The following is a 72089-nucleotide window of genomic DNA, read 5'->3' on the forward strand; positions in this document are numbered from 1 at the left end:
GTACATGCATGAAGTGCCCTCAGATCCACGGTTGTGAGGGGTCTGATTGTGTGTCACACATGCAGTACATGCATGAAAGGCCCTCGGATCCAAAGCTGAGAAAGGAATGATTGTGTGTGGTATGTGCAGTACATGTATAAGAGGCCCTCAGATCCAAGGTTGTGAGTGGTCTGATTGTGTATTACACATGCAGTACATGTACGAAAGGCCCTAAGATCCAAGGTTGCGGGGTCTGATTCTATGTCACACGTGCAGTACATGCATAAAAGTCCCTCAGATCCAAGGTTGTGAGGGGTCTGATTGTGCATCACACTTGAAGTACATGTATGAAAGGCCCTTAGATCCAAGGTTGTAGGGGGTTGAGTTGTGCGTCGCACATGGATGAAAGACCCTCAGATCCACGGTTGTGAGGGGTCTGATTGTGCGACACACATGCAGTACATGTATGAAAGGCCCTCAGGTCCATGGTAGTGAGGGGTCTGATTATATGTCACATGCAGTACATGCATGAATGGCCCTCAGATCCAAGGTTGTGAGGGGTTTGATTGTGTATCACACATGCAGTACATGTATGAAAGGCTCTCAGGAGCAAGGTTGTGAGGGGGTCGGATGGTGTGTTGCACATGCAGTACATGCATGTAAGGCCCTCAGATCCAAGGTTGTTAGGGGTATGATTGTCTGTCACATCTGCAGTTCATGCATGAAAGGCCCGTCCGATCCAAGGTTGTGAGGGGTCTGGTTGTGTGTCACACGTGCAGTACATGCATGAAGGACCCGCAGATCCAAGGTTGTGAGGGGTCTGCTTGTGTGTCACACGTGCAGTACATGCATGAAGGACCCTCAGATCCAAGGTTGTGAGGGATCTGTTTGTGCATCACACGTGCAGTGCATGCATGAAAGGCCCCCATATCAAAGGTTGTGAGGGGTCTGATGGTGTGTTGCACATGCAGTATATGAATGAAAGGCCCTCAGAACCATGGTTGTGAGGGGTCTGATGGTGCGTCGCACATGCAGTAGATGTATGAAAGGCCCTCAGACCCATGGTTGTGAGGGGTCTGATGGTGCATCGCACATGCAGTACATGCATGAAAGGCTCTCAGATCCAAGGTTGTGAGAGGTCTGATTGTGCATCACACGAGCAGTAAATATATGAAAGGGAAAAGATCCATGTTTGCGAAGCGTCTGATTGTACGGCACATGTGCAGTACATGTATGAAAGGCTCTCAGATCCAAGGTTGTGAGAGGTCTGATTGTGCATCACACGAGCAGTAAATATATGAAAGGGAAAAGATCCATGTTTGCGAAGCGTCTGATTGTACGGCACATGTGCAGTACATGTATGAAAGGCTCTCAGATCCAAGGTTGTGAGAGGTCTGATTGTGCATCACACGAGCAGTAAATATATGAAAGGGAAAAGATCCATGTTTGCGAAGCGTCTGATTGTACGGCACATGTGCAGTACATGTATGAAAGGCTCTCAGATCCAAGGTTGTGAGGGGTCTGATTGTGTGACACACGAACAGTACATACTTGAAAGGCCAAAGATCCTAGGTAATGAGGGGTCTGATTGTTCGTCACACGTGCTTGACTCTGTATCTCATCCTGCTCGACTCTGCATCTCACCCTCTTCGACTCTGCATCTCACCCTGCTCGACTCAGCATCTCACCCTGCTCGACTCTGCATCTCACCCTGCTGGACTGGACTCTGCATTCCACCCTGCTGGACTCTGCATCTCACCCTGCTGGGCTCTGTATCTCACCCTGCTCGACTCTGCATCTCACCCTACTGGACTCTGCATTTCACCCTCTTCGACTCTGCATCTCCTTTTTACAGGACAGATCCTTTCGGGTATTTGACGGAACATCCTCCTCTACCAGCAGACCCCTAAAATGTGGAGTCCCGCAGGGCTCCTCATTGAGCCCGGCGCTCTTCAACATATATATGAGGCCACTGGCTGAAGTTGTTCGTCAGTATGGAATTAAGATCATTTCATACGCTGACGACACTCAGCTAGTGGTCTCTCTGGCACAGGAGGCCAGCCAGACCTCGAAAGGAGGGCTCAAGAAATGCCTCGAGGAAGTTAAGGACTGGATGTCCTCCTCCTCATTAAAAATGAATGGGGACAAGACAGAGCTTATGCTCCTGGGCCCTGATAACCCCAACTCCCTTGGCACTATATGGCCACCCTGCCTAGGTACCCCCCCTGCCCCAAAGGACAGTATCAAGAGCCTTGGGGTGTGGCTCGATAGATCTCTGTCCTTCGGCACACAATCCACCAAACTAGCAGCCACCTGCTTTGGCCTGCTCAGAGTGCTAAGGAAGGTACTCCATCTTCTACCGATGGAGGCAAAACAAGTAGCCATCCAAGGCCTTATCCAGTCACAACTGGATTATAACAACGCCCTGTACCTCGCTGCCCCAGAGTACACAATACGGAGGCTACAAACGGTGCAGAACTGCGCCGCGCGCACTTTGCTTCATATCCCTCGACGTCAATCAGTCAAAAACGGACTGAAAAAACTGCATTGGCTACCCATTCCCCAAAGAATACAATTCAAAGCCTTATGCATTGCACACCAGGCGTTCTGGAAAACGGGTCCCCTCATCACCCGTAACCTTGTGTCACATTATCAACCCACTAGGAATCTGCGTTCCAACCAGACCTTCACGGCCACAATCCCCAAAATAAAAAAATCCAGAACTGGAGGCAGGACTTTCACCTACAATGCCTCCAAGCTATGGAACACTCTGCCCCTCCACCTAAGGAAAAACCCCAATCTCACCTCATTTAGAAAACAGTTAAAAACTTTCCTCTTCACTACCGTCTGATAACGCCCTGGCTACCCCCTCCTGTTCAGTTGGTTTTTAGAGCTTGGACGCCCCCGGGCAGCAATTGCGCTCTACAAATCGACATACAATACAATACAATACAATACAATCTCACCCTGCTCGACTCTGCATCTCACCCTGCTCGACTCTGTTTTCTACTGGATTCCGAGTTCTGTGATCAAGGTGAGAAGCCGCTTGATGTCCTTACCTGGGGCAGGAAGGGTGGTGAGTGGAGGGGGGGGGGGCACGAGGCTGGGGCTGCTCCCAGCCCTCCCTCCACCCTTCTAGTTTTACTTCCCTGAGTGAGGGTGGAACCTGAGCTCGTGCAGGTTCATTTAACCCTGCATTGGGTGCGGCCGCAGGGATGGAGTGGAGAAAATATACCGCGGCTGCTGTTTACAAACTAAAGCGGGGGCGTAGCTAGGGGAAGGGGGTGGCGCCACAGGCGGCACTATTTTTGGGGCGGCGGTCTTGCGGCACTGGTGGCCCGTGGCAGCGGCCTTTATCATTTATTGGGGGACACTGACAGTGTCCGCCGCCACGGGCCACCAGTGCCGCGCGAGCAGCCCTGCAAAAGTGCCAGCGCCCCGCCACCTGCTGCTTGCAACTGCTGCCTGCAGCGTGCAGAGCGCGCACGCACGCACGCACGCCACTACCACCTCATAGGCCCCCTTGACGCTCCTATAGTTAGGCTCCTTAAGCTCGAGCTGGTCGCGCCAATAAGTACGTCAAAGGAGGCCCAGCAGCGCCCCTGCCTGACTGTTTATGCCACCACTGACGTGGAATGTGGCCCCTGGCAGCCCACGGGCACAGAATGTGCTGAGCTGAGACATTAGAATGGATCAGGCCTCGCTTGTCGATCTTATCCCCTTTTGCATTAGGTAATTTGAACCACCTTCATGTGTAAGGGATGTCCTGCTTTTCACTCAAAATTCTTAACTGCGATTTGTTAACTAACGTATGCATGGTTTCTTTAATTACTTCTATACGCTAGCTCAGGTATTTACTGAGTCTGAGACACGCACTCAGTACTGCACGCACTAGGCATTTTTAAATGTCTCACATTTCTCCACATGTTAAGTGTCACGTTGGGCATGGTCCGGGAAGTCTTTCTTCCTTGACGCCTAATGAAGAACTGCCGGTTGGCACATATACGCGTTTTTTCCCGGCTCCCGGCAGCTTGCTTAAGCGGCGCTGACTATTACTTTTATACATAGACGTGCTACAGAGCAGCGGGAAGCCTTTGTCAGTTTAGTTAGATTAGATTGTCCGGACGGGCCTTCATACACTACTGATTTTATTGTTGTGTAGATTTGTCTCGAACATCAGATTGATGATGGGTATTCATTATACTACTAGTACATTAGCGCGCACTACTCTGCTACCTCTTACATTTTGTTTGCTTTAGATACTTGCACAAGTGCCACCTTTGCCTACGTAACGTTTGCTCTTGTGTTTGAGTGTCTGCCATTTTTTGCAGTATTATACCTCCACTTGTACTTTGTACGCTTTTGTAACCTGCACACATCCCTTTTTAGGTTTTTCCTGGCGAAAGCTGCGCTCTGCGCAGCTTTTTCGCGCAGGCGAAAACCTGATGAGAACTGTAGTGTGGCTTTGGGTCGGCCCTCGTCATTCATTGGCTGGCTCCATAAATGGAGCCTAGCCATTGGACGAGGGGCCTGTCCGTCAATGCCGGACCAGACACGGGGGCGTTCCCGACATTCTTTGGCTTTTGCCGACGTCACGCGACGCCGGGAACGCCCCCGAATCTGTCCCGGCATTGAGCCGGCACCCTTTCCTGCTTGCGTGAGTGCTTTGCCGTCCGTGTCCCCTCCCGCCCCCCGCCCCCCGTAGAGTCCGTAGCTCCCTGCTCGGGCAGGCTCCCTCTCGGCGCTTCTCCACTCGCTCCCAGCTCTCCGCCCTCTCCCTCTCTCTGCCTTCCGTCTCCCCTCCCGTCCCCTGCAGTCTCCGTCGCCGGCCTCCTCTGCTCCTGCAGGCTCCCTCTCGGCGCTTCTCCACTCGCTCCCAGCTCTCCGCCCTCTCCCTCACTCTGCCTTCCGTCTCCCCTCCCGTCCCCTGCAGTCTCCGTCGCCGGCCTCCAGTCTCCTCCTCCCCGCAGCGCCCCCCGCGCTCCCGTCAGCCGGATGGTTGTCTCCGGGGCCGGCGGAGGCGGGCCCAGCATGTTCCAGGGATGATGCTGGGCTCCGGGCAGGCTCCGGACAGCAGCAGGTTCCCGCTGCATCACCTGGTCTGGAGGAACCGACCCCTGGAGCTGGAGAAGGAGCTCAGCGCGCGGCAGGTGGGTGAGCGCTAGGGGAGGGCGGGGCGCGGCCACAAGCCGCTCGACCTCCCGAGTATGCTACAGGACATATTACCTTGCCGCCCGTTCTTTTATTGTCCAAACGGACGCGAGTTTCGGGTCCTAAACAGGATTAGGCTGTTGGCTACGGGGTTAGAGGCTAGTACCCTCTCTGCGTAATCCCGCCCTTCCGCTCTTGCAAACGGATATAGTTATTAGTTATTCGTATGGTCACGTACTGGTCGAGTGGGATACGGTGAGGGCATGTTCTTGTGGGGGGTTTGCAGTTAAATGGGGCTTGTTTGTTTAAAACGGGGGTAAGGAATGGTGAAGGTTCCTACATGGAAACCGACTGTGGGCATCATGGGATTTGTAGTCTGTCCTCAAGTACCTTGTTAAGACGCGGGCAGTTTGTAAAAAAAAAAAAACTGACCTTTTCTGCTCGCGTATTTACTAAGTCCACATTGGTTACTCAATACTTTCTAGATCTTTATATTCGTCGGAAAGTAAGGCAGGACGTTTCCTAATCAACGCAGATCCCATAACTTCCGCATCACACCGGTGCGAAGTGGAAACTGGATCACGTTTTGTCCACAGGATGTTTCATACCGGGGTGAATAAACGTATATTTTATACGAATGGCGAACCTCTAGTATTTATTTGTTCTTTAAACGGCACAAAAGCAACTCTACTTCCGGGTTGATTCTTAATATTCGTGTATACTTTACGTGGATTTTTCGTGTGGAAATGGACGGGTGTCACTGGGTGGGTACTTGGGCTCAACTGTGCAGATGCAGAGCGTAATATTTCAAATCGATCCAGTATCTTTGCATTTACATAATGTCTTTTCTAGGTATGGTGACTTGAAACTAAAATAAACGTGATCTGAATTAAGGGTCTGTATACACTTTGTGGCTCAAGATAATTGGGCTGTCAGCTTGTGGGTGTCTTTTGCACGTGTGTGCCCCTGTTGTCTGCTTGTGCCTCTGTGTGCCCCTGTTGTCTGCTTGTGCCTCTGTGTGCCCCTGTTGCCTGCTTGTGCCTCTGTGTGCCCCTGTTGCCTGCTTGTGCCTCTGTGTGCCCCTGCTTGTGCCTCTGTGTGCCCCTGTTGTCTGCTTGTGCCTCTGTGTGCCCCTGTTGTCTGCTTGTGCCTCTGTGTGCCCCTGTTGCCTGCTTGTGCCTCTGTGTGCCCCTGTTGCCTGCTTGTGCCTCTGTGTGCCCCTGCTTGTGCCTCTGTGTGCCCCTGTTGCCTGCTTGTGCCTCTGTGTGCCCCTGTTGCCTGCTTTGCCTCTGTGTGCCCCTGTTGCCTGCTTGTGCCTCTGTGTGCCCCTGTTGCCTGCTTGTGCCTCTGTGTGCCCCTGTTGCCTGCTTGTGCCTCTGTGTGCCCCTGTTGCCTGCTTGTGCCTCTGTGTGCCCCTGTTGCCTGCTTGTGCCTCCGTCTGCCCCTGTTGCCTGCTTGTGCCTCCGTCTGCCCCTGTTGCCTGCTTGTGCTGTGTTGGTGTGTGTGGAGGGCTCTGTGTGGCTGTGTGTGTAGGAAGCTTTGTGTGGCTGTGTGTGTGGAGGGCTCTGTGTGGCTGTGTGTGTGGGGGGCTCTGTGTGGCTGTGTGTGCGGGGCTCTGTGTGGGGGTGTGTGTGGGGCGGCTCTGTGTGTGAGAGAGAGAGATTTGTTTAAATACCAGGATAATTGCCGGCAGCAGCACCCTTGCCGTGTAATGCCTTGTACTACATCTGTGTTAGCAGTCGCCTCAGGCTGTTGTTTTTTTTTATGCAGGGGACGGGATTTGATCATGCCCATTACGCCGTATTGCTTTTCAAAGGCAACTGTTGCAGAGCCAAGTGGGCTGTTGAAAATTGTGTTTTCTCCACCTGCCCCGTTGCCTGCTTGTGCCTCCGTTTTCGTGCCCCTGTTGCCTGCTTGTGCCCCTGTTGCCCGCTTGTGCCTCCTTGTGCCCCTGTTGCCCGCTTGTGCCTCTGTGTGCCCCTGTTGTCTGCTTGTGCCTGTGTGCCCCTGTTGCCTGCTTGTGCCTCTGTGGGCCCCTGTTGCCTGCTTGTGCCTCTGTGGGCCCCTGTTGCCTGCTTGTGCCTCTGTGTGCCCCTGTTGCCTGCTTGTGCCTCCGTCTGCCCCTGTTGCCTGCTTGTGCCTCCGTCTGCCCCTGTTGCCTGCTTGTGCTGTGTTGGTGTGTGTGGAGGGCTCTGTGTGGCTGTGTGTGTAGGAAGCTTTGTGTGGCTGTGTGTGTGGAGGGCTCTGTGTGGCTGTGTGTGTGGGGGGCTCTGTGTGGCTGTGTGTGTGGGGGGCTCTGTGTGGCTGTGTGTGCGGGGCTCTGTGTGGGGGTGTGTGTGGGGCGGCTCTGTGTGTGTTTGTGTGTGTCATTTGCGATAGATAAAGCTAGTGGCATTGTAAATGACAATGCCATTTATTTATGTTAAAAAAACATAAATAAAAATAATGTCAAGAGCAATGCCAATAGCTCTAACTTTAACAAAGGCAAAACCATTGCATTGTAAATGCTTGTTCCTCCTGTGATGTACCGTTTGCTACCTCTTGTATTTTGTTTGCTCACAATTGTCACTTTTGCCTCATGTAACTTAACGTTTGCTTTTGTGTAATTTGTTCTCATGTAAAATAAAATAAAATACCATAAATCACCTGTCCTTCAGAAAGGCATTAAAAACCCTTCTCTACCAAGAAGCATTTCGATCCACATAAATCTTAGGCTGCTCTACCTAATATCTTCTTAGCTGGCAAAGCGCGGAGATACCCTTACGGGATTGATTCCTGCGCTATAGAAGAAATTAAAATAAAATAAATAAAATAAAATAAATAATTCTCTCCTCATGTATCATTACTGTTCCTATTGTGAAGCGCTCTGACACCTTCGGGTAAAGTCCGCGCTATCAAAAAACGCATAAAAGAAATCAATAAAATAAATAAATAAAACACTTATCTTTTTGGGCAAACGATTGCCCCTCCTTTGGTTTCTAGGCGCGTCAGGATGGTTACTCATTAGAGTGGTAGCGCACTAGCGCGCAGACTTGCTTTTGTTGAAAAGGATACTCGTTTTTTCAGTGTAAACGGAGTGCTCCCTCTTTGATTTTTGGTCTCTGAGCAGCTGTATTCTTCATTCAACCCTTGATAAGCTCCACGCATGAGAGCGCGTCTTTCTGTGCATTCGCAACTAACTTAGTCCAGCGCCCTGTGCCTGCTATGCCGCAAACTGGGAATAGGCATCTATTGTTTGTGTAACCTATTTACCCTGATGACCAGACCACTATTATTCTAGCCTTCCTAGCAATACAGCATATTCTCTGCACACTTAATTGTTCTGTGCGTAGGTTTAGATGCTGATGCATTTTTTTACTGTTTGGGATGATGTTTTTAAATCCAGTTTGTTGCCATTCTTTATTCCCAAGCCCCTGACTTTTAACCCTAGGGCAAGTGGCTTTTCCATTTCCTGTTAGTATGTAGCCCCGCCTCTACACCATGGGCGCGCCCATACATACTGTGTTCTAATATGCCATGTTATCTTCTTCATAAGAACTAGGACAGACGCCAGTGCCCTAGACTATCTGCTTGTGCTCCGAATTATGTTTTTTGTTTTCCCAAATGTTATTCACTACCCCTTCTCCTCCCCCCTTTTATTGGTTTAGAGATTCCTAATTAACACTATGTTAACAAATGTATACATGATTAGGAGCCCAGTGTGATTAAATAACACTGTGCACTAAGTACAATACATCTTTTTGCATTTTTCCTTGGTAAATATTGTTTATTTCCTATGTGCATGAAAATATCCACTGGGACCAATGTTCATATGTATCGCTGCTCAATATAGCAGCACCCAAAGCAGGACACTGTAAATGTATGTATACTTGTAAAGCGCACTGTTACCCATCACTCGGGGCATCCTGGCGCTATATACCGCTGGGGAACCCGTCCTGGCTTTCCCTGTGAGAGTGCGCCCCCAAGGTGAAGCCAGGCATCCCCGGCGCTGATAGGGCCGTTGTGGAGATTAAGCAAGCTATTGCCCAGAGTTGCAGAGTGGGACCCATGGTTAGCGTAGGCACCTAGGCGAGAATTATCTAGTCCGCGGACTTTGACCCAGGACCCTGCCGCGTCGGGAATTGAACCCTGGTCCCGGGCCGACCTCTGCTTCAGGGTCTGCCGCTTCTAACTAGTGAGCCACACTTCTCCACACTGATCGCGCTATCGCGGATTGTAGCCTGTCAGCCTTCCCTTCAGAACCTCAACAGCTCTTTTGATCCAACCCGGCTCCTGCGCCTGCCCGAGGCCACGCAGTGGCCATCAAGAGGGCGGGTACCTAGTCAAGGAGGGCGGTCCCGCCCCCACTTGCCTGTCCGTCCGGCACATCCGCCTCACCGGTTGGAGGAGGCGGCTTGCCGAGAATCTCGTCCGGGCGGCGGGGAGGGGCTTCAGGGGTACTTATGCTGTGGTGCCCCTATCCTAAGCCTCTTTGCCGCCCGGACGCCGTACGATCTTGCGGGACACTCTTTTCGTTTCTCTCGAGGTGAGCGTGGCCGGGGCCTACTCCATCCCCCCCCCCTTTCTTCCTGCGTTGCCGCCTGCTCCCTCTAGGTAGGTCGAGCCTGGCGAGGCGGCCCGTTAGGGCGGGCTGCTGGGGGGGGGACGACCGGGCCGTTTCGGTCTTTTGTCCCCATGCGCAGTGCGGGTCCGGCCTGTACTTGTTGGGCCCCGCTGCGATTCCGGGTCGGCTAGCCCCGTTTTTCACTGTTTCGTGCCTGATGGCCTAGCGGGAGGGGTGGGGGCGCAGTAGCCGCAAAATGGGGCCGGTATCCCCGGGGGCACGTTACCTCCGTTCTCCTTCCTAGACCCGTCTTACTCTCGTCTGGGTGGCCATTTTGTGTGTGGGCGGCGTGCTGTTCTTGCTCATGTGGGCTGCACGTGGTGGTTACGATAAAATGTTCTGTTTGCGCGCGTGTTTACCAATTGCCCGCTCAGTCGCTCATGCTATGTTGCCGCGCAATGTTTATTTATAGTACTATTCCGGGTCTGTTGAATTATTAATGTTTGTAATTTCGTGTGTGTGGAGTGGCCATGTTTGCGTGGTATTGTGGCGGCAACTGCATGCTTTCGGTCTTGCGTCGTTCGACTGTTTGCGGTGCTTGTGGTGAGTGGGGACGGTTAGGTGGGTCGCATTCCCACGGAGAGGCACGGTTGGCCATTTATTTGTTCGGGGGTATGTGGGGTCACTGGTACGGCTCCCTCCTCGTCCGTCTTACCCCCCCCCCCCCCTCACTCGCCGGGTAACCTCTAGTGGCACTATAGGTCAGGTGCCAGGGACTTGCACGCTGTGCTTGCCTTGAGTTTTGGTTGTGAGTTGGTGCCTAGCTGAAGCAGCTGATTGTTCTCCTCCGTGTCCGGTTTCGCGCCAATATGGCCGTGCTATGAGGATATATTTCGTTCGTCCGGGGTAGAAGTTATGTTAAGAGCATGATGAGGACTGAATATAAAACAACACTTTGCAAGGCTTCGGGGCTGATTCATTCCTTGTTTTGTGTAGCGTGTTCAGGGAGGCTACAGGGGGGAGCGGAAGACAATCACGCGCGCATGTAAGCGGTATCGATGTATCATCGTCATGACGCCCGTCTCAGGCCCCTGTATGCCGTGTATGTTTGCATCGTGCGAGTGCAGGCTTACTATGGCGCTTTCCTGGTATTTTGGGGCCCACATTCTGGCATTATTTGATGTTGTCGGCGAATGGTGAGTTTTGTTTGTTCGTTACTTGTATGGCTTCGCCTCCCCTTAAATACTCGTGATGTGCCTCGCCCGTAAGCAGAACTTGTTCGTTAATGCTGGTCCACTGCTGACTTGATCGTTCAAGAATATGTCCTCAATGCTCTTAATGCGTTCCTTCAGTGTTGGCTCACCATGCTACGTTATTGCCATCTGGTTCGGATACTACTTGCTCAACACTTAGCGCCAATTTTCCCCGTCTGGTGCGGGCATTCTCCGATAGGACGAGCCTCGTTTGGCGTCCCTTTTCCCGCGGCGCTGGGCAAATCCAGGGCACACTTTGGGGCTAGGATCTTTACCCCCCCCCCCGCGACTTTCCTCGGCGCATTGCACATCACCGGCCAATTTTGTCATGTGTGGTTATGTTTCGATTCCTTTCGGGCGGGGGGCCTTCAGAATCGGCATGCCGGGGTCATCCCTGAGCGGGTGCCACCTGCCTGTGTATGCTCTTTCCCTCCCTTTCCCATGCTACATGGTCGGAGAGATGTTTGGGCACTGTTGCGGCGACTTGCTTACTTCTGACGGCGGTAGGGGTTTTCGCCCGTGGGCACCATTTGGGTGAGTCAGGTTTATTAGTGTTTCGCGGGTGGCGCGTTGAGGGTGTGGTGATCTATGATGAGCACCTCGTGTTCGTCGGGGCACGGGGATCTTTCCTGCGGCGAGCATGCAACTCTTGTGGACAGTTTTCATCGAGGGCTTGGCTCGGCTTGGTCCGCTTCCTGTCTGACATGCCGGGCTATTGTGGCATGGGCTGGTTTTTTTCAGAGCGCGGATCGGCGAGGGGTGGGGGTTATTCATGAGAATGGTTGACATATTCCTGGAGATGTGATGCAGTTTTGAGGTTGCACTGTAACTTAGTAAAGCTACCAATGCAGTAGTGAAACAGTTATGGAACATAATGACATTTCCTAAACACGTGCAATAGTCGTGCCATGTACGTATATACCATATAGGTACTCATGGGACTCATGTTACACATGAATTTCACAGGAATGTATGCCAGTTTGAAGTAGCGTTGCTATTCGGAAACGTTAATTTTAACTAAGTGTAAGTCCCCCTCCCTAATACCCATATAGATTTCTCTCTCCGTGAACCAGTCTCTGCTTGTAAGGATTTAATGTCAACAAGGTTTGCAGAAAGGTTTTTGATTTGGTGGTTACTCGTTTCACTTTCCTTGTACACTTTGGCTTGAATTTCGTAGCATTATATATTCACAAAGCCCCCAGGGCGCGCACAGTGAAGTCTTGGCACGTTGTACGGGCGCTCCTGGGGCTTTGGCAGGGGTTCCCGAAATCAATAAAGGGCGTTGTAGCGCAGCAATTCGCTTTGTGGTTATATCTTTAGGACGCAATCAGTTATGCTGGTTGGGGTAGTACACTAGAGCTGGCCATGTCTCTTTGTAATTTCCACTGAATCATGGTATTGTGTTCCTGCCATCCGCCTCCCTTTGGGGTTTCACCCTGGGCAAAACTGATAAAGGCGAGTTCACCCAGGTTGTGTGTATAGTAGAACGGAAGTACTGGTGTGCTCTCATGCATGGTGCGCAGAACTCTCTGCGCTGCATGTTGAAATATGTAGTTTGGGTCACTCAAATGTTCGCATACCTTCTCACCTCCCTCCCCAGGTGGCCCTGTTAGTAGCATATATGTTATGTGTGTTCTTGTTGGGCGGGTATACTTAGTAGGCAGATTCCCATCTGGATTCGGCTTAGTTTAACAAGGAGAGCCAGTATACATTGGGAGGAGATTCAAGCATCTGGTAAGATATGTGTCAGAGACCAGGTTGCAGCGAGGTTTGTCTCTGTTTTGCGCGGGTAATGGATGCCGGTGCGCTAAGCTCCGGCTGCGCGCCCCCTGATAGTGCACGGGTTAGGAATGCTTCATGTCTGCTCGGTCGCTGTCAGTGCCCCCCCCTGGGTCTGATCTTGCTCTCCGGGCAGAGGGATTTGTCGCCTCATCAGAAAATTTCTGCAATTCACGAGTGGGCCACAGGGTATGGCAGGTCTGCTGGAAACAGGGATCCTTCCGATCACAGCAGTTTGAACACCTAGGTTTTGCCGAACGGGTTCACGGGATCTATCCCATATGTCTGGGGAACAGGGTAGGCAAACTTGGCGCTGATTTTAGCAGCACATCGGTGCTACTGGCTTCGTTAGTGCTTGTATATGGCCTACGTCCTCCCTGTTCCCGTTTTCTTGTCTTGTTAATTCTCTTGCGCCAGCCCGGTCTTGAACATTAATCGCAGCTTGATGCCTCTGTAGAGATCCAAGCAGAACATAATTGTCTGCCCTGTCTTGGTTGGGAGGCGGCAACATCGTCCAGTCCCGACCAGCATTCAGAACAGGCTTTTAGATCTCAATGTGCTTAAATGCATCTTTGTCCCCAATTCAAGCTTTTGCCTAAGCACGGCCTTTCCTTTTGAGCATGTCGCAAGGTATCATAAGCATGATTGCACCCGTCGTTGGTATTAGCAGCGAGGTTCATGTAAATGTATTTATGCAAAATAGAAGCTGCCAATGTGGCTGGCCTCCCGCGTCTTATGCGAACAGAGGCCCGGGGGAAACTAGGCCTTATGTATTCCTTCCAGTCCACGTTGTTTCTACTACCTCTCGGGTAACTTACGACCTGCTTACGATCATATATCCCGGATAAATATCGTAGGTTGTCCTGCACCACAGATTATTCAGCAGAACATTTCTGTCTGCGTGGGAGGGTGTTTGTGGATCATTATGGACTTGTACATTGGAAAATATCCTTTTCATCGATCTTGGCTTCTAGTCCTATAAGCTTATATTGTAGGTCGTTATGGCCTATCCTGTACCCTGTATATTTGGTTACCCTCCAGTGTCAGAGTACTCGAGTCTTTGAAGTAGATGCTCGAGCACGTCTGTATTCGCTAACTCGAGAAGTTGTTGGGATAGACTCGTAGTCAGCAGGGGATGAGCTTGCTACCGCATGCATTGAGCGGCGCACACGTAAGCTTTAACATTCCTGATAGCTAAGAGGGTATTTGGAAGTTTGGTGTTGCAGCCAGCGTCTTCAGGTGCCCCAGGTGGACCTAGCCGCTGTATGGTATTATGTGAAAGTCTAGTAGGTGCTTGCTTTTCCTCCTTCGGTTCCTCGTGCGTGTCCAGTGGGCATCCCCCCCTTTAGCTGGAAGGGTAGGTACGAGGTGGCATGTTTCGTATGCGTGTGTGGTACGGTGGTTCTTTTGCCGTACTGGCATGGGTCATGGGGTGCTTTAGTCCTAGTACCTTGGGTCTTCACCCAGGGCATGGGCTTGTTCAAGGACTGTTTTGCCCCTTGTAAATTCGGGAAGTGCTGCTGACACTGGTCTCTATGTTAGCAATGGCACTCCCTGATCAAGCTATAGATCAGCATTGCAGGTAGTGATCTCTACGTTGTGGGTGGCAGTTTGTCATCGGCATAGCATGTGATAGAACTGGTCCAAGAATATTATAGCAGGATGCTGGACAGGTATTAAGAATAAGACCCTACACCTGTTCTTTGTCGAAGACGCTCCCTCCCTGAGACAGGCATAATCGAGAGCGTAGTTGCAGCAGGTGCAGTCGTTCCTAGGACACTTGATTCCTCTTCATTCTGAAGTGATCATGGCTGCAATTTTATTATCCTATCTCCTTCCTGGGGGCCCATATTCTTCCCCTTTAACGCTGCCTATGACACTCCCATTGCCCTATTCGCAGACAACACGCACCCAATACTTGCGAGTCCAGCCCAAAGTAACAAAGGGAAAACGCAGTGTTTGATAGTGCTGCTTTTCGGGACCCGTTACATAGTAACCGGACGTCTAGGCATGGCACGACTACTTTATTTTGATAGTTTGACATGTATCTGACTCGCAAATATGCTTGTAAGAAAAACCAGTATCCTTTTATGTATTATGATTTTCAAAGCACTTACGTACCTTGCCCCCATTCACCACGAAGAGGTCTTCAGCCTAATGGGTAGGCACAACGGCCGGTCTTTGTTAGTCCACTGCTAACATGCGGCGTAGTGCGGGAGACTAATATTCTCATGCCATGTCACAAACGATATAGACTGGTTATGCCACTTTCATATTCGCAGACGATGTCTGCCATGTATGGGTCCTCGTATTTACTGCAGTAAGTTAAGCGGGAGGATTGCCATTATTTGAATGCCTTGGGGTTTAATTGTTGATAGCGCAGGCTGAGATTTAGTGTCACCTGTGAAATCTGAATGGATCTACATTAAGACTCCTCCCCCCTTGGCACCTCTTGCGAAATACTCCTCTTTCCACCTAAGCGTCTGTTGACATGTTCTTTTAGGCCAGACGATTTCAGTGGGGTGGATATCTCAGGCTACTTCGGAGCTGAACACGGATGGAATTTTTCCGGGTGTTGTATCATTACTAGGGTCATAAAGTGTGTTAAGATGTGGCCCGGCATGCAACAATGAGTACCAATCACAGGTTTATAGGGAGCACTGCATGATTGGCAACAACTTGTAACTGAGAAATAGTACTTGGTACCCTCGATTACGGCACATGTGTTGGTCTGCTATGCTGGGGAGGGTCATTCGTTTTAGTCTTCCCCCGCCCCCCCCCCCTTCTTGGCTCTCCTGCCTTCTCTTCCTAGGCTCGGGGGCCTGCTGGCAGCTCACCCGCAGTCTGCAGCCTTCAGTGTAACACTCTATTCAGTTATACAGAGTACAGCTGTGGCTCCCACAGCCAGAGTACGGACTGCCAATAATGGTTTGGGGTGGGCCCGAGAAGTCTTTATCCAGGGGGTGCAAGTGTTCTCTGCTGCCCCCGTGGCTTCCAGTTTGCCTCTTGTAAGACCAATTCGCTAGTCATTCCAATATATGTTTTGTGCACTGCAATAGACTCTGTATCCTGGGGAGGATTAGTCGCTTTTGCGTAATCTTGCAGTTCCTTAATTCCTGTGACAGCGCTTGTTTCCCGGGAGAGAGTCTCTGCAGGGGGGGCCCTTCCCATCACCGGTCTCTTGCCTGGGATAGTCTTCCCTCATGGGGCAGTGGGGCTGTTCCCGGGTGGTTAGGCACATTGGTGTCGGGGTGGCTGGTGCTTCCCATACATGCCCCTGCGCAGGTCAGCCTAGGGGGCCCCCTGCTGCAGGCGCTGCGGCCCCCGGGAGGTGTCGTAGTTGGCCTCCAGTCCAAGCTAACTTAAACGGTATCTTTGTCGGTAGCCGCTCCCAGCCTTAAACACAAGGGGGGCAGGGGATTCCGGCTGCTTGAAGACAGACCTGGGTATCATTGGCAGCTTGTTGCGCGAATGCAAGGTCTGGTGGTCTGAAATAGAGCCTAGAAGACACTGGCGGGGCGCTAAGTCCAGCAAGGCTATCGTGAGAGCAGGAAGGCGCATATATGCGGCCATGACAAAGTTACGCAGCACAGTGGGCTGTTTTCCATTCACCATGACGTGATTCAGGGATAGGTCATGGGGTACATTTGAGGAAGATGGTGTTCTCTCGCCTGTTGGCTTAGACCTCTTTCTGCTGGACTTGAAATAAGAACTCATGAGCAGAGGTTGCAGGTAGAATAAGTAACAATGGTGGGGGGCCTGTGCGGCAGCGGTGACCACCGCACAGGCTGTGGCGGAGTTACGGGGCGATCCGGAAGAAGAGAGGTGCAAATGATGTACTTCAGTGGGCACATAGGGGTGCCAGAGCCTAACCTGTAACCTCATGGGAGGTGCAGGAATCCGTGTCGGCACCCCAGTAGTCCTTCGGGCGGTTGTGGGCCTGTGCAGCCGGGGGTTTGCCTAGTCACGCCCAGCAAATGGGTGTGTCAGTATTTAATTATATTCTACAGCAGTTGGGTGGTTCGCCACTGTGCTGTTTGGCTCAAACAGGCGGACAGGTGGCGAGAATGCGGCCTGTCCTGGATCGCCCGTAAGCTAACCCACCATCTTTACATATGTTGTATGTAAATAAATCCTGCAGCAATTTTTGTACCCAAACTCTATTTGTCTGTGTTTCCTTTGCGGGTTTGGGTATGTGGGGCGGGGGAATGTTATGTAGCCCTGAGTTGACTATGCGCCTGCCCGAGGCCACGCAGTGGCCATCAAGAGGGCGGGTACCTAGTCAAGGAGGGCGGTCCCGCCCCCACTTGCCTGTCCGTCCGGCACATCCGCCTCACCGGTTGGAGGAGGCGGCTTGCCGAGAATCTCGTCCGGGCGGCGGGGAGGGGCTTCAGGGGTACTTATGCTGTGGTGCCCCTATCCTAAGCCTCTTTGCCGCCCGGACGCCGTACGATCTTGCGGGACACTCTTTTCCCTCCCGTCCTCTTACCCAGAGTGTCATGAGTAGGGGCTGGGGGGGTGTTTTAATGTGTCTTGTTTTTCGTTGCAGGCGGAGTTACGGGGCGATCCGGAAGAAGAGAGGTGCAAATGATGTACTTCAGTGGGCACATAGGGGTGCCAGAGCCTAACCTGTAACCTCATGGGAGGTGCAGGAATCCGTGTCGGCACCCCAGTAGTCCTTCGGGCGGTTGTGGGCCTGTGCAGCCGGGGGTTTGCCTAGTCACGCCCAGCAAATGGGTGTGTCAGTATTTAATTATATTCTACAGCAGTTGGGTGGTTCGCCACTGTGCTGTTTGGCTCAAACAGGCGTACAGGTGGCGAGAATGCGGCCTGTCCTGGATCGCCCGTAAGCTAACCCACCATCTTTACATATGTTGTATGTAAATAAATCCTGCAGCAATTTTTGTACCCAAACTCTATTTGTCTGTGTTTCCTTTGCGGGTTTGGGTATGTGGGGCGGGGGAATGTTATGTAGCCCTGAGTTGACTATGTACCTGAGCGGCTCCTGAGAAGCAGGCATCAACAGAGGGGAGACCAAGAGTGCGCTAGCCCCGAACAGCAGGCCTGTCTATCTTCGAGGCTGCCAGGTGGGTGACTGAACTGATCACGAGGGGCCTGCTCATGCCTACGGAGCCTGGCGGGGTTCCCCCCCCCTCTACAAATGGGTGAGGTCCCATCAGCCCCACTTCATCGCTTGTGCTGCCCGGTGACAGAGAGGGAACTCCTAACACATAACCATCGGGACACAGACTCGAGGTTCCTGAACATCACAGGGCCCTATTGAGGTAGCGCCTGTAGGGATAGCTGGCCTGCACCGACAACTTATGGGACATCAAACGTCCATGAGACATTCATCGTTGCGACACCCTCTGGCTTTTCCTGCTGCGCCTACATGAGGCGGAGACTTTCCAGAAGGTACAGCAAGCGCGGCTTACCTTGTAACATCCAGACTTTGCCTGGCAGATGACGGTGTTAAATCAAAATGCACTTCACGACGAGTCCTGCTTTCACTCCCAATTACGACCAACAGGGTGCTTAACTGTGGAACTCAGCCCCCTGAATCTACATCCAGCCTCCCTGCATGCCGCCTAACATCCTGCGGACTGATTGGGGGCTACTCCCTCTCCCCATCCTATATGTGCGATCTGCGCTCGTGATTCATCCAATCAGGACAGCCAGGCATGAAGGCCTCGGCTGTCACCACCGTCACGCCGCCACATATGCATTGGCGTCTACAATGGAGAAGTCAGATGCCCCACCAGCCAAACTTCACTGTCTGCGGAGAAGAGCAAGGTGAATGGTACTACTACTAATCAGCTACCTTTGACATGTGATGATATCTGTGGTCACTGTGGCATGTAAATAGTACTTTTGCTAACTGTGACATATGAGTGATACTTGTACTCAGCCGCGGTCGGCAGTAGGAGTTCCAGCAGGGCGGTGACGTGGGGAGGGGGAGGGGCAGGGTGGGGGGCAGTAATGTATGGATTACGGAGTTTAACAGGTAAGTAAACATTTAAAAAATAAAACGAATTTCGTTGCGTGCACTGCATCACAAAATGCAGTGCAGTGCGTGCAAGTAAATTTGTTTTATTTATTTATATGTTTACTTACCTGTTAAACTCCGTAATCCATACATTACTACCCCTCCCCCTGCCCACGTCACCGCCCTGCTGGAACTTCTACTGCCGACCGCGGCTGCTTGTACTATAAGCGCTGAGTGTGGAATAAGTCTTTATCTGAGCAAGTGGTGGCTGTGCTGTTAGCTCCAGTTAGACATGTGGGCTATTGCACCTGTTTCTGGGTAAATATCAGTCTGTACCCTGCCCTTATGTTGATTTGTTCTTGTAATTCTGCTCAGGAAACAGCAGGGATGAACTGACCTCTCTGCTTCCATTCGCTCATTGATACATTTACCGTACCAAGCACAGGCAAGCCTTTCTACTCTCTATTCTGAGCTATTTACCTTAAGAGTTTTAGCTTGTGAGAGGAAAGGAACACAAAAGTTTGAGATACAAGAGAATAACCTGGTATTCTCTGATCCCTGTGCATCAGGGCCTAGGTTGCGAGAGCTCCAGTTGCGATGGCAGGTTGCCAGTGTGATTGCTCCAGTCAATCAGCAGTTGTCTAGGCGCATCCAGGTCTGTGTACCACTAAGGTTATGAACCTTTTGAAATGCGTAAGGGATCTGATGAAGGGCTTTATTCCCGGATGTCTGTGAGTAGAGCCATACCAGTAGTAGCTAGCTACTACTCTCCAATGATTGAGCCGTGGAAATACTGAAACACACATGCATAAATGCACACATAACTTGCTTCGTATCCGTACTTCTTTTAAGTGGCTATTTTTTTCCAGACCTTGGTTCTGGCATGCCTACATTCGGGTTTGGGAGGCAGCTGAAGACGTGTGTTACAGTGACGTGTGTTACAGAGCCTTGCTGTTCCATACTAGACACATTATTAAACTTTTACTGTTTTTGCGGACTTTTAACACTGTTGGTTACCATGAAAGTAATGTGAAAACAAAATCGCAGAAAAATGTAATGTTTCGTGTTTCTTCTGATTATTCACGGAGTGCCGCAGTGCCGGATCAGTTTGTCCTGGACCTTGGATAGGGTTGAACATGTTCCTATGGCCAATACAGCTGTGTTTAAGGATTGTGATGATAATGTGTCGCCCCTCACTGTATTTTAGCTTTAGACCCCCTGGGCAGGCTGTGCACCATGTGTGTGCTGAGGCTGCTCTGAAGGAGAGATGCACTATTACAAGCTGGCTTTGGGTCCCGAGAGCACACGTCTTTTCATTCCCAGGGAGTTGCTTGCTGCTGCTTAGGAGTAATGACAGGGCGCGACCCCTGGTTGTTGCCTTTGGGCCCCCAGAGCGGGCTTTGTATCTGGTCTGTGTTGGCAAGGTTGTGGAGCTGACTGACCCCTTTGTTCTGAGTTTAGTTCTAAGGGTACGCAGTGAGTCATTCCCTGTGAATAATTAATTTGCTGTTTTTGAAAGATAAAGAATCACAGGCTTTCAACACTGTTAAGTTGGTTTTGGGTCCCCAGAGCACATTACGTTTGTGCAGGTCCCCACTGCTTTAATGGGGAGACAATGATCTTTGGTCATTTAATGTCAGCTGTAGATGACGGATCCCCGAACAGTGTCATGTAGGTGCATGTTTGCATTGTGCTGGGGTGATTACCAGGTAATCGTTCACGCAGCTCTCTGATGGATGTCACATGCGGTTTTCTGAGTCCCCAGATAGATCATGCAGTCGGTGTGTTCTCCTTTGTACTGCCAGTCACTGGTGTATTCAGCTGTGTGTGCTCGCTGTCCTTTTTCCCCAGCACTCCCCTCTACCCCCCTGGTCTGGCAATCTGAGAGATAGCCCCGGGCGCCACACGCTCTAGCTACGCCACTGGCCCAGGTGAGGGGAGGTAGGCAAGGGAGGGTTGTGCATGGATGGAGTGGAGAGAACCTTCCGTCGAGGCTGAGGGTGGTCTGTGACGTGGCACGGGATTCCAGCGCCGCTGTGGTCCCTCTTGTCAATGGATACTGCGCATGTCCAACAGGCACAAGGCACACAACACCCATTGGCATCCCCAAATATGACGGCCTCTTCAGCTGGCCTACTGCCTGTATTGAAGGGATTCAGAAAAGGGGGTGGTGATGAACAGAGTGTCTGAATTAAGCAGACCACTCTTACCCAGTCCAAAGATCAGGGCTTGATCCATCACCGTTTTTTAGCTCATTGCACCATCCTAGCTCAGAACTTGGCTATATGCAAATTAGTCTGACCCTGGCCCAGTGCATCATGGGAACAGGGCAGACCAAACTACCAAGCCAATTCTTATACTGGGAAGGAAACAAGCTACCGGGGACCGGTTTCTGGCATTTCAGCCGTCTTCGGCCCGGCTTGCTTGAATCCTGATGGTGCAATGAGCTAGGGACTCGCATCTGAGTATACCCTTCCACGCTTATGGTGGACAAAAATTATTCAGAAAAGGGGGTGGTGATGAACAGAGTGTCTGAATTAAGCAGACCACTCTTACCCAGTCCAAAGATCAGGGCTTGATCCATCACCGCTTTTTAGCTGACTGCACCATCCCAGCTCAGAACTTGGCTATATGCAAATTAGTCTGACCCTGGCCCAGTGCATCATGGGAACAGGGCAGACCAAACTACCAAGCCAATTCTTATACTGGGAAGGAAACAAGCTGCCGGGGACCGGTTTCTGGCATTTCAGCCGTCTTCGGCCCGGCTTGCTTGAATCCTGATGGTGCAATGAGCTAGGGACTCACATCTGAGTATACCCTTCCATGCTTATGGTGGACAAAAATGATTCAGAAAAGGGGGTGGTGATGAACAGAGTGTCTGAATTAAGCAGACCACTCTTACCCAGTCCAAAGATCAGGGCTTGATCCATCACCGTTTTTTAGCTCACTGCACCATCCCAGCTCAGAACTTGGCTATATGCAAATTAGTCTCATTCAACCCATTCTGCAATGAGTTGAGTGAATGTATCCATCGACATTCTTTATAGTTCATAGACAGCGTGATTGTAGTGGTTGTAGGTATCCAACGTATGGGAAGATGAAACTGTTTTCATTGTGTAGAAGGCATACTTTATGATGTAGTTGACATGTGGTAGCACAGATGGGTCTGAATCCATGGTTATTCCTAGTTTTTGGACTTCTCTCCAGTTCCTTGGGCCATAAGGGAAAAGATGTGGCTTAACAGCCAGAGCTACTGACTTTGGAACTGGGGAACCTGGTTCAAGTTTCGGCATCTGCTCAACATCCTGTTAAGCTGGGCATATCACCCAATCTCCCCAGGCCTACAAAAAATGGCTGGGTCCTTGTGCAACATAACTGGTGCTCATTTAAAGAGCTGCATTACCTTTGGGTCCAGTTCGCAGTATATAAAAACTGTACAAATTATATATATATATATATATATATATATATATATATATATATATATATATATATATATATATATATATTTATATATATATATATATATTTGGCAGAAGTGTGATATTTTGTCATTGTCCACTGGCAGCTTGCTGCTGGAGCCCTGCTGATCCAGTCCAGGCTGGATTGGATGCGAGTCTGGCAGGATGAACGTTGTCTCTGGCTTTACAGTGTTGGCCTTTAGGTGGTTGTTCATCATTCATGAATTAATGGCATGAAGACACTCGTCAAACTTTGACCTGCAGAGGTCTGTCGGGCACTCTACTTTTATAATGATTTGTGTGTCACCTGCATAGTTGTAACAGGTGAGGCTCAATGATATAGTCAGGTTTGTAAGGGATTAACTAGCTTCGAAATTATAGAGTGGATGTGATGACCCTGAGCGATGCCCCAGTGTTGGGTGGGATGAGCTGATGTCAAAGGTGGTAGATAATCCACAATTTGTCGTTCACTGGGGTAGAAAGCCAATGTTTGGTGTTTGTGAGTTAAGTGTTTCACAGAGTAGGTTCTGGGGCACATTTGAAATGAACTTCTGGTCATGTGATAGCTCGAAGCAAAATGTAACAAAATCGTGAACCCCCACGTCTGCCAGTTCACCTGCTGCTGCATCTCAGCAAGCCCTGCCTAATCCCCAGCTCTGCCTTAACCATCACACTAGCTGTACTCTGGCCTCCATCTCTGCCTTTATCCTCACACTTGGAATATTTTGGCCTCCATCTCTGCCTTTACCCTCACACTCGGAATACCCTGGTCTCCAGCTCTGCCTTTACCATCACACTCGGAATACTCTGGCCTCCATCTCTGCCTTTACCCTCACACTCGGAATACTCTGGCCTCCATCTCTGCCTTTAACCTTACACTCGGAATACTCTGGCCTCCATCTCTGCCTTTAACCTTACACTCGGAATACTCTGGCTTCCAGCTCTGCATTTACCCTCACACTTAGAATACTCTGGTCCCCAGCTCTGTCTTACCTAACACTAGCAGTAATTTGGTTCCCATCTCTGGCTTCACCCTCACACTTGGAATATTCAGGCCCCAAGCTCTGTCTTTACCCTCACACTAGCAGTACTCTGGTCACCAGCTCTACATTTACCCTCACACTAGCAGAACTCTGGTCCTCAGCTCAGCCCAGCCTTACTCTCGCACTAGCAGTACTCTGATCCTCCAGCTCTACATTTACCCTCACACTAGCAGTACTCTGGTCCCCAGCTTTGTCTTACCCTAACACTAGCAGTAATCTGGTCCCCATCTCTGGTTTTACCCTCACACTAGCAGTACTCCTGTCCCGAGCTCTGCCATTACCGTCCCACTCGGAATACCCTGGCCTCCATCTCTGCCTTTACCCTCACACTCGGAATACTCTGGCCTCCAGCTCTGCCTTTACTCTGGCCTCCAGCTCTGCCTTTACACCCCCTCCCGCCAACTGCGCTCTTCCAGCCAAGCCTTCGCCACTGTACCTCGCATCAACAAGACCACCATGGGAGGCAGATCCTTCTCATACCTGGCTGCCAAAACATGGAACTCACTCCCCGCTTACCTTCGCCTCACCCAGAATCACCTAGCGTTCAGAAAGCAGCTTAAAACGTGGATATTTGACAAATAATCCACCTCCCCTTCCTAAGCGCCTTGAAACCCTCTGGGTATGTAGTGCGCTATATAAGTGTTATGACTTGACTTGACTTGACTCTGGTCCCCAGCTCTACATTTACCCTCACACTAGCAGTACTCTAGTACCCAGCTCTGCCTTACACTCACCCTAGCAGTACTCTGGTCCCCAGCTTTGTCTTACCCTAACATAGCTTTCTTTAACATCTTTATTTCGACACAATATGTCATAAAAGACGTCACAGATAAAATTCAGCAAAAATCATTACATTTTTAAGATAGAACAAAGGTACATCTTATCATAAAACCAATTCATCATAAAAACATTTGCAACAATTGAAATAGAGGTTAAATGAAAGTCCCGCTCGTCATTAAAAACCTTCAAGCAACCCATAGCTATACAGTAAAAAAATACACTACATCTCATTTTACCACATGCTGTCTTCTAATATGCCACATGGCAGCTAAGAATTTGGTTACAGCAAAAACAATTACTGGAGATAAATCAGTTTTTAGTATTCTATAGGAGTGAAGACACTGCCTTATCCCCTAGTTTTTGTAAATTGGAAGGATCCACTTCTTTCTAGAATGCTGATAAGAAGGGCAAAAGAAAATAACATGGATTTCATTTTCTAGCTCCGCTGTGCACGCTGGACAGTTTTTAGGGGTAGGTGGGCACCAACGACTAGTGAGGACTCTGATTGGCAAAGAGCCATGTCTCCATTGAAGATACAGCTTCCTGTGGGAGGTAGGACTAATATCATCAAGCACAGACTCCATTTTATAGTAATCTTTCGTTACTAAAAATGAGCTCGACAATGACCCCATCTGGGCATTCGATAAACAAGCAGACAGATCATGATCGTAATACATTTTAACCAGATTTTTACGGGTTATACTTCTACAGGCTTGTTCCGGGTTAGTCCATAAGGGGACAACCTAGCCTCTCAAATTCCTGTCTAATATATTTCAACCAAGGAAGTTTCCATACATTAGGAAGATTTAATAGGTCCAATAGTTCTTGCCTATAGCTTGAGAGTTCCGGGGTCACCCACAGTCGCCTCGGGAATGTTAAGGGCTTAAGGCCCAATTCCTCTTTTAGTGATCTCAATCCCAAATCTAGCCTGAAGGGAAGCAGCAGTGTGCTGACAGGCATGGATACCAACTGCCTGATAAACTTGTTTTCCGTGGCAGTAATTGCAGGGGCACAATTGTGGCCCCACAATTCACCTCCATGGATTACCGCCCCTCGTGCCTGCAATTTCAAGAGGTGGCCCGATGGGTTTTAACGTTGATTTGTTCAATAGTTTAAAGATCCCCCCACCTTTTGGGAGAGCTTTAATTGGGATTTGATCTGATGTTGGGCCCAGGTCATGTTTTCATTAAGGGTCAGACCCAAATAGTCGAACGTCTGCACCATTTCCAGCCGTACACCACCTATAGCAGTGTTTGGGTGAGTTGTTTTCGGAGGGTTAAAAATCATGAACTTCGTTTTGGATGTATTTATTTCAAGCCCCCTATCGTAGCAGAAGGTGACAAAGCCATCCAAGACACGCTGTATACCCATTGGAGTCTTAGCGAGTTGCAGGGTATCATCTGCGAACATGATCGCAGATACTCCCGACTCAGCCAGCCTTGGAGCATCTCTGTTGGGGACTGCATTCAGATGGGGGATTACTCCATTGACATAGAGGCAAAACAGGGTTGGCACCAGAACGCAACCCTGTCTTACCCCCCTGTCAACGGAGAAGCTAGATGACAGATTGCCTTCTCTCCCACACCTGACCCTAGCGAAGTTCTGAGTATGGAGTCGTATTATGATGTTCAAAAGGGGGACTGGGATGCCTAGGTCCATCAAGACGCTCCAAAGTTTCCTCCGTGGGACCAAATCGAAGGCCGCACGGAGGTCCACGAAAACGGTATATAATGAACCGCCCTCCACAGTGACCGTTTTCCAGTACAGCATAGATAATCTGAAGATCTGGTCAATAGTGGATATGTTCTTTCTAAAACCCACTAACATAGCAGTAATCTGGTCCCCATCTCTGTCTTTACCCTCACACTAGCAGTACTCTGGTCCCAAGCTCTGCCATTACCCTCACACCAGCTGTACTCTGGTCCCCAGCTCTACTTTTACCCTCATACTAGAAGTACTCTGGTCCTCAGCTCTGCTTTACCCTCGCACTAGCAGTACTCTGGTCCCCAGGTCTGCCTTTACTCCCCCCCCCACTTGTTGTACTCTGGCCCTGAACTCTTCCTTTAGCCTCACACTAGCAGTCTAGTCACCAGCTCTGCCTTACTCTCACACTAGCAGTGCTCTGATCCCTAGCTATGCCTTTACCCTCACACTGGCTGTTCTCTGGTCCCCGTCTCTGCCCCACCCTCACATTAGCAGTGCTCTGATCCCTAGCTATGCCTTTACCCTCACACTGTTTGTACTCTTGTCTCTAGCTCTGCCTTCACCCTCACACTAGCAAAAATCTCATCCCCTGCTCTGGCCATACCCTCACACAAGCAGTACTCTGGTCCCTAGCGCTGCCTTTACCCTCACACTAGCAATAATCTGATCCCCAGCTCTGGCCGAATCCTCACACTAGCAGTACTCTGGTCCCCAGCACTGGCTTTACCCTCACACTAGTTCTACTCTTGTCCCGAGCTCAGCCTTTACCCTACCAGTTCTCTGTTCTCCAGCTCTGGCTTTACCCTCATACTTGGAATACTCTGGTCCCCAACTCTGCCTTTACCCTCACTCTAGCAGTACTCTGGTCCTCAGCTTTGCCTTTACTCTCACACACGCAGTACTCTGATCTCCAGCTCTGGCTTTACCCTCACACTTGGAATACTCTGGCCCCCAACTCTGCCTTTACCTCACTCTAGCAGTACTCTGGTCCCCAGCTTTGCCTTTACCCTCACACTAGCAGTACTCTGATCTCCAGCTCTGGCTTTACCCTCACACTTGGAATACTCTGGCCCCCAACTCTGCCTTTACCCTCACTCTAGCAGTACTCTGGTCCTCAGCTTTGCCTTTACCCTCACACACGCACTACTCTGATCTCCAGCTCTGGCTTTACCCTCACACTTGGAATACTCTGGCCCCCAACTCTGCCTTTACCCTCACTCTAGCAGTACTCTGGCCCCCAACTCTGCCTTTACCCTCACTCTAGCAGTGATCTGGCCCCCAACTCTGCCTTTACCCTCACTCTAGCAGTACTCTGGCCCCCAACTCTGCCTTTACCCTCCGTCTAGCAGTACTCTGGTCCTCAGCTTTGCCTTTACCCTCACACTAGCTGTACTCCGGTCCCCAGCTCTGGCTTTACTCTCAAATTAGAAATACTCTGCTCCTAATAACTGTCACTTTCCTCGCACTCCCTCCTTTGGCCTAAGCTCTTTATTTACACTCATACTTGGAATCCTCTGGTCTCCAGTTATGTCTTTACACTCCCACCAGGAATACCCTGATGTCCAAGTCAGTCTTTACACTCACACATGGAAAAGTCTGCAACTGTACTTTACTTGTAGCCGCACATTGGTAATATTATTGCCCCAAGCTGTGCCTTCATCCTTATATTTGGAATACCCTGGTCCCCAGCTCTGCTTTTACTCCCACACTGGGAATACTGTGGTTCATAGCAGTCTTTAACTTCACACTAGGACTACACCAGTCCCTAGCTCTGCATGCACCTTCACAAAAGGAATACTTTGGTCTTAGCCCTCTCTTTACCATCAGACTAGAGAAAGGGTATGTCTCTTAGCTCTGCCTTTACTCTCACATTGGGAATACTGTGGTCCATAGCTGTCTACCATCTCACTAGGAATAACGCAGCCCCTAGCCCTCTTTTTACCATCACATTTGGAATAATCCGGCCTCTAGGTTTGGCTTTCCTTTCACACTAGGAAACATCAGGTCCACAGCAGTGGAATACTCTAGATTGGAGTCCTCCCTGTATTCTGACACTAAAAGTACTCTGTGTCCTAGCTCTGACTGCACCCTCACACCAGGAATTATCTGGTCTCTACTAATATTTTTATGTGTACATTTGAAAGATTTGAGTTCTTAGCTCTGGCTTTACTCTCACACTAGAATACTCTAGTCCCCAGTTCTGTCTTTACCCTCACACTTTGAATACTCTGATCCCAGCTCTGCCTTTACCATCACACTTTGAATACTGTGATCCCAGCTCTGCCTTTACCATCACACTTTGAATACTGTGATCCCAGCTCTGTCTTTACCCTCACACTTTGAATACTGTGATCACAGCTCTGTCTTTACCCTCACACTTTGAATACTCTGATCCCAGCTCTGCCTTTACCCTTACACTTTGAATACTCTGATCCCAGCTCTGCCTTTACCCTCACACTTTGAATACTCTGATCCCAGCTCTGCCTTTACCCTCACACTTTGAATACTGTGATCGCAGCTCTGTCTTTACCCTCACACTTTGAATACTCTGATCCCAGCTCTGCCTTTACCCTTACACTTTGAATACTCTGATCCCAGCTCTGCCTTTACCCTCACACTTTGAATACTGAAGGACCAGGTTTTAGAACCTAGCGGCGCCAGGGAAAACGCCCGATGCCTTCGAGTTCCCCTGCCTCGGCAAACAGAGACATAACCATAACCATAACCATAACCAAACCAGCAGACTGTCTAATTGAAACAGCCGCTGCCGCCGTAGCTCTCAAGCAACTCGGCAACGCTCTAGCTACCGGATCTAAAGTTGACGAAAAATACGCACATGGGCAGTGCTTATCGCCAAACTGCTGAGTCAACACTGATAATGCACATCCCTCTCTCTCATGGAGATACAATGTTAAAGGCTTACTGTAGTCGGGAGTACCCAACACAGGAGCCGAACACAACACATTGCGTAATTCGGAAAAGCTCTTCTGACATTCGTCAGTCCAAGGAATAGGATTTGGAGTATCCTTAACAGTAAGAGCTATCAAGGGCTTTGCTAGCAAAGAAAAATTAGGAATCCACTGTCTACAGTGCGACGTAATACCCAAAAACGCACGTACTTCTCTCTGTGTTGTAGGAACACTCATTTTCGCAATAGCTTGAATTCTCTCTGGGGTCAGTTTCCTTCCCTCCTTCGATAAGAGGTGACCTAAGTAGGTTACTTCTTGTCAACAATATTGCAACTTGGAGAGAGAAACTTTGTGATGAAAATCAGACAAGTGGCGTAACAACGACAAAGTGGCTTCCCTACAAATCTCTTCATGGTCAGCGGCGACTCGCAAATCGTCAACATATTGAATAAGGGCAGCACCATCAGGTAAAACCAACAGATCAAGTTGTGTTTTCAAAGCTTGGCTATAGATCGATGGACTCTCGCAATAGCCTTGAGGAGCGCGCTTAAAGCGGAAACTTCGTCCTCCTAAAGAGAATCCAAAGATATCTCTACTTTCCACGGCAATCGGGATGCTGAAGAAAGCATTCTCCAAGTCAATCACCGAAAACCATGTGGCTGTAGCCGGAATCAGAGTCAACAAGGCAGTAATATCAGGCACAACAGGAAACTGTCGAACAACAATCTTGTTCACTTCGCGAAGATCGATCACAAACCTATATACAGGAGGCTGTGAAGAATCTGTTCTCTTCAGAACAGGCAAAACGGGACTATTGCACACATTACCTCTCGTTTCCTCAATCACACCCTTTTCAATCAGATCATAAATAATCGCCAAAAGTGCTCGCTCACCATCACTCGAGATACGGTACTGTGGAATGCGCGGTAACTTAGCATTCGCCTTCAGTGTCACAACGTATGGAGGAATCTCTAAAAGACCTACATCGTTCGGACCAACAGCCCACAACGAATCAGGTAAAGAAGACAATTCAGGTGGAAGTCTATCTTTCGATATGTACATCAGAGAGATCACTCTCTCACCCAACGTAAGATGTACTCCTGACGGAGAACAATACAACGTCGCATACAATCTCTTCAATAAATCCAATCCCAACAAGTTCTCACCGCAACCTGTAGTCAAAATGAGGGGTGCTTCAAATTTACGAGGTCCAACAGAAAGAGACAATGGAGCAGAAATTGGATTCGTAACCGGGGCGCCAGAAAAACCTACAGAAACTTTCTCAAAGTCAGACAAAGGTGCGCCAGGGAGTTTAGAGTATATTATAGAACTCTTTGTAGCACCAGTGTCTAACAGAAAAGGCTCTGACACACCTGATGCAATCACTTCAACATAAGGTCCACTTTGATCTACTGGAACTGAAACAACTCCCTCTATTTGTCCATGGCTGTCCTAACAATCATTACCATCCACTTCCTCACCTTCGACATAGTAATCATCCGTATAGTACTGTGCTGTCCTACCAGACGAACCTTGCTGCTGATCAAAACTATTCATTGAATTCTGTGGAGGCAAAGGACGCATATTCTGTCCTCGACCTCTACCTCTAGGCGCTTGTTGAGCACCTCGACCTCTTACACCAGAGGCACCATTCGTGCGCTGTAACAAAACCGGACAACTATTCTTAAAATGGCCCTCTTCTTTGCAATACGCACACTGATTAGGCCCATACGGAAAACGCTGTTGAGAAGACTCGTTTCTTTGCAAGTTTCTCGAATATTGCTGATTCTGCTGATAATCGCGTTGATTATTAGTACGAGGTGGATAAGCTTGTTGTAGAAGAACTTTAGTCTTCAATTCCTTAGTCTTCTTATCTGCTTTCTCTAACTTATCTTTGCGCCTATTTTCATAGTACTGTGCCGTAGCCAAGATCTGCGCTGACGTGGAAACAGCCCAAGCACTTTCAGAATCTTTCAGCTTAGTGCATAATTCAGGAAGCAAATTATGTACAAATTTGTCGACGAACAATCTCTGGCCACCCTCAGTAGCCATATCCTGACCACTATGATCTACAAAGGTCTCTTCAAACTGCGTGAAAAAGTCAGACACCGTCTCTTCTTTCTTCTGCTTACAAGCAGACAACTTGTCCCAATTGACACGCACTTCAGGCATCTAAGTCTTCATATAATTAATTATCCTACCCGGGAGTTGAGTAATGAGATCTTCAGGCTTAGCACCTCCAACTTGTCTATCATTCGCAGCACTAATATTAACCCATGTACCACCCAATTCTTGGTCATGATCCGTATGTCGAATCGTACTCCGAATGGGCTGTGGGACAACATTTCCAAATAACATATCTATGTCTGCTAAATTCATGATGCACGAACCCACAGTCTGAGTGAGCTCTTTATAATATCCTGCTGGATTTTTGCGCGGATCTGCTTAGTTGCCAAAACTTCAACACACTTCCAAGGAACATGTACCCATACTCGTTGAAAGTGTGCAACAACAGCTGGATTAGCATTAGGATCAGCAGGTCTCCAAACTGGAGGAACCTCACGCATCGGATATTGACGCGCTTTTCTCCTGACGAATCAGGCTCAAACAATTGCTCAGAAGGAGTGTCGCTACGAAACGACAAGATAGTCGCAACTGCTCTTCCAACATCACGAGGACCCACAACGGTCCCTTTCGCAAATTCAGAACGTATTCTGTACAACTCATCAGGAGCTTTACCTACTTCTACAACCCATTGTTCATGGAGGAATCCACACATCATTTCAAAAACGTACCGCTGCTTCGGTGCTTCCCATTGAAGGAAGACATCCATAACACCCTCAAGATCGTACTGAGAAGCGTACGTAATCCATTACGCGCCAAATGATCCAAAACTGTACGTTCATCTGTATCAGGCAGCTGGCTACGTGATTGTCTACGCTCACTAACAGGAGACATACCCAATTGACCCAACAAAGGAGAAAAGAAACCAGAAAAAGCAGCAGTCATTCTCTGTCTAGCAGAAGGAGAAGATGAAAGAATAAGAGAAGACGGAACAATAGTAGAAGAATCCAAAGTCAGAACAGAAGGAGTATTATAGGTAGGCGTAGGAGTAGCAGACGAAGAAGGAAGCAAAGTTGGCGGCCCCTGAGGAGGCTGCGCCGAAGGAACAGTAGCCAACGGAAGAGGAGCTGGCTGTGGAGGAATCGCAGGTGGCACAACAACCGGAGGTTGTGGAACTACAACTGGTAGTGGCGGTGCCGTAGCATTTTGTGCATAAGGAGGTGGCCAACTCAATAGATGCAACATTAAAGGATCTTTCGCAAGATCTTTCTTTTCTTCTTGCTCTTTAGGTGGCAAAACTGGGTAGCATTTATCGACCGCTAACTTCCTAACCCTGAGCATCTGTTCGCTCTATTGCTCTTTCTCATTATCCCTATACGCTATAGCAGCTTGCACCATTGACAAACCTCGTTCTCGTTTATTATTCTTCGCTAATTTAATTTCTTTCTGTTTGGCTTCTTTGTGCCGTATGCAGGCTTTCTTTTTGAACAGTTTAACTTCGAGATTATCTAAAATCTCAGTTTCGAAGCTACCATAACGGGGCCACTGTAGGACACCGTCATTCTTCGTATTTTTTACCCAGCTGTAATTATAACTGATAGGACTTACACCATGCTTCACATAGAGATCATATGTAGGAGTTCCAATTGGAGGAACCGGACACGAATCCTCTAACCGGGAATCCTTAGAACAACCACAACTGAATATCTTTCCAAGTCTGCTAAGACCAGGCATCTTCGCTCACTAGTCTAGCTTCAAACTACAAGGGAAATCTGAAAACGATAGTCTCGTGAATACACAAATCCCTTGGCTTTGGGGCCTGCAGGTACCAAATCAAAGCGATCCCCTAAAGGATACCAAAACAAACTAAGGACTGGGAGACGCTCCACTCATACTTAACTGAAATGTCGATGGCGTCACCAGAAGACCCGTCAATCGTCTCGCTCTACAAATCGTCTACGGCTCCAAGACAGGGCGACAGTCAGGGCAGCAGTCCTTCGTAGCCGTCGGAAAGCGGGGAACCTCGCAGCAAAGACTTTCGGACCACGACGACATACAGGGGTCGATGAAGTGGCTGGCCTTCCTCCAGAATTTCCACACGAAGCTCTCCACGATCTTCGGGCTTGGACCGGTACCGCTGACGTCGCCCCACGTTGAGCGCCAACTGAAGGACCAGGTTTTAGAACCTAGCGGCGCCAGGGAAAACGCCTGATGCCTTCGAGTTCCCCTGCCTCGGCAAACAGAGACACGGGACGCTTCTTGATGACGTCAAAGACCAAAGTTTATTGGCTAAAACCAGGAACAGAGGTCTACGAAGCACAACACAGGTGGTTCGCTAGAGACTGCACAAATTCAATGAGCGAACCATGGTCTTTTATGCCAAAAATCACATTCCAGGCTAGCATCAATTACATACAAACTAGCCAATCACGGGGTGACATTTCAAACATATCGCATGACGACAATCCCATTTTCCGTTGTCCAGCCCACCAGAACTGACCAAGCACATTCCAATATCCTGTCGGATCAGGCCGGACAAACCCATCATAAAGCCTCAACCCAAATCAGTGATTATGTCATAAAGGAAGGAGCAGAAACAGATAGGAAGAAAGATAGAAAGGTGGGTGCAGTGTGCTGTAAACTTCGGCACGTCCTGCTCTTTGATCTTTATCTGACCAGCTGCTTAACAAGGAACTGGCTCAGCGAGGTCAGCCTCGGGCAAGGAGTCAGTTCGGCCAGGTCATTCAGAAGTCAGCTAAGGTGTACGTGTCCCAAAGACTCGTTCGGCCGCAGTCATCGGCCTATGTGAGGGCAACCACACAAAATGGATGCCGTTCACAAAATGGAACCTGAAGGTTCAAACGAAATCCCTGAATACATAGTGTTCTCATTGATCGATTAATGCGAAAACACCCGTACATACCGCACTCGTGATTTACGGTTCGCTGATACCAAAATCGTCTATTTCCGACGACCCTTATTGAACGGGTTCGGAACCACCGAACCTCAGACCCTCAAACTACGGAGCTACAATACTGTGATCTGAGGTAATAGAAATTTTAAGGTAGCTAATGTGTCCCCCACTCGCACCCTATCCATGCACCCATGTTCCATGTATGTCGTGTAACTTCTGTTCTGTACATGCGAGAAAGACGCAAATACATTTGCGTCCAACCTTAACATGTTAACTATCCAGCCATGCATGAATATCCAGTTAATTAGGTTTCTAAACCTATGGTGCCAACGTCTTTAGATAGTGCACTTTTGAATTCAGCTCACGTTTTCTACTTGTTTCCTGGCCCAGTCGAGCTAGGCCCTTAAACGAAGCCCTGAGCCTCATCTTTCCTGTCTCCGAAACTGTATGCATCCCTGACCTCTACCTTACATCCTGCACAGACGAGCGGTGCCCGGCTCGGCCTGCTTGCCTGCCAAAACGTTATTTTGCCTACAGTTATCTGTTCAGCCTCCGCGAAAACACATTCCAGTCTAGTGAAATAGGTAAACATATTCCCGGCTGCAGAGCAAAGGGCCCTCCCTTCCTGTCCCCATGCAAGTAATTTACTGATCCCGTTACCATGGTAGGCCCATGGCCCCCGCACTCTACATGAAGATCCCTTTGCACGCACTAGCATTCAGTGATGAACGGCCTCTGCCCGAGAGACCTTTTTCAGACACTACATCCTCCAAACATGAGATACCAGATATGTTATAGGTGCAGGTCGTTCTGACACTCCAGACACCAGTCTCCTCTACTCGTGCAAAAGTCAAAGCCCCAGTTCTCCCCAGTTACACGTCATGCTCAGCTGCGCGCGCATATAGGTTAAATGTTTCTGCCGACTCTGCAACTTTCACTAAGCATCCACCCACTTGTGACGTTTCATGTTACGTTTCTCTGACATATCAAGTGCACGCCCACGTGTACACCTTCTTACACGCCTCCTGTTACGTACATGTGTTCTTATCTCTCTCTTTTCACCTGTTACGCCTACTGTATTGAATTCAATTGCAACGTTTCTCTATATATAATGTGTACTGTTAATAAAAAAGTTGAATGTTCCCTTCCTGAACCTTAGTGGCGATGGAACATAACGTCCCCATCCTCGAGGATTGTCCATTAAAGCCCGTATGACTCAGATCCCACAGACTCTACCTCTCATTTGAATGAGCTGTCTTGTATTGATAATTATATGGAAAAATGCATCGGTAAATTAATTTACCACAGATCCCAGCTCTGTCTTTACCCTCACACTTCGAATACTGTGATCGCAGCTCTGTCTTTACCCTCACACTTTGAATACTGTGATCGCAGCTCTGTCTTTACCCTCACACTTTGAATACTCTGATCCCAGCTCTGCCTTTACCATCACACTTTGAATACTCTGATCCCAACTCTGCCTTTACCCTCACACTTTGAATACTTTGATATTGATATATATATATCTTTAAATAAACTGCCCTGTGAAACGCGCTGAGCCGTGCTTGAGAGTGCTTTTCTTCCTGGAACCAGGCTGGGTATTTTCAGGATTTTTGGGAGCTTGGATATATATATATATATATATATATATATTTATATATATATATATATATATATATATATATATATATATATAGATATATATATATATATATATCTATATCTATATCTATAGATATAGATATAGATATGTATATATATATATATATATATATATATATATATATATCTATATCTATATCTATAGATATAGATATAGATATAGATATAGATATATATATCCAAGCTCCCAATATATATATATTCTATATATATTCTAACTCCAACTGTATTCTTTTCCCGATTCTGGAAAAAACAGCCACCACGAACTCAAAATGCCATAAAGCAGTATTTTATTTGCAAATCTTCAGAAAACTCACTCAACGCGTTTCGAGACTTGCGTTGAGTGAGTTTGCCGAAGATTTGCAAATAAACTACTGCTTTGTGGCATTTTGAGTTCACGGTGGCTGTTTTTTCCAGACTCGGGAAAAAAATACAGTTGGAGTTGGAGTGATTTAAAGGTTCGCCACCTTACCACGGACCGCCGTCGTAAGAGGTGGGGGCATGACGTTCTGGGCGGCAGCTGCGAGCTACTGCTTGGTGATATATATATATCTACAAAGCCCATAATGCATCTTGATTTGCTTAATGGAGTCTTTTGTATAAATAATAGAAACAAATGATGGACAATTGTTTGCTAACCGTGAACAGGTTTGTCCGAAACGAGTAGGTGGGGAACCTACAGGAGAATTAAAATCACAGAATAACAATTGAGTGGTGTGCGACGTCTTCTTTATTGAAGTCTTTTTGTTGGAATATATATATATATATATATATATATATATATATATATATATAGAACACCAATCCCGCTTTAATAAAAACGAGTTCGACATATGCTTGGAACCTCTTCAGGAAAATTTATTTGCCACCATCTGGAAAAAGAAAACACCAGGCAGACGCGTTTCTGCGTTTGCCTTAATCATTGCCAGCTTTGTGTTTAGTCTTTGTTATCTGCACGGGGCTTTAATATGCTGCTGGGTGTATTCCCATTGGACGATGAAATAATCCAATCAGAGGCACGATGTTTCAGACCTCAGTGTGTGGCATACGCAAAGGTTGCTGGTAGATGTAGTCCACACAGTGCGTTGCAATCCAAAGGCTCACTCAAACAGGACATGCAGGCCTTCCCACATCACGAGCTCAGGTACAGTGACCGCTTTGTGCATTAAGAAATGCCCTGACTGTGTCAGCTTGTGAGTCCGCCCAATCCCTGTTTGCCAGTGTTATATATATTGGCCTTGCCAATGCTTGTTATGTGTGTGTTGCTATTTATTTACCGTAATTTTGTATACATGTCTATTGCCTGAATCAAGGCAGGTCACAGTGGAGTACTGCACATTAGTGGGAGGAGCTGGGAGACGGTTCAAGCTTGTGTACTTCATTGTGGGATTCACACATTAGGACTGCACAGTGTTGTTACTATGCACGGATTTCATATGAGTCACACCTTGTTGTGGAGTCTCCACGGGCTCCCAGCGGAGGGAAGGATCTTCCATGCCTGGGAGGGACGGCTCACCAGTGCCGCGCCCGTCTGGACACCGCTCACACCTTTGGAACAAACCACACCCCAGTTCACACTTTGTCATCCTCATTAATAATTGCGCAAACCTGCTGGTTTCCAGGTGACTGGCGAGTGGGCGTGGTAATCCTCGAATAGAGTGAGTCACTGGCTGCACCATCACTACTGACAACCTACACAACCTTCCCAAACTCATTAGTAGCAACAAGAGCGGAAAATATGCAGGAGGGCAACCTGGTGGGCGGTGCACGCACACAACCAGTGAGAGACAACCCTCACCACACACTACTCAGGACTACAGCGGCATTCGTAGACGCACAAACAAAGACACCTTTCAATCAAACAATCAATCAGCATTTGTATAGCACAGCACTGTCACCCCTAGGGGTATCTGTTGAAAAGCCAGGTCTTGAGTTGCTTTCTGAAGTCCGCCAGTAAGGCTACTGTTCGAAGATGGAGGGGCAGGTCGTTCCAGGTCTTGGCGGTGATGTAGGAGAAGGAGCGCCTCCTGCAGCGACCCGGTGGCCCTCTGGGGCTTTGTTAAAGATGTGCAGGATCTGTCAGGACGAAGACAATCTAATTATAAACCTGCTGTACCAGGGAGAGCTGATCTGGTGCAGTGAAAGGCTCACCCCTACACGTAGAGTACCACAGGGGACTTGATGGTATCTGCTTACTAGGTCCGGTCGTTAGCCAAGGCCTTTTTATTTTGCTACAATTATTTACATATTATACTTTTAGGGCCTTTCAGCCATCCCTCTTTATCTAATGGCCTGTTGTTGTGTCATTCACATTTTTATTCCACTCACTATAGCATACAGCACGGGGAAACGGGTCTGCCCACTTCAGCCATTGGCTAACTTCACTGTGAGTGAGGGCATTCTGCACTCTCACAAGGAGCACATCCGCACACAAAGTAATTCCCTTAAATGCCTGGGACTACTATGGCAATGTGTGCTTTTTTAGCCCAAATAATATTTTTTCGTGTAACCAATTTTTTTCTTTATATATTGGCCAGGTCTGGGCATGTTAAATAACAATAATGTTATAGAAAATCCATGACAAAACAGAACAAGCATTGGCAAAAGCAAAATCCTGGCAGCCATCACCAGAGCCACTAGCTGTGCCGATGCTCGTTATTGACAGCTACCCAGCTATAGTTTTATGAAAATATGAGTCTCCACAAATCTGCCCCCCCTGTTTGGGGGATTTCATGAATCTGCTGCATAAGGCATGCTGCATAAGGCATGGGAGTATCATGCAGAACATGGCCTCCCCAGCCTAGCCACCCCACGTCCAAGCTGTACTTTGATGTTATATATTTTCCTGGTGCCCAACAAACTCTGAACATCTCTGTCCTCCCCAATTCAAATGTAAAATGAAAAAGGGCATCCTACCGCACTCCCCCCACCCAAATACTAAAAATATAAACCTGTGTCCTCCCACCCTTTGTCTCAGCTTTTTCTGACCTAAATAATAGAAAAGTTTTGGAAATACAAGGACTTGAACTTACAGGTATATCTAGAAAAACCGTGCCCATCTCCAGGGCTTCCAGATGTAATTTATGTGTTTTGGCAAAATGTGTACCCCTTAAGATCCTCAAGGGCTAAAACTGATGCTGAAGGAATGCATCCGAGGGAGCCAACTCAAGCCAAAGGACCACATGATCCACCACAAGAGCCAGACCTGAAGCAGAAGGAAAGCACCAGAGGGAGCCAGCTCACGCAGAAGGAACACAGGATCCACCTCAAGGGCCAAACCTGAAGCAGAAGGAAAGCACCAGAGGGAGCCAGCTCACGCAGAAGGAACACAGGATCCACCTCAAGGGCCAAACCTGAAGCAGAAGGAAAGCACCAGAGGGAGCCAGCTCAAGCAGAAGGAACACAGGACCCACCACAAGTGCCAAAGTTGAAGCAGAAGGAACATGTGATCCACCACCAGGGGCCAGAGCTCAAGAAGGAGAGACATGCAATCCACTGCAATGGGCCAAAGCTCAAGATGAATGAACACGTGATCCAATGTGAGCGTTCAAAGTTCAAGCAGAAGAGACGTGCAATCCACTGTGAGGGGCCAAAACTTAAGCAGAAAGAACATGTGATCCACCGTCATGAGCCAAACTTCAAGAAGAATGAACATGTGATCCACCATTAGGGCCAAAGCTCAAGAAGAATAAACATGCAATCCACCACCAGGAGCCAAACATTAAAAAGAATGAACATGTGATCCACTGCCAGGAGCTAAAGCTCAAGAAGATTGAACATGTGATCCACCACTAGGGCCAAAGCTCAAGAAGAATAAACATGCAATCCACCACCAGGAGCCAAACTTTAACAAGCATTGGAAATGCAATAGGTCTCGCAGCATTAGAGTTAGTGCTTTTAGAATTGTTTATGGGTTTTTTTTGTAAATCTTTAGCATTTTTCTTTCCTGTAGCCAATGCTAAAGAATTACAAATAAAAAAAGCCATAAACAATTCTAAAAGCTCTAACTCAAATGAGGGTGAGGGGTTGAGGGTGAGTGAGGGTGAGGGGTTGAGGGTGAGTGAGGGTGAGTGAGGGTGAGTGAGGGTGAGTGAGGGTGAGGGGTTGAGGGTGAGGTGTTGAGGGTGGGTGAGGGTGAGTGAGGGTGAGGGTGAGGGTGAGTGAGGATGAGGGTGAGTGAGGGTGAGGGTGAGTGAGGTGTTGAGGGTGAGTGAGGGTGAGGGTGAGTGAGGGGTTTTGGGTGAGTGAGGGGGAGTAGTTGAGGCTGAGTGAGGGTGAGTCAGAGTGAGGGTGAGTGAGGGGTTGAAGGTGAGGGGTTGAGGGTGAGTGAGGGTGAGGGGTTGAGGGTGAGTGAGGGTGAGGGGTTGAGGGTCAGTGAGGATGAGTGAGAGTGAGGGTGAGTGAGGGGTTGAGGGTGAGGGGTTGAGGGTGAGTGAAGGGTTGAGGGTGAGTGAGGGGTTGAGGGTGAGTGAGGGGTTGAGGGTGAGTGAGGGGTTGAGGGGGAGGGGTCGAGGGGGAGGGGTTGAGGGTGAGTGAGTGAGAGTGAGGGGTTGAGGGTGAGTGAGTGAGGGTGAGGGGTTGAGGGTGGGTCAGTGAGGGTGAGGGTTTGAGGGTGAGGGGTTGAGGGTGAGTGAGTGAGGGTGAGGGGTTGAGGGTGAGGGGTTGAGGGTGAGGGTGAGTGAGGGTGAGGGGTTGAGGGTGAGTGAGGGGTTGAGGGTGAGTGAGGGGTTGAGGGTGAGGGGTTGAGGGTGAGTGAGGGTTTGAGGGTGAGGGGTTGAGGGTGAGGGAGGGTGAGTGAGGGTGAGGGTTTGAGGGGGAGGGGCTTTATAGTAAATGGTTCATGTTGTGAAGTCTGTTAAAAGAGAAAACAATCAGGACACCATTGCAGTATGTCGATAAGAAAAAAAGAAAACAAGGATCAAGAAAGTACAGAACCACCACAGCCAAATTGTTGCGAGACACAGCAAGATTACCTATTGTAAGTGGCCCTCCATTGCGCAAGCCTAAATCAACAAAAGCCCAATTACGAGAAACAAGGAATAATCGCTTCAAAAGTTGCATGCATGATGTGCATATCATATCATCTCCAAATATATAGGAACACATATCATATTGAAAGGAACAGGCACCGTTGAGACATTAACATATGCGGCACAACTAACAAGGAACCAAGCCCCATCGCATAAAAAAGTGCAGGAATGGTGTAGATGCAGTACTAACTCCTGGTTAAATGACAAATGGCCCATTGATGGGGGCAAGCACAGTTGACCTATAAACATAAGTGTCACTGTGTGTGGTGCCTCTATAGCAGTACAGTAACGTACACTATGTAAGACTTGATGATGTAAGTCACTAAGTGTCAACAGCGCAAAAAGGTGATGGGACGCACAGAGTGATGTGCACTACGTGACGCAACAATGGATGACTAAAAGTAAAACCACAGACGGATAAAACGTGAAAAAAGTGCACACTATAAAAATGGAAACACCTGGAAAGCATAACAAGAGTCCTACACTTAGAGGGGTCTATGTCAATAAAATGGTTCCAAAGAGGCAAATGCGGGTTAGCCGGCAACGTCGACTCAGTTAACTCCATTGCAAGCGTTCCGCGGAACGTGCCATTCAAGCATGCACATCCTATATTAGCAAAATGAAGCACTAACAGTACTAGCAAAGTTATGTAACTAAATGGCTCATGAACATGAGACGACTCACTTGGCTAAATAGAACCGGGCCGGGAGCACAGGTCATCCAACCATCACGCATAAAATAGTGCCTCTCATTATAAAAAAGATTACCTTTACGGAGCTAAACGTTTGAAACTCGGCATGGTCACCGGCATATCTGAAGCGAAAGCGGAGGCGCCATTATTTAAAAGCACGCACAACGCTGCGTCGACGGGTCACACGTGCTTTAGAGGATAACAAACACGGAGAAAGGACAACGCGGAAAGATGAAAAGAGCTAAAGGGGCCGGCCATCTTGTCGTTCCGAAAGCTCACCATACGTTGCTTAGATTCATGGTATAAATGACGTGTTAGTAAACACAAACAAGACGGAGGGAAGAGAGGGGAGGGGGGAGGAGAAATGCGACACGGCGGGAAGGGGAGGGGGCGGAGCGGGTTAAATTAAACTAACAAGACGGACGGAGGAGAGGGGAGGGGGGAGGAGAAATGCGACACGGCGGGAAGGGGAGGGGGCGGAGCGGGTAAACAAAGACGGACGTGCACGCGCTTTTAAGCTCAATGCGCATGCGCATTGAGCTTAAAAGTCACGGGCACTGCAAGGAATCGCCACGATTCCTTGCAGTGTGGATAAAGAGTGGATAAGTCCCAATACTCTCGCTTGCTCGATGCGCATGCGCATCGACAGGCGAGACCTAAAAAGAATGAACATGTGATCCACTGCCAGGAGCCAAAGCTCAAGAAGAATGAACATGTGATCCATCTCCATGGGCCAAAGCTCAAGAAGAATGAACATGTGATCCATCTCCAGGGGACAAACTCAAGAAGAATGAACATGTGATTCACCACCAGGGACCAAAACTCAAGCAGAAGAGACATGCAATCCACTGTGAGGGGTCAAAACTGAAGCAGAAGAAACATGTGATCCACCACCAGTAGCCAATATGCGAGTAGAAGAAACATGCAATCCAACATCAGGGCCAAAGCTCAAGAAGAATTAACATGTGATCCACCACCAGGGGCCAAAGCTCAAAAGGAATGAACATGTGATACACCACTAGGGGCCAAAACTCGAGCAGAAGTAACATGTGATCCACCACAAGGAGCGAATATTCAAGTAAAAGAAATATGCAATCTAACACCAGGGCCAAAGCTCAAGAAGAATGAACATGTGATCCACCACCATGGGCCAAAGTTTAATCAGAAGGAACCAATGCTCCACCACTAGGAGCCAATGCTCATTCAGAGGGAACATTCAATGAACCAACACGGGCCAAAGCTCAAGCAGAAGGAACATAAACGCTCCACCAGCAGCACTATGGGCTCAAGTTCAAGCATAAAAAATGCAAAATTTCCGACCAGCAGTCAAAACTCATGAAGGAGGAACATGTGATACATCACCAGGAGCCAAGAATGAAAATGTGATCCACCACCAGGGGCCGAAGACCAAGAATAAATTAAAAGAGCTCCAACAACAGTGAGAGGAGAAATAGACTCCCTGTAGAAGGGCAAAGTTCTTCAAGCCCTTGATGAGATGGCGGCAGTAATAGGACAGCAACATGGCGCCTGGGAGACCGATGAGAAGAGCGTTGCTTCCATCTAGGTGGGGGAGGACTAAGGCTCTGCTTGAAATTGGCATCTGAAAGAAAACGCTCCACTACCTGAGGGAGAGCTGCACCCAAGCTATCATGGTCTTCTGGCCTTCTGATGCTCTGTATTAGCTTTCAGCTAGGTGGATCAGATAACAAGGTTCATGTCTGATAACCAGACTTAACCCTGTGGTCATTGGAGCTATTGGGTAAGAGAAGCGTTCATCCTTTGCCGGGTTGAGCTTTAGGCAGGTACTTGAAATCCAATTTTAGCTTAGCTTGAGGCATGCTTTGAGTCACTAAATGTCAAGCATGAAGGAAGACGCCTGTAATCTGTTTAGACAGCTAAAGTGTTTCGCAGCTTATGGGTGGAGTAAGTAAATAAAAAGTTGATTAAAGACTTTACAAAACATTGTGTGTAAGAGCTTATGCAAGCTTGCCTCACTATTATCCAAATTAGATTATTGGACTTAGAATATGATGTGGAACTGGAAAAAGTCTAAGAACCCAATAAATGTCAATTGTGTTAGGTAAATGCATAAAAACAGCTGAAATGGAAGATGAACTGGAACTACCACCCCCACAGCACACCGAAATCCTTGTTATTCAATTGAATCCTAAATCTTAGAGACGTAACCAATGAACGTCCCAGGCTTCCCATTGCAGTCGAAGACATTTGTGAATCAATGGCCTAGGTTGGTTTTGAAAGGGAGGCCTATAGACCCAACAGAATGTACTGCTTGACCGTAATAGGACATCCAGCCCCACATTGCCAGTTAGAGGATCTAGACAGGCAATGGGGAGCTTTACAACCACTAGGCGGAACCTATACAAATGTATATTTCAAGAAATTACATTTATAATACATAGAAGCCTGCAATCCCAGTATAAAACCTATCTATAGTACACTTGAGTTTTGACGTCTCCCGTCCGCTGTAATAAGAACATAACGTAACTGTTCAACTGTAACATGTTATCGCAGTTGAGTTGTACCATCGTAACTGCACATTACTAGAGCCAGCAGGCAAGGCAAAACGCAGGTCGGAGAGCATCTAAACACAATTTTTTCCTATGGACTGTTTTTCTAAAATGAAGCGTGGTCAGCAGAAAAGAAAGATTTGTGGCACCTTTTTTATGTTTCGCATGCTATAGTCCATTACTTGAAAGAAATTGTCTTCACATTCTACTCCTTCTAAGCTACAGCCTTTCTATTCATATGATTTACATTAAACCTATACCAATATCTAATAACTAAGCAATAGCAGTGTGGTCCATTCAATGTCACAGCAGTGTAGTGTTTCTCTATTACAAAAGCTATCCACTCAACTATTCATGACCACACTAATTGAGAGTTACGATCAATCTTAAACCAAACAGAACATTTGAAAAGAAGCAAAAAAATAGATCCTTAGCATTACTCCAATTAGAGCTTTTATGTAAATGTGTAAATGTGAATGTGGCGTATTTGTATAGCGCGAACAGTGACCCGGAGGCATCCCGGCGCTTGTACTCCTACCACAAGGGAACCCCTCCTGGCTTTTCCTTGTGGGGTGTCCACTCCTGGGCATCCCATGGTGAAACCAGGCATCCCTTGTGTATCAGGGGGCCTTTGTGGAGACTAAGCAAGCTATTGCCCAGAGTTGCAGCGTGGGACCCATGCTTAGAATCGGCACTGAGGCGAGAATATCCGGTCAGAGGAATTTAAGCCCGAAACCCGCCGAGGCGGGAATCGAACCCTGGTCCCTGGCCAGCGTTCTGCATCAAGGTCTGCCGCTCTAAGCATTGAGCCACACTTCTCCACATATGTACAAGTTCCTAAAGTTTCCAATTCCATGTGTTTTGGGCTGGGTATGCTCAGACGTGAGTCCCAGGCTCTCCACATCACTGGAGTCAAGCTATCCAGGCTGAAGAGGGCTGATAGCCAGAAACCGGTCCTTGGATGCTTGATTCCGGTCTAGGAAAGACATGGCTTGGTAGTTCGGGCTGGACTGTTCCCATGAGGCACAGGGTCAAGGCTGATTTGCATATAGCCATTGTCTGACCTAGGGTGGTGTGGAGTGCAAAAAAACGATGGATTTAGGCCCAGATCTTTGTACTGGGGTGAATGTAAGACATTGTTCTGCATTTTGGAATTCAAGAAGGCATTGCGAAGTTTGTGAGTGGAGCTCCGAATCTGCGCCAAAAGGAGAAGAAAAGAGGAAATTATGTCAGAGCGCACATGTTCCATCTACACATGGGTCCACTCTGTCACTTCTGGTGGCAAGACGAAGCCAACATGGAGTCTCTCATAGAATGTAGAGCCCTAGAATTATCCAAGTAAAAATGCCAACTGTGCATGGCATTGTGGTTGTGCAGTTGTTCTTTTTCTGATCTCTCCTTACCTGGAGTTTTGTTTTTCATAACAAATTACCTATAGGTAGGTATCCCCAGTTCACAAAGAAAGGACTAAGCATTTCTTGTTGGATTTATTGCTCTTTATGTGGAGTAGAGGAACCATATCAAGGTAACCACACTCTCATTTCTGATCCCTAGAATGTGGGAGACCACAAGGAACATGCCTTGGTTGATGGCCTACTCCAATCCCTCACTGTCACAGGGCCTCCTGCTTTTAAATGTATATGGGGGGGCGGTGCCTGGCACAAGATGGTGTTGTGGTATGTGACACAAATTTCACTTCAGGCCACTTGGAGCGGTAATCCACAAGTACCAATGCATACCTTGAGTCATAAGGCAAACACATGAAAGGACTTGAAATGTCAAACGTTTTTTTTCCCATGGTTCATCATGCCATTCCACACTTTTCAAAGGGGACGTATTGACTCTCAACATCTTCTCACTTGACATGCATACTTCACATTCTCTAACTGTGCGATCAACCATGTCGTACACTACCGGCCACCAGAAGAAATTCCTCGCTAACCATTTCATAGAAGACATACCTGGATGAGCTTAATGCGCCAGCTTCAATATCAACTCTTGCACCCCACTTGGTGGCACACACTTCCCTCCATTATACATAAGATCTCCTTCTAACTCTAATTCATCTGCAACCTTAAACATGGGCATGACTTCAGCACATACATTCCTTTTCCTGGGCCATCCATTCATGATGTAATGTTTGGTGGTTTGCCATATTTGATCTTCCTCCTCACAAGTTCTCCACTTTTCCTTTACAATGTCTTCAAAATGACCAGAAACAACATACTGAATACTAGTAACCACATCAGACTCATCTATAACTTCACACTCAATTTGTTGACATAGATGGCGTGACATGAAATCAGCCATCACATTATTTTTGCCAGGCACAAACTCAGTTTTGAAACAGTATTCTTGCAGTTTGGATGTAAGTCTTGCAATGGGTGCAGTGAGATTCCACCCGCCACCTGGAGATAATATGTTCACAAGTGGTTTGTGGTCTGTTCTAAGTATAAATTTGCTGCCCCACACATAATTTTGGTAATGTTCAATCACCTAAACACAAGCTAGTACTTCTTTTAAAATCACCGCATACCAGCGCTCAGATTAATTTAAGGTGCGGGAAGCAAATGCTACATCCCATTGCTCCTTGCCGCATCTCTGCAACAACACTCCACCAATACCATACAGACTTGCATCTACTGTAATTACACACTCTTTTTTCATGCTGACTGGTTTTAAAGTAGGATCTTTGACAATATCATCTTTGATTGACACAAATGTTTTCTGCTGTTCCTTCTGCCACTCAAACATTGCGTTATGTCTTAACAATTTCCTCAAAGGTTCCATTTTGGTTGCAAAATTGCTGACAAACTTACTGTAATATTCACACATATCAGCAAATGAGAAGTGTTCCTTATTTGTGGAAGCAGGGGCATTGACAATACCCTCCACATTGGATTTCTTCGGAACTATTCCATTACTCGAGTGTGCTGTAGTATTGAACATTTTACCTTTGTGAGCTGTAAGAGCAAACCCATTTTTTTCCAACCTGTCGCACACTTCCAGTAAATGCTTCATATGTTCTTGTCGTTGCAGGTGACAGGCGTGTTCCTTCACTCGTCGCCAGTTGTTACAATCAATCCTCTTCACATTAGACTTCAAAATAGATTTATTGTAGCAGCACAGCATCACAACCGGACAGCAGGATGATCCAGTGCAACTGAACGTCCTAGCTATCCAACTTCCCAGTTCCAGGATAGAATTGGAACCCACACTGAAAATATTCAAGGTTGTGCTATACCTAAAAGAATGCTGAATTGCTGTTGCATGCCAAGGAGCATGCGAGGATGTTACAGATGCTTCATTTGATCTCTCCACATCCGCCACAGAGGAGACAGCAGCCGCCTGGCCCTCCACTGAGCCCCAGAACAAGCTCTGATGCTGTGAGGTGCAACTTCTTCTCCTGTCAATGGAAGAGGCAAGGGGGGCTGCCTCAAGCTCCCAACCAGAGATGTTGGAGAGAGGCAAACATTAAAGAGATGTAGCAAGGTCGACTGAGAAAATGGAGGGATTCTCCTGCCAGTTAAAGCAAGGGGAGAATGGCGGCGTAGACTTCACAGAAAAGCCACATTAAGGCAATGGGATGGTGACCAAGGGCTTCATGCAACATCTTTTTCAAGACAGAAAAGCTGATTTAGATGAAGTGAGCGGGAACCTGAAGCAAAACCTAAAGGGAAATGAGCAAAGATGGAGCCACAGTGCGAGGTCGGATACACATCCGAGAGGAAATCATGGGTGAGAAGTCGCTAGAGATGTAGAAACACAGAACAAGAATCAGACCTTCAACAAGCAAGTGATCGCCCTAGAAAAGAAGCAGAAGTACCTTGGAAACAGATCCAGGTGGAATACATTTAGCACAAGAGGGGACCACAGGGATGACAGTGGAGATGTAAAGAAATATGTGCAGAACCTGCTCTTGTTAATAACTGCATTCTTCAGTAGGGCATCATTGAAGCTCCAGCTACAGGCAGATGTGTACAAGCCTCTCCAGTATGCAGGAGTGTTGGCCATACCCCAGAAGAGTCATGGGTCCCTTCTTAATGTCCATTGATACATTATCCAGGCGAGCGTAGCTCTTCTGAGCAGTTGAGTAGTGCAAAGAGTTGACACCCAGTCTGAGTCTTTAACTTTTACCCAGTCCCACCTCTTCCAGCCACTCTTTTCATGGTAGTGCTAGATGGCCACTGCGCCCCCATATTTGTTAGACTGAGCAGGGTTATCTGGGTCGTCAAATAAAAACGATAAGCTAGTTGAAGTGATGCCTTATGACGTGATTTAATAAATGGGGTTTCTTTTAGTCTCAGGTGCAACACCAGGAGGGCACCTAATGCCACAAGTATCAAAAAATCCTTTTGCGTTCCTTAAATAGCAAATTTTAGGTACTCGCTATTTAAGGAATGCCAAATGGTATGTAAGAAAATAGCGATTACCTAATAGCGATTCCTAAAGATTCGCAATTAGGTAATCGCTATTAGGAAATACTTCTCCATTCGTTCCTGAGGGCCTTTACCATAGGTGAGAAGGGTTGTTCATTAGCTAATTTGCAATTACCTAATTTGTAACCGCAAATTAGGTAATGCAAAACCAAGGGTGCTTGAAACACCCCCACAAAATGTGCATATGTGCGCTACATGGAACTTTGAAAAATTCATTTTTCAAGATTTGCACATGGTTAACATTGACTTGCAGTCTATGGTAAAAACATTTCGTAAATGTACAGTTTGCATTTAGAAAATACCTGTTACATGGGCTTACAGAATCGCAAACTGCAATTCCCTATTTGTAATCGCAATTTTAGGTAATCGCAATGTATTGCAATTACCTATAGTTGCGACTACAAAGCCTTTCATACATCTTGAAAGGCAATTTTGCATTCGCAAACGGTCAAATTTAGCTATTTGCATTGTTTGTGGATGTAAAATGGTTTCATACATGTGGCTCTAGGTCTCTTATTTACTTAGGATATCTGAGAACACTCTTAAATCTAATCCTATGCTCAACGTAGTGCCCACTCTCCTTCAATGTTCTTCTCTTCTTCTCCTTTGTAAGTTGGAGAGTACCCGTACGGAGTCCCCGGGGAAATAAAACGTGAAGCACTGGTGTAGGAAGCTGGTCCTTTATATGATATGGCGAAAAGAGGTGGACTGTGCAAAGAGTCTAGGCACTCCCTCACTAGTGGACAGGGGCTTGCACTAGCAATACCAACGTGCTTTTTTAGGGGTAGGATCTTTGAGCAGCCTTAGGCTTATCAGAGAGAAGTGTGGGACATCTGCAAATACACGCAATAGTCAATAAATGATGCACATGACTCAATAAGGAGAACCACACCAATTTATAAAAATAACACGTATATATTTATATATTCTTAGGTACCAGAATCGATACTATCAGGGAAGTACATTTTTCAAGAGAAATACTTTTGCATTTAGAAAGTCGTCACTTTGTGCATTTCTCAGAGGCAGCAATGTTATCCTATGGAAGGAAATACAAATACGGCATACATTTTCTTTGCAGCAACTTACGAGACAAACCTCCGGTATTTGAGGTGAGTATCGGGCAAGGTCCAAGGCAGCATCAGCAGATGGCCTCCAGCAGCACGAGGGCGGCCGGATACAGTGGTGCGAGACAGCATCAGGTGCCGAATGCAGGGTCGGTCTTTGTGAACAGATGCTGCAATATCGGACTAGAAGGCCAGTCAGGCTGAACAAAAAGGGAGTCTCAGACTTCACAAGGCCTGGGGAGACACCTATGGTTCTCTTCTCCACGTGCCTGGGGTAACAGGTGCAGAGGTGTCCTTTGGTGTCGGGTTTTCGTCACCGGGAGCGGTCGCAGTTGAAGGAACCAGCAAACAGATGTTGCAGGCAGCGTCGGAAAGTCCACAGTAGGCTTTGAGTCTGGAACCACGTTCGTACTATTGTACCATTCAGCTTGGGCTAGGTAGCTCTGGTGCAGTCGTGTTTCTGCTGTCAGGTTTTCGTGGTCTTGGAGCCTCACAGCTCAAGCTTTGATACCTGCAAGATGCAGTTCCTGTGTCTTTGGAGGAGTGCTGGCAATCCTCCCAGGCTTTGGAGGATGAGCAGCTTGCAGGGCGAGACAACTTTGGTGCAATTGTCGAAAATAGGTGTACAGACCAGTAGGGCTGGTGCCAAGTCAAATGCTTCTTCCGCAATTCTTGCTTTCACGGCTCCCCTAAATACTGAATTTAGGGGCATTAGGGGAGTGCAGGGTAGTATAGTCGTGATGGATCTTACTCCTATAGGGCTAAATAAAAGGTTGTCATCATTGCAGAATTATACGGCGGTTCATTTCTTAAAGATCAATGTTTGCAAAAGTAAAATCCTAATCTTGAAAAGTGACAGAAGCAGAAAATCATGTAAATTTAATTGGCACGTTGGTCTTGAAAAGTTGGAGGTGGTTGGTTCATATGTATATCTAGGGAAAGTAATTGTGAGTAATATGAAGAATAAATCCCATATCGAACACATCACCAGTAAAGCTATGTCTCACGCTAATGGTCTGCACATGTTTTATAGCACAATGGGAAGAAGGCATTTTTTACATTTACTGACGGTGCTGAAAGCAAAAATTCCATCAACCTTACTATATGATATTGAATCAATCCCTGTAAAGAAGTGGAGTTTTTTTTAGAGAAGATAGAAGGACAGATTTTACGTAAATTGTGTAATTTTAATACGCTAGTTCCTTCAGCTGCTATTAGATTGGAATTTGGACTAATAAGCACCTATATTCAAGGTATTTCGAGAGTTTTACGTTGGGGATACCAGATAAAAAATAGTGAATTTTATTCCCTAAGAGGTTTCATGTGTAAGGAAATTTTCAGTGGTATGGGGGGGAAATACTCTTTAGGTCGAGATTTCTCTTTGGCTTTAAACATTTTCTGTGTTCAGGAAGAATCTGTGATCTCACTCCCTCTATCAGAATTTAAATCCTACGTAAAAATCTCAAGTGGGAGGATCAGTTTTAATAGAGATATTGAGTTGTGTAATACTAAAGAAAGATTAAAGATAATAGCAAGGACTACTTCCCCGAAACTGCCTCAGAAATATTTAACCTGGAACTTAGATCATGGAACAAGACAATGGTTCTCCTTATTTAGATTCAATCTCCTACCGCTAAATAATTTAACAGCATCCTGGTCCCAGAATTCAAAAAATGGAAAAAAATTGCAATTTTTGGAACTGAATATCCAGAACTTGGACCATGTCTTGTTTGTTTGTCCGGCACTGACCTTTTATCGTCGTTACTGGCTTAGGCCGATGTTTTTACTAAATCGCAACTTTCTTATTAATCCCAAAAATGAAGCTGTGTGTGTAAAATTGTTTAATTTCTTTAAGGAATTTATGTACATATTTTAACTGTATATTTTCCAAGTGGGATTTAATTTCTGATCTGCATACCCTCTTTTTAGTCATTTTATCCTTTATTGATTACAAATGTATTTTGCACTATTTGGCCCTAATTTTAAAGGCTGTCGCTTATTAAATTTTTTATCTCAAATTGTAAACCTGCACATGATTAGGCTGCTTTTTATTTGTTATATGCACAGTTCAGGATATGCCCTGTTCTTTCATTGTTGGCTGCTAATTCCAAACTTTGATTCATGAAAGAGCGTAAAACGTTGTCTCGGTTGCTTTCTAATTGCTATTTGCACAACTCTGGATATGCCCCGTTTCCTTATTGTTGGCTGCTAAATTCCAAACATGTATCCCTTGAAACTGTTATATGTTGAAATTGTTTTACTGTCTTGTTTCCACTGTATTACCACATGGTTTTATTGCACTTTATGTATTAATTGGTGTGTAGTTTTTAAGTGGACCTCATCGGAGTTCCAAAACTTTAATAAATTGAATTGAATTGAGTGCAGGCTAGTAGCGAATGGGCTACCTACGCCTTGGGTGTCACTACGCCCCCTATATGACCACTTCCGGGATGTGGTCATAACCCTGCCCCAGAATTCCTGATTTTGCCATCACCAAGATGGCTAACTTTGAAAAGTCCCATCCACTTCAAGTACCCCACCCTAGGGGTGGCACTAGCCTGAGGTGGGAGGACACCTGTCAGACTAGTTAATTTTCAAACCTGTCCAGGTGCCAAATGGCTCTGGACAAAGGGGGTTGGCTTCTTCTCCTGTGAGAGAAACCAGATTTGCACACCAAAGGAAGTAGACCCTTTGAAGCTCCCCTGCCTTGGAATGCTAATCTGCAGATCATCCTGTGGGAGGAGGTATAACATACCCTCTGCCCAAGCAGGTTTGCTTTATATCCCCCAGAGAGCAAAGACCCTCACCCTTGGGGTCAGAACCTCGTCTCTGGTGGCAGGCTGGTTAAAAGCAGTCAGCACACCAGTAGCTGGTTGTTTTTCAGGGGGCACCTCTAGGGTGCCCTCTGTGTGCATTTATTAGTAACTTCACCATTGGAATCAGTGTGAATTTATAACTACAAGATGTTTGATATCAAACATCTCTATTTTCAGTGAAACCATTATGTAGCTGGGGAACTCATTTTCACCAGTGCCCTACACGTGCTTTTAAAATAGCTTCCCTGTTCACTGGTACTGGCAGCAATAGAACTGACCAGCACAGGGGCATGCCTGCTTATGCGAGGATATCCTCATATGTAGCATAGCCATCCTCAGTTAGCGCTGGAAGGCATGCCGTAGGGGTGACCTAGTTATTCTGCACTTATACTGCATGCAGTGTTGGCAGGCATGGTACACAGGCTGTGTGCCATGTCGTGTTTTAACCTTTGTCTGCACCAAGTCATGCAGCTTGCAACAGCAGTCTTGTATGTGTTTGGTGAAGGGTCCCTTAGGGTGGCACAATTTATAATGCAGCCCTTGAGGACCCTCTTTAGTACCTCAGGCCCTTGGTACCAGCGGTACCATTCACTGGAGACTTTCAGAGGGTACTAAAGGAATTGTCAATTGGGGGAACAATTGCACAGTTTTGGGAAAGAGATCTGGCACTGGGGACTGGCATAGCAGGAACCCAGTGTACTTCCAGTCGAAATCAAACCATATACCAGGCAAACAGTGGGGCATAACCATGTTGAAAAAGGCATTTTCCTATGATAGGTAAGTAATTTGTGCGACAATCTAGGAATAGTTGTACTCTATACTCTTCTCCTATGTCTGATCAGTTGTTCCTTTATTTTAACTGTATCTTTCTTTTTTAGGTGCTGGTGATGCCATTGTCCACTGGAAATGTCTGGTAAGTCTCCCTCTGACCCCTCTGCCTGCTCCATCACCCCTGATCCTCCAGTCAGTCTCTGTATTCATAACCAAGTTCAGGTCACCGTCCAGTACAAGGGGTCCCCTGCCCACTCTGCAACAGCTTGCATCACTTCTCTTGAGTAGGTCTTCTTTCCCTGGTTTTGCAGATAAAAGACACAAACCCAGGAAGTTCTGCTGGTATGAACCAGTTAATGCCACCTACAAGGACATTTCTGCACCATACCCTACTACTGGCAAAACGCAAATGGCGATCCACTGGCTGCAGGTGGATCCGCCAAAGAACCATGGCTGGATATAGGATGTGACGGAATGGATGACCACTGAAGAAATACAGATGTCGTTGGTTCGAACCGACAATAAGCTGCCTGAAGTTTTAGATCTTGCAGAGGCCTTGTCCCATACACTGATCTATCCACCTGACTGACTATTACGCCCCCACCCCCCCGAACAGTTGTACTTCATGTGCTCACAAGTTAACCATTCAAACTGTTAAAATACTTAATGGGATTAGAATTCCCTCACTTACGGAGGAGGAAAAACGTTCTATTAATGGACCGATTACCGAAGATGAAATCATAGACTCAATCAAAAATCTTAAAATCGGTAAGCACCAGGCCCCACAGTTGCAATTGTATTGTATTGTACGGTAATTGCATTTATATAGTGCTTACTACCCCTGACGAGGCGTCAAAGTGCTTTTTCGGCGAGTAGCACGCTACTCCGGGACCCATAGAGGATTAGTGTTGAATTAGTACAGTCAAACATGCAAGTACATTTTAAGTGGTGGGTAGGTTAGTCAGTTATTTGGATTTGGAATGATAGCAGAAGGATAGAGGAGGACAAAGGTTTGTATTTATATAGCGCTTGTTGACGCACGCTATTCAGGCAGCCTATAAAGGATTAGTGGTAAATTTATATGGTGAAATATGAAGTAATTTCAGTGGTAGATATTAGTCAGTTACTTGGAGTAAGAAGAATAGCAGAGGGATAAATGGGGAAGAAAGATTTGCATTCATATAGCACTTGTTACCCCTGATAGGTGTTGAAGCGCTTTTCTGGCGAGTAGTACGCCACTCCGGAACCCATAAAGGATTAGTGTAGAAAATTAGTATATATAAATATGAAGCAATTTGAGTAGTGGATATGTTATTCAGTTATTTGGGTAGTATATTAGTATAGTTCAATATAGAATTTGAAAAGTGAACATGTTAGTCTGTTAATTTTGATTGAAAAGGATAGTGAAGGGATAAAAGAGTGAAGGATTTTTTTTTAGGTCGTAGCAGTAGGAGGACGCTTTTGGATGAGTAAAAAGGAGTTTTGGAGGGGGGGAGTCAGAGGGAAGAGTTTAGAAAGGTTTGTTTTAGGGGATCGGTATAGTAAAAAGAGGTGTCAGATGATGCAAGGAGGGGTAGAGTAGGAGAGTCTAGAAAGGGTTATTTTTGCGATCATAGTAGTGGTATGGGGTTTGGGATAAATGAGAGACTGGATGTGGAGGATGTATTGATAGATGTATAGGATGAGAGATAGGGTAGTGCATTGGAAGGAGTAGTAGAAAGAAGTTTGGGATGAGTCAGAAGGTTGGGCTAGAAGATATATTGAGCGAAGTATAGGCTGAGAAATAGGGTAGTGCATTGGAAATGCTAAATTAGAAGAAAGTGATGAATATATAGATCCATAAGTACATTGGAAGTATATAGATACATAAAGGAGGTAAGTATATGTAGATTAAAGATATTGATAGAGGCACAGGATGAGAAATAGGGTAGTGCATTGGATGTGCTTTTTCAGGAGAAAAGTAACAGACACACAGATCCAAGTACATGGAAGGTACATAGATGCACAAAGGTAGTATGTACATGTAGACCAAAGATGATTTTTATTTATTTATTGTTATTTTTTCTCTTAACATAATATTATTGTACATGTTTATACAAAGTAATACACAAAGATAGGTACATATCTATAGTGAAAACAAATGCTTATATACAGAGGGATATGCTGTAAATGTCTGTGGTGCTTATGTGGGGAAGAGCCAAACCTTTTTTTCTTTTAAAAACCTTTATTTTAGCATTCAATAAACACACAAGCATGGGCCTACAACCGCGGGGGCCGGCCGCTAGACAAATTAAGACCGCCGATATCACAGTACGACACAGCTCATCAGCCGACAACCCAGAGGTCCGGCAGCGATTCAGGATAAAAACTGGTATTAGAATGCACAACTGGGTTCCAGGATAAGACAGAGGTTCCATTTTATATTATATAAGAGAGGATCAGGTGCCATACAATCAAACAGAAGAATGCGGGGGACAGGGTAAGAGACAGGATATGCATGTAATAACCGCTATAATGGAGCATTGGCGCCAAAGCATATAAATCGGCCACCCCCTATCACTAAAAGACAAACTTATGACAGCACTATAGAAGAAATTAGAGGGTACCGTGATTCACCGCCCAGCCTCTTAGATCAAACAGTTGCAGGTCGAACACTTGTGAAAGCCACTCCAACCCTTCCCGACCTAGTTGATCTTAACCTTGGCCCTTCCGAACAAGCACACAACCCCCCCCCCCAGTGAGACCCAAAGGCACACAAAGAAGTAATAAAGGAGAAGAGAGTCATCAGGAATCAATCCATGGCGACTCGCAGGCAGTGAGTCCACAAGAACTTCAGACGCAGAAGAACTCTCCCTCCTAGATGAACAGTCCCAATGTATCCTGCACAAGAGTCGTAGAGTCACCAAGAAAGGAGAAGACGACCCCAAAATGAATGGAAAGTCACAAACAAAAGTCTCCGGGAGGGGAACGCCTTTTAATATCTCCAGAGTCGATAGTGGTGGAAGGTTCAGCAATACAATGACATCCTCGGGAACACCGTCTCCCAGGGCACCATCCGATGGTTCCAATACTTGTTTCCTCACGGGGTTCTCGCACGGAGTCAAAATGGCCACGGTTTAAATGGCTGCAGAATCCTGTTCCAGCAGGAGCATCTCAGATAGGCGCGTGTCCAATTTGCTCAATAAGACATCCACATGTGAGAGAAACGCCCACATTTCTGCCAGTATTGACCTCAGCGATAGCTCATGCACCGTTCGATCCATAGTTTCATGCCCGACACCAATCACAATCACCTCCCCGGGTGAATCTGGTATCCTCGGGGAGGACAAATAGGATCACGAACGTGCAGATGAGGAGGGTGACCGGTCTTTATTCGCAGCCACGGTCTACCCGGTTAAGGCCGCAGGCCAGAGACCCCGAACCACCGAACCCCGGCGGGCCCAATACCGGGTCCGCGGGACGGGGACCCCCTCACGCAGCCAGCAGCAAGCAGAATCACTCCTCCATCAATGCTGAGCAAAAGAAACGATCGCCGCCAAATTCGGCCTTAAACGAAGCCTCCACTCCGATTGACCGGACCCAGCCTGGGTCTCCCGGCCGATGTTGTTGCACTGCAGCCAGGCTGTGAAAGTACTCGAGGCCCCGGCTTCACCGCTGGAGTAGGCCGCAAACTTCAACTCGATGGAACTTCGTCAAACAAGCCGATAAAAGTTTCCGGATTTCACCATCGGAGTGCGGAACAGTTCATGCACACAGAGACTAGGCGTAAAATCAGGATAATGTACAGGTTATTGCGGCGGGTTACGGAGGTCGGCGGAGCCGGGAGCTAAGCAGCCATCTTGTTTGGTGGCATAGCTCCTCCCCCGAAGAGCCAAATCTTGAGTAGTTTTCTGAAGATAAGGTGGTTGTCGGTGGACCTTAAGTTGGGGGGTAAAGAGTTCCATAGTTTGGCTGCTTGAACAGAGAAGGATGTGCCACCCATGGTTTTTTTCTTGTATGGTGGGATTTTGAGGCGAGATGCGGAGGTTCCTTTGTTGAATGTGTTTGGTGATATTATTCCTGATGAAGAGTGGTCCTATTCCATGTATTGCTTTGTGGGTGATAGAAAGTAGCTTGAACATGGATTTTCTGGCAACCAGTAACCAATGCAGGGCTTTCAAGGCAGGGGAGATGTGGTCTCGCGGTTTGATATGCAGGACTAGTCTTGCAGCTGAGTTCTGAATCCGTAGTAGTCTTTTTATGGTCGTTACAGGTGATCCGTGGTAGAGGCTATTGGCTTAATTGAGTTTGGACAGAACAAGGGAGATGGTAGCTTGGACCTTGTGTGGAAATCCAAAATGAGGGAAAATTCGTCGCAGCGTTTTTATAGTAGCAAAGCTTGATCTTGCTAATTTATCCACTTGGGCATTCATCTAAAGCTTGGAGTCCATGGTCATTCCGAGGTTTCTTACTTCCTTTGATACTTTAGGCAGTGATCCCAGTTCATCAGGCCATGCGGCAAGTGGGTTGTAATGTTTCCAAATGACACACTTGAGTTTTTCAGTTTTTGAAGCATTCAGTTTGAGATGGCTCCAAGTCATCCATTGATCCACAGCTCTGAGACAGCTGAAATTGGTGATATTCCAATGTTTTTGGGGCAGTCCAGTTGAAGGAGTATTTGTGTGTCATCTGCAGAGTTATAGCACATGAGGTGAAATTTATTGATCAGTACTGGTAATGACTTCATGTAGATGTTGAAAAGCTTGGGCGAGATGATAGAACCTTGAGGGACCCCTGCTTTTGTGGAGTACGGTTTGGATGAGAAAGGTGGGGTATGGATGACATTAGTTCTGTTTCGAAGGCAGGACGCGATCCAGTCTAGAGCAGTTCCCTCTATGCCGGCTTCATAAAGTCTTTGTCTCAGAGTGTCATGGTCAACCTTGTCAAAGGCAGCTGAGAGGTCCAAGAGAAGTAGCGCAGCAACTCCGTTGCAGTCAACTATATTCTTTAGGTCATCCCAGATGGCATGGAGGGCAGATTCAGTGCCTCTTCCCAGATGGAATCCTGTTAGGAAGTCTGAAAGTATGTCATTCTCTTCAATGAATTGTGACAACTGGGTGAACACTGCTCTTTCTATCAGTTTGCCCAGGAAAGGTCCATTTGTAATGGGTCTGTAGTTATATGGGTTCAGCGGGTCCAAGTTTGTTTTCTTCAGTAAAGGGCGTATGAATGACTTTTTGAGTTCTTCCGGAAATATCCCAGTTGTTAAGGAATCGTTGATTCTTCTTCTTACTGGAGTGGCAGCAGAGGTTGTTAAAAGAATTGTCTTGAAAGTTTGTGGCGGACAGGGGTCAGAAGGGCTGCCGGCAGGCCTGCTTGCTTTGACCAGGTCCATAAATTCATTGTGTGAGATGTGTTGGAAGGAACGGAGAGGCTTGATTAGAACATTCTTGGATTGTTGTTTTGTACAAGGGTCAGTGCTGGTGCTTTGTTTCTGTTTTAAGTATGAGTCCAACGTGTCTGCGTTATCCGTGTAATGATTTGCCAGTTTGTCTGTGAAATCTTCAGTAACAGGATGAGTTCCTTCTAGGCAATTTGGTTTGCGAAATTCATTGAGTATTTTATAGAATTCTTTATTTGCACATTTAGCGTTTTGAATTCTGTTGCAATAGTACATTTTCTTAACTTTTTTGATAGCCGACTTGTATATTCTGTTAATTTTCTGTAGGTGAAGTTTGTCTTGTTTGGCGTTTGTTTTGAGCCAGGTATGTTTCAGCTTTCTAATTTGTTGTTTTATGTCTTTTATTTCTATGTTTCTCCAAAGCGCTTTTTTTCTTTTGTTCTGTTGAGTGGTTTTGAGTCGTATCAGGATGTCAAAAGCTTCCCATAGCCACTCATATAGATTTTGAACAGAATTTATGGTTTCCAGATTTGTACTGGATGTTGGTTGTGTTTCCAAGTGTTCCAAATTGAGTTTGTTCCACGGCCGATAGGTGGATGGATGTAAGGTAGTTTTAGGTGAGTCGCTTAGCGTTGTTTTATGTTGGGAAGCAAGCAAGTGGTGGTCTGAACCATGTGAGTGGAGTTATAGTTTGAAAGGTAACTCGTTCAGTATTAGCAAAAAATGACATCTAGGATATGTCCAGCAATGTGTGTTGGATTGTGGACAATCTGATGCAGGTTCAATGCGTCTAGAAATGTGATTATTGTTTTTGGATGGGTCATGTTGGGTTTATCAATCAAAATATTAAGGTCACCCAGAACGCATAGGTTGGAGTGTATTGTTATCAGGTTTGTGACTGTGTCTAGAAGTTCTTCTGTGAATGTTGTCTTGCTCGATCGAGGTCTGTAAAGGAGCAGGAAGTTACAGGATGAAGACGGTGTAGGATTGCATCTTGTTAGAAGAGCCTCACAATTCTTTATGGAGATGTTGTCAATTTTAGTGATATGTATTGTTTGGCTGAATACAACAGCTAGACCACCTCCTTTTTTGGCTATACGATTTTGGGTGATTATTTGATAGCCTAGAGGAATGGCCTTATGCAGGACTGAAGCCATATCCTCTCCCAACCATGATTCACTTATGAATAGTATGTCTGGTTTTGCATCGGTGAGAAGGCGGTAGATGTGATTTTTGTTTTTAGAGAGGAATCGAGCATTTATTAGTAGACAGTTTAGTGAGTGGCCTTTGGTGATAGTGGGACTTTGTTTGTTGAAGGGTGATCAGTATTGTGTGGGTTTGTAGCAGGTGTGTTTTTAGTGCTGGTATTAGCTGTATTAGGATAGCAATTGTGTAGCTGTTCTGTATTGTGTTCCTCATCCATCATGCTAAGAAGGCATTTTGATGGGTCTGCGTGTGTATGAGTTGGAGATGGAGTTTGAGAGTGAGTTGGAGTGCTGTGTTACTTTTGTGGTGTAACATTGTTGTAAAGTAGACATGGTTGAAGCAAAGTTGTGAGGTGTGGAATGTTGCTTATATTTTTTATGTGTGTTTAAGGCAGAAGGTGTATGAGTCAGGGGAGGTGGTGCAGCATGTGGATCATGTAGTAATGTTCTAAATTGTCCAATGGATGAGAGGCTGTTAGAAGAGAGATGCTGTATTGCTGTATCTGTGTTAGGTGTGTGGAAGAATGAAAGCTTGGCATTGGAGTTTGTTCCTTTGTGTGGTTTGAAAGGTGGGTGTATGTTTGTATTTTATGATGGTAAGTATTAAGAAGTGTTGCGCTTTGAAGATCTTGTTGTGCTAGTGTGTGTGATCTATTTTGCTTTAGAGGAGTAGTGAAAAGGGGGTGCTGATGTATATGTTTCATGCAATGGATTTGGTTGAGTAGTATTGTTTGTGAGAGGTTGTGACATAGAGGGGGTGGTGATGTGTTTATGAGTAGAGTATGTTGTGTGTAGGAGGGAATGAAGTAGAGGTGAGAGTGTTTATCTTAGACTGGTTTGTTGCAAGAGTTACAAAGTGTGGTGGTGTGCAGTGTGTGTGTTGTGCGTTAGTGTTATTATGGTAGAAAGGAGAGGAGGGTGTTTGTTGGACACTTTACTAAAACCGGACAGATGACAGGTACCCCAGCTGAAGCCGTCATAACGGTGTTACTTAAAGAAGGGAAAGACCCTCTCCTACCGAAGAACTACAGACCGATCTCATTGATAAACCTGGACTGTAAGATCTGTGCATCATTTCTTTCAAAACGCATACAACACATATCCAAACTCATACATCCCTCACAGGTAGGTTTCCTAAAACACAGAATGCCTAGTGACAATACAAGACTACTATGTCACGCTGTAGAGAAAGCTAAATTGGTTAATTCCCCCACAGTAGCGATCACTTTAGGTGCCCAAAAAAGTGTTTGATAAAGTCGATTGGAGTTACTTGCGCGCATTCCTGGAGAAATTCAATTTAGGTGATATCCTTATCCAGATGATTATGGCCTATACCACAAACCATGCGCCATGTTCAGAGCTGGAGGTATTGCTTCCCCTCATTCAACCTAAAACAAGGCACCAGGCAAGGCTGCCCTCTTTAACCACTGCTATTTCTCTTGGCATTAGAACCCTTCCTCCAACATCTAAGAGAGAACCAAGACATCACAGGTGTCGCATTTGGCAACACCACAATCAAACTAGCAGCTTACGTCGATGATGTACTGATCATTACCGAAAATGCCCCTTCCACCATTCCGACTCTAAAGTCATCAATCCAACAAGTCTCTAAGATTTCGGGGTATTCCCTTTAAAGATAAATCTGAAGTTAAATTTCTCAATCAACAAGGTGACAAAGAAATACTAGTGACATCGGGATTAGCTTGGCAACAGGGTTGTATCAAGTACTTAGGTCTAGAATTCACTAACAAACTAATTACTACCCTTCATACTAATGAAAAAATACTTCTTAACAAAATGAGTACTCTACCTGAAGGGTGGCCCCCAAATTTCTGTCAGGATGGGGCAGAGTAGAAACCTGGAAAATTATGATACCATCGCTAGTTAACTATCTCATTAGCATGCTTCCCATATAACTTTCTGAAGATTTCTTAAGTAAGACAGAAGTCTTTTAATAACTTTCTATGGCAAGGGAAGAAAACTAGGATATCGCTGAAAATTCAAACTTTACAAAGGAGGCCTTGGCCTACCTATCTTCCGGAACTACCAAACAGCTTACCTATGTAAGCAAGGCACTAATTGGTTTATTAATAATCTGACATATGAACCTCTATGGGTGGCAATAGAACAATCTCTCATTAAGGATATTCCTCTTGCAGCTTTCTCAACTTTGCACTCATCCCACCTCCCAATTCCAGGAATATCAGACAAAACACAAAACTGCCTTCCTTTGTCTAGGCACCCAATCACAGGTGAACTACAGAAGTCGAACCTAGCCTCCATATGGACTAACCCTAAACTCCAAATCGATGGCCCTCCAATATTTTGGCCTGACTGGGCTAATCATGGCATTAACCTAATCAAAGACATTAATGAAGTGACCTCCCCACTACCGTTCTCATCATTACAGACTTGATTCAATCTAAACAATCTAGACTTTTATAAGTTCTTACAATTAAAAGTGCAGATTACCAGAAATATACAAGCTCCTCCTGCCAAATCAAAGCAAGAATCTCTCCCAAAACCAACTAAAATGGGAATCAGAATCAAATACAAGTAACACTGTTTGCAACTGGGGAAATGTTAACAAAAACTCTTTCTTAAATAAAATATCGCCAGTCCTCTCCCAGACAAAATATATGATTCTTAATAGAGCATACTGGACTGTAATGCTCCGCCTGTACATTTATTTATTTTACCACTGTATTACTGTACGTGTATGTTTTTTTTCTTTTTCTTACTTTCAGGAAATCCGATAAATAAAATGTGTACCATTTCCTCTTTAACGCCCCCCATCCATGTTCTGCAGGCCTCCTTGGTCCTCCAATTGGTTGTGCAACGATAATGATCCCAGAGAAAGGATTCAGTCCAATAAAAAACAATTTGCTTGTAATAAACAAAAAAACGCAAAATCACGTTGCGCGCCGTTTTATTGGACTGCTTTGAAGTTTGTCATGAGAAAACAAAACACCTGAGAGACTCTCCACCACCACCTTCCAGTTATTAGAAGGACCAAAAAGCCCTGCATTCTTTCCGTGGTCTGTGGTTTCTCATCGCTGTGAATGAAGACGTTACTTTTAGCCACAATGCTCCTCGAGCCCTGTACCTTGGAAGACTGAAAGACCGAGCAGGCTCGGCCAAGGTGCTGGGCAGATCTGTGATCGCCTCGCCAGGCTACAAGCTCCCAGGTGGGGTCTCCCCGCGCCCATAGCTCCGTCCCACCTCTCCACAGCACCCCCTCTTCCCCTCTCCCGTGAAAACACCCCTCCCCCACCCATTGCGCTCTGTTGAATATTTGTGTGCATTTATTTTCTCGTGCATCATTAACACGGTGCAGAAAGCAGTTCCACACTTGATTACACCTGTAGCACTCACACAGTACTCTTGTCTTAAAACAACTTTCCCATGGTGTTCAGAAGTGTGTTTTCTTGACACTTTTTAGGTAAGCCTCAATTTGGACCTAGCAGTCAAGTTTTACAAGGGGGGACCTGGGGAGAGCCGTGCACGAGCCGGTCTCTCCCCGGGTAGGTTCGCGCGAGGAGATGGCCACGACAGGTGGGGTCCTGAGTAGTGAGGGACAGGTGGGGCAATTAGGGTCAGCGCGAGGCAAGGGTTCACTGCGCACTAGGGAGGCGGGGGGAGAGGTTCGTTTCTGTCCCACCCACCCTCCCCCTTTTTTTCTATAGGCCTTTTTTAGGTCTCGCCTGTCGATGCGCATGCGCATCGAGCAAGCGAGACTATGGGGGCTTATCCACTCTTTATCCACTGCAAGGAATCGTGGCGATTCCTTGCAGTGCCCGTGACTTTTAAGCTCAATGCGCATGCGCATTGAGCTTAAAAGCGCATGCACGTCCGTCTTGTTTTACCCGCTCCGCCCCCTCCCCTTCCCGCCGTGTCGCATTTCTCCTCCCCCCTCCCCTCTCTTCCCTCCGTCTTGTTTGTTTATTTTACCCGCTCCGCCCCCTCCCCTTCCCGCCGTGTGGCATTTCTCCTCCCCTCTCTTCCCTCCGTCTACACGTTTATTCAGCATATGAGGAGGAGCGCAAGTAACAGGTCATCACTTCAAGGAGTTCACTTTCGACTGTCACTACATAGTTGCATAGTGGAACTAGGACTATATCCCAGTCAGAGTCCATGACTTTGTTACTAGGTATCTCCAAACACCCCCACCCCACCACCACAGTTTTATATAAAGCAAACTCAACCCGAAAGTATTGGAGGGCTGTAAATGACCACATTACACAATGGCACGTTCATGTATAGGTCCGGGGAATTTAAGATATTTGCGCAGCACCAGGGTGTTCAGCCGAGACTCGAACTTGAGTTCCCCTTCCCCGCTCTCCATTTCTTATCCTGGACGACGAGCAGCATCTTTCTAACCAGCCAGACACTAAACAGGTAGTCGCCGCCCGGGCCCATGATGATAACTCACCTCAGGCTAGAGACGAGACTCCGACCGACTAACTAAACATCGTTCCCTATCAGATGGGCGTTACTCTGTGAGACAGTAAGAGGCTGAAACGAACAAACGCAATTCTCCAAAGCCAATCAGCACTTCCGAATTTAAAAGCCGCACTAGGATTGGTTAAAGTATCTCCAATAATCCAATCCCATTTCAACTCAAATGTTATACCGCGCACTCCCGGGCTATGTTAAACCGTCCGATTAGACGTTTTGCGACCCGGAAGTACTACAAGTACGCACAAATGAAACCAGTTAAAAGATCAACTGCAGACGATGGACACAAGACTAGAGTCACCGGCAGTCCGCGTAAGTAGCGGGCAGGTGTTTACCATACCATCTCTTTCGATTGGAGAGCACTTACCACATTACCGCCCTCCCCCAACTGGTCTCCTTATCTCTTTTCGTTAGGGACTGTCATAACCATTCTGGTCCCGCCATCATTACTGATAAGGCACCATATATACTACGTTCCTTCTTTACCTTCTAAGTTTTCAGACTGCTCATTTGCGGCATTTGAATGCTTTCATCGTACGTATGTGTGCACTTGATAGAGAAATTTGTCTAGAGCCCATGCTCTAGAATCGGCAAGAAAAAACGACTGATAACTTTGTAGTACCTGCGTGGGGTTGAAATACACACATACCCTTCAAATGTCATATATTCACTTACTTAAACTACTGGAAATGAGGCATCATGTTACAAGGGTACATACATTTTTTGGTAGGGGGAGATTAAATGATTTGCCCAGAATCACAGGCTGTTAAGCCAACACTTAACACCAAGACTGGAACTTGGTTCCCTATGGCCAAAGTGGGTAGCTCTGACTGTTATGCCACATCCTCCTTTTGAAATGACTTGTAGCTTAGGCGCAAGAGCTGTCTACTTGGGAATGGGAAAGGCTCAAATTGTCAAGCCTGCAGGCTCTGAACCCTCTCACCCTCACACCCCCTCACCCTCACCCACCCTCACCCACCCTCACCCTCTCACCGTCACCCCCTCTCCCTCACACACCCTTACCCTCATCCCCTCACCCTCACACACACTCTGTCACCCTCTCACCCTCACACCCCCTAACCCTCACTCACCCTCACACACCCTCACTCACCCTCACACACCCTCAAACACCCTCACTCACCCTCACACACCCTCACCCTCACTCACCCTCACACCCTCACACACCCACTCACCCTCTCACACCTGCTGCACTCTCCTGCTCTCTGGAGATGTGGCCTAACGACCAGAGCTGCCATCTATGTCACGTAAATACAAAACATGTTGCATTCCAAATGCTATAGGTGTCACATTCGCGAAAGTTATAACTATTGGCGTTGTAAATGACAAAGCTATCAATTTAGCTATTTTAAAAACCAACAAATAAATAAAATATTTGTCGTTTACAAGACCAATAGCTCCAACTTTTCTAATGCGAGACCTATTGCTCACTCACCCTCACTCACCCTCAACCCCTCACCCTCACTCACCCACCCTCATCCTCACCCTCACTCACCCACCCTCATCCTCACCCTCACTCACCCACCCTCATCCTCACCCTCACTCACCCTCAACCCCTCACCCTCACACAGTGCAATAGGTCTCAGACCATTTCAGTTAGAGCTTTTAGAAATGTAGGCCATTTCATTGTGTGCCACAAGAGGAAAAAAAAGATTATGAACCAATTCAGAGACTCCCCCTCACCCACCCTCAACCCCTCACCCTAACTCACCCTCACCCTCACTCACCCTCAACACCTCACTCACCCTCACCCTCACTCACCCTCAACACCTCACCCTCAACCTCAACCACTCACCCTCACCCACCCTCACTCACCCTCACCCACCCTCACTCACCCTCACCCTCACTCACCCTCACTCTCACTCACCCTCAACCCCTCACCCTCACTCACCCTCAACCCCTCACCCTCACTCACCCACCCTCACCCTCACTCACCCCCTCACTCACCCTCAACCCCTCACCCTCAACATCAACCCCTCACCCTCACTCACCCTCACTCTCACTCACCCTCAACCCCTCACCCTCACTCACCCTCAACCCCTCACTCTCCCTCACTCACCCTCACCCACCCTCACCCTCACTCACCCTCAACCCCTCACCCTCACACAGTGCAATAGGTCTCGGAGCATTTGAGTTAGAGCTTTTAGAAATGTTTATGGCTTTTTTTTAAAATTCTTTAGCATTGGCTACAGGAAACAAAAATGCTAAAGATTTACAAAAAAAACCCATAAACAATTCTAAAAGCACTAACTCTAATGCTGCGAGACCTATTGCATTTCCAATGCTTGTTGTTTTTTCCCGTGCTTTCCGTGCTGGTTAGTTGTTTTTTATTTTGCCACTTTAAGACAGGTTGTTTTCTTTTTGTAGGCGGATTTTAGTGGGGGGTGGGCAGCCTGGAGCGGGTTGGTCCATCCTCAATAGACAGTTGTAGAAAAGGAAGGGGATTCTGGTTTGGTTAGGTTTAACTTGGTGGGGGGTTTATCAGTGGGTAGGAATGACCTGTTAGGCTGAGAGCAATTTGAATTAATAATTAAATAAAGAAAGAAAGAAGTGGTTTGATGTTTTATCTATAACCTGTCTTAATAAAGTGGCCTTTCTTGCTGACTAAGAAGTTGTGGACATGGACTTTATTGCGCGAAATGGACGCCTCTCCTGTCGTCCCCTGCCCATCCAGTGTTCATTCTTTCTGCAGCACACGGGTCACGCAGTTTATTTTCCATTGCCGTTATTCATTCGGTTCTCCACAAATATTCCTGGCACAGTCACACAACTGCATCTATTACTTACAGGTCAGTGTGCCCTATTTATTCACAATGGCTGGCTGCGGTTCATCATCTAGTCTGCTCATAGGGGGGTCAGAGTAAGTATTCACCGGGGGGGGGGGGGGGGGAGCGGGGGCATCATGACGTTTAATGAGACTGTGCTCTGAAGTTATACATCTGATCATACCACAATGATTCTGCTGATTTCATATGTGAAAATAATGTATAAAACCCCTCGATTTTGGGGGTCAGCCAGAGATCTTTCCTATGCACTAGGGATGCTGTGTTTCTCTCCTGATTTTGCTGCCCGCTTGGGACTTACAATATTTTGGATTTTGCACAAGTCTGTAATGTTCCATTCCCTGAGAGCCTCGTGGCATTGACTCTGTGCGGCATTTCTTTTGAATTTTTGTAATAAATCCTTGAAACGGTTTCACTGATCTAGAGCTCAGGTACTCTGCGGCCATTTTACTTTATTGACTGAATTTCTAATATTTTTTTCATGTGGTGTGAGGTGCCGTATCTTGAGGGGACATTGCCTCATGCATTTGAGGTTTTAACATTGTCTCCAATTCTGTTAAGGTAGATATTGGGGGCAAACTGCAGGTGCCACACACCCACAGCTCCAGTTGCGCTCTCCTTTGTGTGCTTCCCCTTCCAAACCTCCAGCTGTTGTTGTTCTCTCCCTTTCCTCTGCACTACATTTTGCTCTCTCCATTGTGTTCCTTCCCTCAGCCCCTGCCCTCAGTGTTCCTCTTTCCTTTGTGTGCTTCCCCCTGTAACTTACCCCTCTCCCTGTGATCTGTGAGGCTCTCTCCCTCATGACCTTCCTGACCCGCTCTCCCTGCCCCTATGGGCCCTCAGGGGGAGCGGCGCGAGCCGTCTTCCCCTGGGGATATACGCGCACGTGAACGGGCCATACGGGGACTAGCGGAGGAAGCGTCAGGCAGGGGGGCGCGCGCTAGAGAGTTCAAAGGTGCGTAGGCAGGCAGTTGTAGGAGCGCGAGCGAGGCAGAGGGGGCAGGGCGCGTTTTAGTTAGATAAAAAAAAATATATAATAATAATAAATAAATAATAAAAAATAAAAAAAGAGGAATGCTATATGAATGTTTAGTTTGCCACTTCAAGACATGATATTCCCTAGCAGAGGTTAGGGGCGTAATTCGGGGGAGGATAAGTCTAGAGCGGGCTTGTCCAGTCCTTCATGGGGAGGGAGAGGGAGTTTAGTGAGAACAAATTGAGGGAAGAATTTAAGGAAAAAAGGGTTGGGGAAGTTTAATTCAGTATTGTGACACAAGAAAATTATATTGATGGTTTTGGTGCCATGTTATATATTGCAAATTTAAGATGACAAATGGTTTCGGTTTTATTTGCCAAATTGCATTGTTATAATAAAATGGATTATTTGATGGGAAATGTATCTGTCTTGAATAAAGTGGCCTTTTCTGCTACAATGATTTGTGTGGTCTGGATTATGTGGGCGATGACCTGTGTTGCTCTCCCCCTCAATGTGTTGCTCTCTCCCTCATGAGTTTCCTCTCCCCCTGTGACCTGTGTAGCTCTCTCCCTCAATGTGTTGCTCTCTCCCTCATGAGTTTCCTCTCCCCCTGTGACCTGTGTAGCTCTCTCCCTCATGAGCTTCCTCTGCCCCTCCCCCATGACTAATGTAGCTCTCTCTCATGAGCTTCCTTTCCCCATCACTGTGATGCTCTCTCCCACATGAACTTCCTCTCCCTGTGTTGCTCTCAACCTCATAAGCTTCCTCTCCCCGTGCCCCATGACCTGTGTTGCTCGCTCCCTCATGAGCTTCCTTTCCCCTCCCCATGACTGTGCTGCTTTCTCCCTCATGAGCTTCCTCTTTGCCTGCCCCTATAAGCTGTGTTGCTTTCTCCCTCATGTGCTTCCTCTCCCTCTCTCCATGACCTGTGTTGCTCTCTCCTCAACATTGATCATCTTTGCAGGACGCTAGGTACGTTTGCACCTCTGTTTTAAAACTGCTTGCACAGATTTTAAAATACTCACTGGATTACTTTATTTTCATTTAAAACATTTGGGAAGCTACAGGGGGCAGTATTGTAATGTACTGTGTTTGAAGCCGACAATATTTATACAGAATTTGAACGTGAATTGCGCTTAATGTTTGAACTGTTTTGTTTTAAATTGAAATCAATTGCACTTTTTTTTCCCCCTAGGGTGGATATGCCAATGGTATCCCATTTGTCAAGTCCCAGGTGGAAACACAGGGAGCCAAGGGCTTGAGAGGACCAGAGAAGCGTGGCTTTGGTAAATCGGTCGGACCATCCCAGACAGTTTGTGGCTCGGTGCCACAGGGCTGTAGTCTGACATATCGGTCCGATATAGCGGTTACGTACCGGTTTACTATAGAGGGCCCCCAGATAGCCTTCACGTCCTGTTTGATATCTCTCCAGACAAAAAGCCGGGTTTGTGGGTGGGCCGTGAACCCAGGAATTGACCGCCACCAGTTGGGAAGCCCAATAATACAAACGCTTATCAGGTAGGGCTATGCCGCCATCGTACCAGCCCTTGGTGAGTTTACGAAGAGCAATGCGGGAAGCCCTTCCGTCCCACAATAACAGACGCATTTCTCCCTCCAGCGTGTTAAAAAATGACTCTGCAATAGGAAAGGGGCAGTTCTGAAATACGTATAAAAAATGTGGGAGGGCCAACAATTTTGAACAGGGCAGCCCTACCGGGGAGAGACAGCGGCAGTGACCTCCAGTGGGCAATGTCATTGTGGAGCCTTTGCAGTGGACCTTTTAGGTTATGCTCATAAAACAATTTTGGGTCTGGAGGAACGAAGATCCCGAGGTATTTAAAACCATCCATTGCCAATGGAATACAATAACCTCCTGGTAGTACGGGAGGGGGCCCATGCAACAGAAACATAACCGATTTCGACCAGTTTATGGAAAAGCCGGAATATTCTCCAAAATTTGTGACGACGTGGAATAAGCTGTTAATGGAGGATGACGGGGACATCATGTATACCAAGATGTCATCGGCATACAAGGAGATTTTGTCTGTAACGTCGTCCTTCCATTTAAGGCCTCGTATGGAGACATCAGTTCGGACCCAGAGGGCTAACGGTTCCAGGGTGAGGGCAAACAACAGTTGCGACTGGGGGCATCCCTGCCTAGTACCTCTGTGCAGCGGAAAATGTCTGGAGGTGTGGTTATTGACTCGCACCTGTCCCAATAGGTCAGTGTATAGCAATTTGACCCATTGTATAAATTTGGGGCCAAAACAGAATCGCTCCAAAACTGCAAAGAGGTACGACCACTCGATCAAATCGAATGCCATTGTGGCATCAAGGGAAAGGATAGCGGCCTCTTCCCGCATATATGGCATTCTACCCAGCACGTTATTAACTCTTCGGAGGTTTAGGGCCGTATTACGATCAGGGAGAAACCCAGACTGGTCGGCGTGTATTAGTGATGGGAGGACTGTGAGGAGTCTGGTAGCTAGGAGTTTAGCTAGGACCTTAGCCTCCGAGCTTATCAACGAATTTCGCCTATACGAGCCACAGTCCGTAGCTGGTTTATTCTGCTTGGGAAGAACTACGATGGAGGCCAGTCTTTGGTCTTGTGGTAAAATGCCTCTCTCCCGGCTTTCCTCAAACATTTGTTTCAGGTGTGGGGTTATATCTAGGGCTGTGGCCTTCAAACACTCAATGGGAATGCCATTGAGGCCCATGGCTTTGCCAGATTTAATCGCAAATATGGCGTTCTGGACTTCATCAATTGTGAGTTCAGCGTCAAGTACCTTCCAGGAGTAGCCGAGATTCCTCAGCAGTATAGTGTGCCTTGGCCGTATAGACCTGCTCTAGGTATCGGCAAATGCTTCGGCCACCTCTTGGGGGTCTGTGACACGGGAACCATCCGACCGAAGAAGCAGGGGGACCCATCGAGATCCTTGATCTCTACGTTCCAACCATGCCAACATTTTGCCCGCTCTATCTCCTAGTTCATAGATCCTGTGGCGTGTGTGAAGGATCCGAGCCTGTGACAACTCAGAGGCCAGTGACCTAAACTCCTGCTGTTTTGTCAGGAGTAGTTGGGCTGTATCTTCCGAGGGATCTACATTGTGAGCAGATTCAAGGTGTATCAGGTCTGTTTCGGCCTGCGTCACCTGGTCATTATATTTACGTACATAGCAAATTTTGAGTGATAAGGCCCTTCCCTTGAGAACTGCTTTAATGGCCTCCCATATCGTAATTGCTGAGGATACTGAGCCCACGTTCTCAGAAAAGTAGAGTTCTGTCTGCTCAATGAGGTCGTCTTTAATATCTGGAACTTTCAGAATCCACGGGCTGATAACAATCGGTCCGCGGGCAAATGGATGGTGATAAGTAAGGTCAATACTGAGGGGAGAATGACCCGATATTCTGCGGGGAAGCCCCTTTATGTTCTGAAGATATCCCACATCTGTCACCGGGCTGAGAAAATAGTCAATTCGGGAAATACTCTTATGTGCATTCGAGTAGTGAGTGTAGTGGGGAGTGGCTGGGTGTTGCAGTCGCCAAAGATCCTCAAGTCCCATCGCTTGTGCAAAATCTGATAGGTCTGAACTCAGCTTGTGGGAACGCCTCTGTGGGTGTCTGTCTATAAGATCATTCATGGTGAGGTTAAAATCACCCCCTATTCCCAGCGTCCCCTGGGGCAGGTCTAAAATAATTTTGCCTAGAACTCACAGTGCCTCACTACCCAATGCCGGCGGGAGGTAAACGGAAATTACATTCAAGGTTCTACCCTCCCAGATCGCCTCAAGGATGGCGAACCTCCCCAGCGGGTCCGCCCATGTGTTCGTGAGCGAAAGTGCCAGAGTTTTCTTAACAAGGATCCCTGTGCAACAGGAACCAGAGCTAAAACCTGCATGTACCAGTAATTTATAACCCCCCCGCTGAAGTGCCCAACAACAGATACCCACTATGTGCGTCTCTTGTAAGAGGACTAGATTTGGAGCATGACGCCTAATAAATTGGAGTACCACTCCTCTTTTTATTTTATTACCCAGACCGTTGACATTCCACGTCATTATTGTCAACTTGTGATTAAGGAGGTCTGGCATAGTGAAGGTGAGGGTAAAAGCGGAGCCGAGAAGTGAGTTGCTCGTATCCCACCCCTACGGACTGTGCCAGGATCTACTTGTGGCAGTAATTCCTTAACCAAGAAATTTCGATACTACAGTGTGCTTCATTCTCAAACAAAATACCAACAGTAAAACAAACCCATAGTAGCTGCCCCCTCCCTCCATCCCATCCACTCTCCCTGCTTCCCTGCCCGCGGATTTAAAACTATCCACACCCCAACTAGGCAGAGTGCCTGTCGCCCTCCCAACCATTGCAGGGGTACCTGGTGAGCCGTTGATGCCTCTCGCCTGAGGCCAACATTATCTTATTAGTAGATAAGATTCATAACAAAAACATAAGCCAGTGCACATCCACATTTTAGGAAGAACATTGTTCAGTCAGTCACTGCATCCCGGTCTGGGCCGGAGGAAGAGCTCGCAGAGAGCGGAAATATGAGCCGAATGGCAGTCCGCTGCCCACGGCGAGAATGACACCAAGAGCTTCAATTTGGACAAACAACTTCTCGATATTATCGCAGGTTAATTCTAGAGCGGTGGATAGATCTCAGTGCTCGTCGTTGTTGGTATCAGTGAATAGTTCCTGGCTTTCC

Source organism: Lissotriton vulgaris, chromosome 1_2, assembly GCF_964263255.1.
Source record: "Lissotriton vulgaris chromosome 1_2, aLisVul1.2, whole genome shotgun sequence".
NCBI classification, from domain to species: domain Eukaryota; kingdom Metazoa; phylum Chordata; class Amphibia; order Caudata; family Salamandridae; genus Lissotriton; species Lissotriton vulgaris.